The sequence below is a fragment of the Sorex araneus genome, chromosome 1, assembly GCF_027595985.1.
Source record: "Sorex araneus isolate mSorAra2 chromosome 1, mSorAra2.pri, whole genome shotgun sequence".
NCBI lineage: Eukaryota > Metazoa > Chordata > Mammalia > Eulipotyphla > Soricidae > Sorex > Sorex araneus.
In genome coordinates, this window is record NC_073302.1 from 164,273,182 (window position 1) to 164,345,270 (window position 72,089).

Here is a 72,089-nt window from a genome sequence, read left to right on the forward strand (position 1 = left end):
GAGTCTGTGTAGTGCTTTCGCCTGCCCTCAGCAATCAGGCCTCACACTCGCAAGGCTCTGATTGTAGGAGTTGCCTTATTTGCATTGATGAGGATGAGCCAGCTGCTAGAGCATACAGCACTGCACCTGACACAATCACCGAGTTCAGGATTAGTGCGGGGGAATCAGGAATCCACTGTGCTCCGTGCAATCTCGGTCCCACATTAGAGTCACTCATGCAAAATGACCCAAATTTTCAATGAGCACAATTAGCAATCGAAAGATGCATGTTAATTTGGGGGCTGGTATTTTCCTACGTTTCCCTAAATTAAAAATAATAAAGATACTTTTTTTCTAGTGAGTCTGGGCATGAAAAAAATGCAGGGGGTTGTGGGTTTTTATTTATTTATTTTAAATATGTGTAAATATGTGTAAACCCCAGCAAATGTTGATTTCTCTGGTAGCATTCAGCCCCACCATACCAGAGGTATTAAGTTTGGCATCATATAGGGTAAGGGTTTTGTGGAATCATGTTCCTTTTTGAATGCATTAAAAAAAAACAAACCCACTCTTTCCAGGGTAAAAATAATAAAACAATAACCATAGCAATAATATGTCTTAAAGGAAAAATTAGCCTCTGGAAGAAGATTTGAGATTTTATGTTATGCATTAATATTTCTGAGGTTATGTTTGGGTCACACATAACCACTGATACATTCAGTGATTTCAGGATTTCCTTAAAGTGCAAGAGATTACGTTGAATTTTTATTAAAGAGTTTGTAAATCAAATTGAAATTCCCAAAATCCTAGGCTGCAATCTATAGGTATTGAAATCCTCACCTATACTTTAGGAGGAAAAAAAGAAGCCCACCACATTTTGCAAAAATTGAATAAATGATCATTCGAAGCAAAAGCATGCAGTTCAAAAGCTAAACCTCCCATTGGAGAACAGAAAATTTAATGAGCTTTTAATGGAATGCAATGCTCAGAGTAGTAAATTATTTGTTAGTTGACGATGCAATCAGCATGCTGATTAAGGTTGCTTGGTTTTTTACTAAACATTAACTGAATGAAAACGGGTAGTCCTTGTTCTGCTTGGGGGGCTTTAAGGAAGCAAATGGACTTTCAGAACAGAGATTGTCAATAAAGGTGAGTGCACTCCAGGTGTCATTTGAATATGATGATAAAATACTTCTGATAAATATTTAAAAGCATTTTAAATCCACAATGTTCGCCTAGTGTATTGTGGACTCTGTTTAAAGAAACAGTGGGCCTTAGCAGGCCTAACAACAACCCCTCTATTTCTGTCTAGAAAGAAATATCTAGATCTGCTTTCTTTTATTGCAAAAGAGAGAAAGGGGTAGTGGTGGGGGGGTGGGGGGTATGCTTTGAAAATATAAGCTAGCACGGACTGTGGGATCAGGAGCTGTTTGGGAGTCTGAATTGCAAACCTAAAAAAGAAAAGAAGACAAAAAAAAAAACAAACAAACCTCAAAACAAAAGAAAATATTCTGACAGCAAATAAAAGAGGCATCTGTTTCTCTGACTAAGATAAAAATTTAATTAAGCATTTTCAAAATTCTGAGGTATAAAAATAATTGCGATTAAGGTACATGCATATTTTTTAATTTCTAAATTATGATGGCAGTCTGAGGATAAGAGGGATTGTGATATTAGAGTTATAACCTGTCTAATTGATGAGATCTGAAAGAAAAGAGGAAGAAAAAAATTTGAAAATTATATAATGCTGATTTTTGCTTTAGATTGTTAATACAGAATTTACAAAGGATATCATTTACTAGAGATTAATCAATATGTACATTAGCTATAAATTATTTTCTCTGAAAAAGATTTTGTGGCTAAATCTGTTGAAATTGCTAGATTTATTTCCCCTCCCAAAGAGGGGTGTTTTTGTTTGTTTGTTTTCCTCCCTACCAATTGAAGAATTATGGGTTTGTAGGTTAATTTTCTTTGAGCAGCTACAAAGTTCTTTTTCTATAAATCCTAATTAGTTTCATCATCGGTGATTCTCTGGCAATGATCAGGTACCCTTAAAATCCGATAAATAACTACCTCTCACTTTTAACTATTCCAGTTTATGACCCAGGAGGTTAAAAGCCTTTGACTGGCATTTGACTTCTGACCTCATATAAATGTTATCTTATCAGTTCCTGCTTGTTAACTTGTATTGAGTGCTTGTCCCTGATGGCTTTTAGATAAAGGGTTGTGGGTTTTTTCTTTTCTTTATTCTTTTTAATATATTTCCTATAGAAACTAAACAATTTGCTTTGTTCTATGCCTAGTGCATTTGAGCCTTCACAGTAGCCTGCTGTAAATGGTAATAAAGCCCCAACTCTACTTTTATTATTCTCTACATTATTTTAATTTAGCATTATGGTTGGGATGATATGATGGAGAATCTATATTTACTATAATGAAGAGAAGTAATTACTAGTGATCTTAATCCTTTAACATGTTACTCAGGAAGCTGGTTAGATTGGTATTCTCTCTGAAAAACACGCACACAAAACAAAAAACAATTTAGCTTTGCATTTTGCACCAGCATGAGATGAGTTTGAAAGATAATTTATGGAAATCTTGTCTCCCCAGACTTCAAAAGTCTGCCTAATGAGAGAGCCATCAGTAAGATATATCTTTCTTTAAAAATCACATCCAGACCATGAACAGGGCATTTCTGAACCTTTGAGGAGGAAGGTGGTAGCCTGGTGCCCGCCCTTGCCCTTCTGTTCAAAGAGCTAAGGAGAGATTTTGGCCTTTTATTTCATATGCTGCTCTGTGTGTTGTTCACACATTCAAGTCGTGGATGTGTATAAGTCCAGAGACTGTGTACAAATCTAAATACATTTGAATGTTTGCATTTTAATCTCTCTCTCTCTATACCTCCATGGCACCAGGAAGATTTTTTAGGTAGAAACTGGTGCCCGAGAGGCTGCCTCATTTGCAAATGACCTACAATGTGATTTCTAAACAAAATATTACATTAATTTCTATGTGGGAAGCAGGCAGTCAGGAGGGGGAAGAAGGAAGAGGCAGCCATCTTGGAGTCATTTTGCCTTTTAGCCTCATTCTTTTTCCTGCTAAGGCTCGATGGTTGGAATATTATCTTTGTTTTTAATTGGCTCTCAACATAAAGTAGGAGGCATATACAAGAGACCTTTGTATTCGTGCTTGAAGTAGGAAAAGTTGTAACATCTTTGGACTTTAAATAATAACTGCTCCTATAGACAAACTACACCTATTATTCTCTATCCTTCTAAATAAATATACATATAAATGAAGCATATGCTGAAGCTTGTAAGAGACCTGTGCAAACCTATTAAGAGAAACAAATGTCTATTTGAGCCATTCATTTACTTTTATCTAAAGAATTAATATGTCAGTAAAGTTATCTGCCCTTCCTCCTCCCCCATTCTTTCTTTTCTCCCCAAACACACACTCACACGCACACACACAAATACACATTCAAATATCCCCTTCACAGAAAAATGGCCACTTCAGAAACTTGTTTGTTTGTTTTAAATTGGAATTCCCTTTCTCCTAGAACATAAGTATTTAAGAAAGTTAAAAAAAAAAAGAATGACCTTTTAAAAATTATTTTTAAAATGTTCTGTCGGTGGAGAGCTGCTCTGCCCCTACTGTCCAACACTGCTTTCATCTTGCTCATCATCTTGTGGTAATACACAGGTTTTCATGCAGTTTGTCTAACTTTTCATTTCAACCAGTGCTTTTCTCCAAGTGGCCAGAGTTTAAAGACTGCAAAAGCAAAGGGAAAAGAAATACCTCGGCAGGGGGAAAAACAAACCAACCCCCAAACTGGTGCTGGTATTCACAGCATTGACACATTCTCCAATGTTTTCTCTGTAGTTATAACACAAAAGCGCTTTCTTCCCTGTTTTGATGTGTTAAAGACGGGAAAGAGAGAGGACACTTGGACGTGGTAAAATAAGTATTTGGAAGCACTGGGAAGGTGTTTCTCCTTTGAATGTCCAGCATGTGCCTAGAACTTGTAGATACTTAGAGTCAAATCTTCGTTAAAATTTTCGTTAAAATGGAAAAGGGATAGGAAGTGAAATCTAAGCAAGTTGGGTCACATTTGCTGAACTTTAGCTTTCAGTGTTGCCTCTGTGTGTGTGTGTGTGTGTGTGTGTGTGTGTGTGTGTGTGAGTGCATCCACAGCCAATCATTCAGCTACTCTGAAGGAAGACAGCAAGGATTCTGAACCCCTCTGAAAGGAGAGTGAGTAAATCAACGACAGATTATTGCCTAATTCAGGTATTTGGCAGAAGAAATCACGAACTTTTACTTCGTTAATGTCAGTAATTGGAACCATTTCCCCCCCAGCAAATATTATTTGTGGATTGGTCCACTGAATGAATCAAATAAGGATTTGAAAAACAAATAGTGATCTGATTCCTAAATGTTCTTTCGTATGCCTGGTTTTTTGAGTTGGATCCCAGAGTCCTTTACAATTGTACTTTGGTTCTAAAATTTAAAAACTAAGATTTGAGCATATGAGCTAGATGATTTCAAAACTGTTGCTAGTCAGGCTGCCATTCCTATTTATATTTAATTACTATTTGGAGATAGTTTTAAGTCTTAGTATACTCAAGGCAGGGAAAAAAAATGTTTACTTATGTCAATTTCCAGACCAATGAAAATGAACTCCCCTCAGATTTTTTATGAAAAATTAAAAAACATTGTTTTGAGAGAAAAGAAGAAGAGGATGGAAAAATCAGGGCCCTTGTTTTCGTTTTTATAGCTGTACCATCAAGTTTTATGAAGTTACCTAAAATTATATTAAAATGTATTGCTTTTTCATGTTGTATATAACCTTACCTTAAAAATGTATTAGAAATAAAGTTCACTTAAATTTTCCCCCTTCCTTACCAGAAATCAAACCTATGCTATTTGGGAACACAGTGATGGCTGTGATATCATGGGCCTTTTTGTATTTCAGCAAAGAAACTGATGACATGGAGTCAGAAATATCCACAATTTTAGAACCCACATTTTTACCGTTAAAGGTTTTTATCCCTTCCTTTGTGAAGGCTGGTTCAAATGGATTTCTAATTTCCTTTGGTCTCTGCTCTTTCTTTTACATTTTCTTTATTTGTAGAAATTAGCTTTGTCTGTTCTCCTTTCTTCATAGACTGTTTAAGGTGGGGCAGTCTCCGGGACAGATTCTCCTACTCCTTCCCTCCTCCTCCGATTTGTTGGGATTTGGGAATGGGGACTGATTTTCTTTAAAAAGCCTTGTGATTCAGACTCAGAGAGCCAGGACCTTTTTGTATCCATCTGAACATGCCCAAAGGTCAAAGCCAAGATCATAAGGCAATTTCTTATCCTAAGGGGAAAATGATAAAATCCTATCCACAGACATATGATACCAGGGCCATGGCCTGGACACACCTTGCCTTTTTCCTTGGGGCCTGGCCTGCCCTGAATCAGAAAGAATACATCCATATCCAAAACTGACTCTTCCAAGTGACTAGTCAGATACTCGAAGGTCAGCTGGCCGTTCTCTTGGACAGAGGGCCCATAAACCAGAGATGTTGGTGAGGTTGAAGGAGGAAGGTGGTTCTGTCTGAAGGAAGCCACATAAATCCCAGAGCCTTGTCCCATGTAGGTAGTGGGGGGCAGTGAGTTGGGGCAGCTCCTGGAGTCCCTCTTGCCTGGGCCCTTTTGCAGTGGGTGCGAGCTGCCGCCACCCTTCCCCAACGTTGGGCGCTTGGAAAAGTCAAGCACTGCTGAGCCCTGATTTTCATTTAATAGTCAAAACCAAGATGCATTTGGGCTATGATGATAGGACAGCTCCCTTGAAAAGATTATTTGAACTACAAAGGCATTCATTTAGGACTAGCAATGTTGCAAACGGGCCTGCTAGAAATTAGCAGCCTGTCCTGGTATTTGGAGAGCAAGAGTGACAACTTATTGGAAGTTCTCAAGGAATCATTTATATTTCACACTCCACTAGGCAGCTGATTTGAGATTGTCTGTTAGCATAACAAAGGCTCTGAGCCTGTGAACTTCAGAAACCTTTCGACCTCTTAGCTGCTGGCATGAATAGCCCCCAGTCCTGCCTATAGAGATCTCCCAAAGCTCCCCTGTTCGTGGCTAAATTGTTAATCAGGGTAATTTAATATAGTTTTCAATATGCCTCATCTCTTATTGGGAAAGGTATTCACAGCTTCCCTACCCCTGAAAAAAAAAAAGTTCTTTTATTCAAGTGTGAGAGGGGCAGCTGCTGACAGACCCCAACCCTTGCTCTCCCCGCCACCCGCCCCCCCCCCCCCCCAGACAGCGTTCCCCTCTTCAGGAGCAGTCATGTTCTGAGCTGCAGCCACAGTGAACGGCCCGAAAAAGAAGCTGGAACCACCATCCCTTTGCATACACTCCGACTTCAAGCTGAAATGAAGCTCCAGCCTATTTTGTTGCCAGGAAAGCAACAACAACAAAAAGATCCCCAACCCAACACTGCAATAACTGAAACCTCAGTGCCAACCCACACAAGAACTCTCTCTCTCTCTGTTTCTCTCTCTCTCTGTCTCAGTCTCTGTCTCTCTCTGTCTCTCTCTCAGTCTCTGTCTTTTTCTGTCTCTGTCTCTGTCTCTGTCTCTGTCTCTCTCTCTCATACACACACACACACACACACACACACACACACACACACACACACGCCACACCCCCTTCTCACCCCCATTCCCCACCACCCTTCTCCTCCTTCCTCATCTCCCAGCTAACCTTCCTCTGGCTTGCAACAAAAAGCCCAGACCTCCAGGCCTGCTACTTTTCATTTCTCTCCCTCTCTGGCCACAGCCCACACGATCCTGCACGCTCCTTCACACAGTCACTCTCATCCCCTCCTCGTGTCACATACACTGGCTCTCACCCGCTTCCCCGCGCACTATCAATTCACATGCACATTAGTTAGCTGAAAAGAACCAGAGCACAAATATATTCATTTTAATCCAGTTAAGACCTAAGAGGTCTCATAGGATATTATTCAATAGTTTGAAAAGCAAGTATAAAACTCAGATTTTGCTACACTGTTTCATCTCAAAGAGGCCTACTGTCTTTCACTTTCTTCCAGTATGTATTGCAAAAAATATAAAAATAAAGCCAATAAGAAAAGCTCAAAACAATGACAAGCAAATCACTGAGCTTCTGGCAGACACTGTTCAGCTATTTGTTTTGTTGTTTTCTTTTTAAATGACTGTCATTCTCCTCCCCATAGCCAAGGTAGAAGGACAGTTGCTTACAACGAATGGGGGAGGGAGATGAAATCACTATTTTTCAAATTAAAAATGGTAGGGCTTCAATCTCTTTATCTTATTTTTTCCACCCAAGAATTTCAAAACTTCACAATCCTTCTACTTTCTTTGCAACTTGAGAATTTCATGATGTCTTGAAATTGTTTCAGTGTTTCCTGAACATTTTGATGATGATTTTCTGTGCATCTGTGCTCTCCTTTATGCTAGTTGAGGCCCTGAGTCTTGCTTCTGCTGGCAACAGCCATTGCTGGTGTGGTTCATTTGGGTTGGTTCGCTGTCTTCTCAGCTGCCTGAAGTTGCAGAAAGCCAGGATCGAGTGCCTGAAGTATTTTCTTTGAATTTGCATCAGTTAGAGTAGTCCCTGGTGGAGGTACGAGTCTTTCTTCACTCACTTGGGATCCTAATCTAATATCTCAAAACTGCTGAGAAATGGGAGACAGATTCTATTTACTGCATCAGGGAAAAGATTATTAACCTCCCAAACAAAAATATACAAATATAGGCCCACAATTAATAAAAACAAAATGAAACAAGCAGCACAGTTCCCAAGACAATTTTTCTTTGACTTAAAAAAATTTTTTTAAATAGGTTTTCTGGTCAATTTTAATATCAAAACAATGCCCAGAGGTGACACTTTGGGACACAAAATCAAAATCAAATAAGTGTATCTGGTTATTATATTATGTGGCAAATCTAAATTCTATATTTTCCTTTAAAAGGGGGAATCTGTCAGCTTTCGCTTCAATATTGTAGAAGTTTTTAGATTATATGTGCTTTGTCAATAATCTGTGAGTTATTAACTTTAATTAAGAGATTTTTGTTTATTCTATTCTCCAAGTAGTAATTTTTATTTTTTTAATGTCTTAAACCAGACTATTTTAAAAAAATAGCCAATAAAAATTACTATAAATTAGTTACTAAATATTTCAGGTTTCTCTTTTAAAAAGCCAAAATATGAAACCACTAATTTATAGATTAACAGAAATTTAACCTTTAAAATATGCCTAGGGAGAAAAAATATTATGGTTTCTAAATCCAAGAAAGGGAAAATACATAATTTGCATTTTTTCCCTGTGATTTTGCTTAACATTTTTTCATTACCCTTTTCTTCATTAGAATTTATGATCCATGTCCATCATTACACTTTCACATCTCTGATTTCTGTTAAATTTTCTAACAGAGGTTAATAAATACAAAGGGGGTAAAAAGGCCTATTTGCTTTCATCTAAAGTGCTCAATATTTCATGGTTGTTTGTATTTGCATTTTAAATTTTCCATGTCTTAATTTAAATGATTAAAATATGACTGAAAATCAATTCTATTTGAAGAAGTAAAGAGGATTTTTCAAAAGAAATCAAACAATGAGGTATTGCTAAATTATAATGTTTTCTTGGGGATGGGCATCTAATACCCTCTCTAGCATGGCACAGTTTGGGCTTCATATTTATGGAAGAAAAAGAATTGAGGTTGGGGGACAGAAGGATGTATATTTGGAATGGTGTTTGACAGGGGGAATGAACGCAGACACCAGAACAATTATATTACAATCCCATTGGGAATGCCAGCACCAAATTTAGCCAGACTGATGGGGGTACTGTCTAGACGGTCCCTTTTGTGTATCAGCTGTTTTTTCCTTGCTTTATTGCACTGCCTGAATGTGCGAGTTGAACATGCATATGGATCCCAAACATACCCATTCCTGCAACCATACATTGCTATTAAACTTCTGTCATTTGACTGAGAATCAGGGGTTGTGTATTCCTACTGTATTCGTTTTATAATGTTTTGCGATTAAAATGCAGCTTTCAGAACTGGTTGTTAAACAAAGATCAAAAGACAGACTAGAAGGTACCTAAGCTGTTCCCCACCCCCTACTCCCACCCCCGCCCCCCCAGGAAAAAAAGATCTACTAGGTAAACATTTCTATCTTCTAAAACATGTCCACCTCTTTTTCTACAGAAGTAAATGAAGGCCAGAAAGAAAAGAAATAAAACAAAGAAAGGAAAGAGGCACAGTACATGTAAATTACTACCTTTCCTTTTGAAAAGGGCAAAGGATAGAAGGAAAGAATATTTATTAAATGTTTACAGTGTAATTAATGGCAGTGTGTGTGGTTTTCTTCCCCCTACCCCACCCAACCCCAACCCTCTTTATTTGGTAAACCAATAGAGTTCAGTAATCAGGGTTCTTGTGAGGTCTTAGAAATGGAGTTCCAAACTCTTTTAAATACAGGCTATACAAGGTTGCTTTAGTGTTACCAGGCAGATAGGAAAACCCAGAGACATTTCACATCTAGGAAACTGTCAGGATTTTGTGGTGTTTGTCAAGATAGTGCAGGAAGGCTAGGGCTTACTTAGGTATGATTACAGTATCCACACAAAACACGCATTGTTTCAAAGAGTAGGAATACACTCCTAAACAGGGTGCATATTCCCTGGGTGATGGTACTAAGGTTGGAGGCCTTTGATTGCAACCAAGAATTCTAATGGAGCACAAATTAATTATCCAATTAGAATGTGAGAAATTTAAAGACAAAATGCTAACAGAAATCAAATCTATCTCTTCCTATGAACGATTTATCAGAAACTCTTGTCTATAGTCAGTAAGAATGAAAAGGTCTTTAAAAATTGGAATTCTGTAGAATTAAAGTCATTATAAATTAATTTATCAGAAAATTTTTTCTACAGTCAGTAAGAATGGAAGGGTCTAAAAAAATGAAATTCTGTAAAGTGTAAGTCATTACAAATTAAATTTTTGTCTCATAATTGGAGTCCAATGAATCTACTGTTTCAGGAAAGATAATCTGATATTTATGGCACAGGAAATTTGTTTATACCTGCAAACAATTTGGAGCAAGAATTCTACTTTTCATCTGCTGAGTTTTGTTTTTAATTTTTTTTTAAATAGTAAGAGTTTTTATACAGAAAGAGGGAAAAATCAGAACTTTGAATTTTTTCTAAAACTGTATTTTTCAGTGATTAAATAATGGAAGTCAAATATTTTAAATAACCATATTCCATGCTTCATCTTTGGAATCTAGTTTACTATCACCCACCATGGATGGTGGAGATTGTATCTGTCTTTTGAGGATAAGGAGATGAAGAGAGTACTGGAGGATAAAGGAAGCATGTTTTATATTTACAGACCAGAATAAGATACAAATGGCCTATTTTGGGGTTTGAAACATCAGATTACAAATCAAGAATCATAAACTATCATCAGTGACATAGGATGAGGGCAAGTCCCTGGTTAGGAGAGAAGAGATTTGAACCACGTGAACATGGAAACATTGAGTAGGCCCTTGTAGGATTTGATGGTGACAACCTGAGGCCTAACTTGGTATGACTGAGGGGAAAATATGTAACCAAAGCAGAGACAAGGAGGAAAAGAAACCAAGACTGAGAAATCAGAGAACAAGAGAAAAATGGGAAGGGGGTGTTGCTGGTGGTGTGGCAAGCAGGGGTATGGGTGAGGAGGAAAGAAAAAGAAGTGAGAGAGAAGAAGAGAATGAATATTCTACGCATTGTTTTAATCTAAAATAGAGAGCCTTCCAGGAGAATGAATTTCAATGGAGCCGAGCCAAAAATAATTATAGAGATTTTCTTGTTTTGTTTTGTGAATGAAGAGCATCTCTTTTCTCTGGAGATGAGAGAGGGAGAAAGGACCAGAGCCAAGAGACTGAAATGATGCCCCTTTGCTCCTTCCCTTCCACACAGCACAGTAGCAGACCTTTCTTTCTTCCCCTTTCCAAAAGCTATTGGCACTGAATTGTGCTAGGAGGAGTGGGATGTGGCAGCAGCCCTGAAACCTAGCTGGGTATTCTAGTCTAACAAAAGCTTGTTTACTTTGATAAGACTGAAGTATTGAAATTGGAAGCAAGATTGGGATGTGAGGGGACAGGATTCATATTTTAGGCACTAAAAATGAAATCGAGCTATTTTACAACCCAGAATATTCTCCTGTTTGAGACACTTGAAACTTCCTTTGGGGTTTGTTTTACCAATTACACTTGTTTCCTTGTTTTTCATCATCAATAGCAGGCTACTAAAAGAAATAAAGTATTCTCTCAATTTTCCTCCATTTCCTCTGTGACGTAAAATCTTTATCTTGGAGCCTTTTTGTTTTTTTACAGAAAAAAAAGTTATCTATTAAAATAGCTTGAGCTATTAGTTTTTGGTTTTGTGTGTATGTGTGAAAGAAGTATAATATACTCACAAAAGCAGGTATAAGATCCTATACTATTATAAAACACAATATTGAGGGAGAAATCTACTAATGTTAGCAGACTTTTGGGATAAAGGGATCATGAACAGTATAAATTTTCTTAAATTGCATTGACTTATAAACTAAGTACTGTTTAAATCTAAATATTCCCTCTAATACTTTTATTTTAGGTGTTGTGCCATGTTAAATATCCTGTTGCTATTTTATCATTAACAGATATTATCTAAGTAGGTTTAAGTACCATTTTTTATCTCTATCTGAATTTTAAAAAAATTAGATGTTTCAGAAACCTAAAAACACTTTCCTTTTTTTTACAACGTATTTCACAACTTGTAAAAATTTACTTTCATTCTTATAAATATATAACCTGCTAGGTTTTTAATGATTTAGTTATTCAATAAAAGAGCAGTATAGAGAGTTGTAAACATCAAAATGAACATGATACAAATAGGAAATATGAAAAACTACATTACATTAATGGTCAGTGTTTTCCATTGGTTTAAGCATAAGCATCCCAGAAAATAGCAAGATAGTTTAATTTTCCTTAAAATTTTTGTATATTAAAATTGTTTCTGTTTTTCTAGTGAAAAACTATTGAAATGTGTAGTAGTTTGTAGTAAAGTTATATGATTCTATTATGTAGTTTGGCTTTAAAAATTTTTTTAATGATGAAAAATGTCTTCATGTACATGGAACTTTATTTGGGGATTTTCAAAACATGTTTTAAATGTCACTATGAATATATTGTGTAAATCTATGAATATGAGTTTTATGAATTCACATTTAATTTAATTAATCATATTGATTCACTTGACATTTTTCTTCTCCTGAATCTCCCCTCCCCTTTCCCCCATCTCTCTATTAAAAGTGATTCATTCACAGTGGTAGACTAATTTTTGAGGCATATTTTACAAAATAAAACCGACAATGGTTTTAGAAGAACTTTTAAAAGCATTCAATTTAGATTTGTTAGAAGTGGTTAAAATGAATATTTAAGAATTCAAAGTACTTAATCACACTAATCTAACATTACATTTAAAAACCAAATTCCCCAAATGAGATCAACTGTTTTTAAAAAAGAGGAATTATTAGTATTAAATAACCAGAATGTTCACTAATATACTCAGCCAATATAAGATGTGATACAGAGAAAATATTTATTTTTCTGTATTGCTCTATATGAGTTTCAAAACAAATATTTATTTTTCAAGTTTTAAGACTTTATCTCTTTTAAAACAACTGGCAAAATAAGAAAATATCTAGCAACACTTAATGTATATTAAATCCCCCAATATGTATATTGTGAAATTTTCATTTGGTCATACTTTATTTTTAAAATTGTTGAGAAAATATTAGTGGTATACTAAACATTTAAAATATGGTATACACTAATTTTTACTGAAATTTAATACATCATACCACCATGTATATTTACCACCAAACTCTCCAACTGGTTAGACTATGAAGAGGTAGAAATAGACTTACAATATCAACAACACTTATTAAACTAACAGTAAGAGAGCTCTTGGTCTGTGCACCAAAGTTTCTGTAGTTAGGAACATATAGTTAGATTTGCTTTCTCCCCTTTGCCCACTTTCCATAGTCCCATGCTGGACTCTATTCCACTGAATGGAGTAGATACAATTGTAATTGGTTTGTTCTGGTAGTATATTATATATATATATATATAGATATATAACATATATCTATATATACATATAAAACATGAACGGATTCTAATTGGCCAAATATTTTTAGCCCCAAATTACTAAACCACTTTTAGAAATTTGCTCTGAAAAGTTACATTCCCTTGAATTCAAACAAAAATTTCCCCAAAGGAAATCTTGTTTGTTGGTTCTTTGCATTTTACAGGGGTATGAAAAGTCCATCAAGGACAATGGGGTGGGGGGTGGGGGGGAAGGAAACAGCAAAAAGCAATAGAAAGGATTAGGGTAGAAACTTCTTCAAGCACCCAAGTCTTGTTCCCTGGCCACAAATGTCATAATGGTGTGTGAATAAGCTATGTTTAATATTAAGATTTTTTAAAAAGAGCCCTCACAGTCCCGAAAATTCAGAGGAAAAGCCAAGACTCTTTACCCCATACTCTTCATTATGTTGGCCCAGAAGCCTAGCGTAAGATCGTTTCATTCAGCTCACATGCTTGGGTTTTGTCACTTTGTGTCATAACCTCCACATTACTTAAATGTAGTTTTAAAATGTGTTAAATGGAAATGCTGATATAAGCTAAATGTAGCTGTATTTGATGTTTTTGCTCTAAGTTCATTCACGGTGGTGGATTTAGTTAAAAGGTCTGGAACAGCCATGTTCAACAGTGAGGAAACAAAATCCCCTTAACTTCAGTGGGGACTAAGATATGTCACAGCAGAAGGAAGTCACTGCAGATATTTGAGAGAAGTACCTTCCACTGAAATGTCTATTACTTCAATGTCCTACAAGAAGCTGACGTATATATAAAGAAATATATGTTACATTAGCAATAAAGACTCATGAACTTTTTTTTACTTTACCAAATGCTATTTTATGTCTTGGCCATAGAGAATATGCAGTAACATTTATGATAGTAATAGCTGATATCAAGTAAAGGTTGCTAGTGATCCCAGGTGTCTGATGAATTATAATCAGAAACTCTTTGGTTATCATTAAGTCACAAAACTATATTGTTGCTAAAATATTAGATGAATTGATAATAGAGAAAAATGGACAGTTTGACAGAAAGTCAACAGAAAATAACAGCAATTATATTGCCTTATACACAAGCATTCTCTGTTCCATCTAGTGTGCAGTGTGCTATTATTAAAAAAAAAGTATGGTATCTCTTCTGGCTGATACAGCTGTATTAGGAAGTTTTAAAGAACAATCTACTTTCCAAAATACAACATTTAGCTTATCCGCATCTTTTTTGGTAGAATTTCTCCTCCCAGTTAAAAACTGGTTTTCATCATACAACTGCATAATTATTTTTCTGCAACTAGCGATAATTACTTGTTTTGTGTATTTCTACTAGAGTGATTCAATGTTTGCTGTTCTACTTTGTAAAATGCGTCTGTGTTAGAGACATGTGAAAAGGAGTATTGACCTTATATAATATATTGCTATATTGGTAGGGGCACTCAGTTCTAATTCTTTGTAAATAGACAAAAGTCTATATTGCTTTGAGTTTTCCTTTCTTGAAAGCTATGTGAGTTTTCTGACTACAGCATAAAACTGGAGGTAACTGAAGACAAGAAGCCTCACAACATGGAAATTACTCAGTACACAAAGAAACTCCCTCTCACATAGATGTACAATGGGTGACTGAATAAAAAGGCTGTTGGAAGGATTTGTTGATAGTGGCATCATAGAAAAATCTGGAATCAGTGTTTGTGAGTTTTGTCATACCAAAAAATCACTCAGTTTTCAAATCATTCAAGAATATCTAATCATTTGATGTCACTCACAAAGCTTTGCACAAATAAAAATGAAAATTAAGCAGAGCCTCTCCTGCCAGTCTTCTTTTATCTTACAGCAAGTCTCTCTTTCTCTTCCAACTCTTATTTGTCTGTCGTTCTCCTTTCTTTCAAGTTCTCTTTAATCCTGGCTTTCCCATGTCCCTCTTTGGTCTTTTTTCACCACTGATGCCAATAAAAACTTGTCTATGTAAAACAAATGTGTCCAGTCTCCCCAAAATGTGATTCGTGTCTTATTTTATTTTAGTAAAAGTATGTTTGTGGTACCATCTTATTTAACATTCTTTCAGTTTTAAAAACAAAGTTTAAAGAAAGTAGTGGTGAACTAAAGAGCTGTTTAATGCTCCTGAATTTATTTGTAAATATGTGTAATGTTAAATGCAGTGAAATGCTTGTGTGACTACTTTTGTGCTTACTGATCCCATGGTACAGAATGAATTAGCTTATCCAGGAAAATTCAAAGTCATAATTAGTCTTGTGAATTATAATAATCTGGTCTCATCCTACATTTCTTTCTCATACAGTACTCCCAGTGGGAGTTCGCATGAGAAAGGACTACAGCATTGGACATTAATAATCATATACCTGTGAAGCATGAGCGTTTTCCTATAGCGCCAATCAATAAAATTAGAAATCAGCCCCACTTTGAATCTATACCTTTCAACCAACAAAAGAGTAACATCCATATTTTTATGTTCAAAGAAAATCATTTTTAATTTCTAAATGCCTCTCAGAATTATAAAATAAAATGAAAGTTTATTTTTCCTAATAAAATTTGCTTTACTCTTAATTTAACTCAACATATAAAGCTATGATTCATTTTAATTAAAAAGAAGTTACCAATGCTTGTTTTAGACAGTTTCCTCAAGAAAATGGAAACTAAAGAGAAAGTAAGGAAACAACCCATTAAACTTGAGAGAAAACTGTATTTATTTTTAAGGCGCTTAGCTAAGCCATTTTTCCTGATTTGATTACTAAAAACAGCTTGTTGACTGATTGAGATGACCATGTGTTTTAAGATAGAGAGTTTTCTAAGTTAAAGGGGGAAAAAGCATGGTACCTAAACACTGAGGTGTTGATATTTTGTTACAGTGAAATATGCTTATTTTCTTTTACTTTAAGGTTTTTTTGTTTGTTTGTTTGAGGGCCACACCAGAGTTGCTCTGCAGTGCTTGGGGGACCATATGTGGTGCCCGGGATCAAACTGGGATCAGCTGCATGCAAGGCAAGTACAGCTGCTGTAGTATCTCTTCAGCATTAATAAATACTACTCTTTAAGGACAGTGTTGCAGATGTAAATTGGTGCAAACATTTTGGAAGATACTATTAGCTTCCTCAATAAGTTGAAGATAAGAGCAATTCCACTTTCGGGTACCCATTCAAAAACATAAAAACATTAACAGCAACTAAAATTTCCCACCCCAGTGTTTATTGTGGCTTTATCATAGAAAAAATATGGAAGAAACTGAAGTGCCAGTAGATTATTGGATAAAGGACATGCACAATTATATTAGAATACTATTCAATTATTGAAAAAAATGAGGAAACTTTCCATTTGTAACCAAATATAAGGAACTTGAGGGAATTTGTGTAAAGTTAAATAGGTCAGAAGAAAAAAGACAAATGCTGAATAATTATACCATTGTGTTTCATATGAGGATATAAAATCAATAGACATACAAGACAAAAAGGGAACAGAGGCAGAATCTTTGTATGCTTGAGATTCTGGTTTGACCCCTGGCATTGCATTACTTCTATTCCTACCCTCCTCATATAGTGTAGCCCTGGACTTTGCAAAGCACCATGATAGCCCTAAGAAACTCTGGTGCTATATGTTGAATCTGAACAGTGCCACATTTTTGAGTCCTTAGCACTGAACCATTTTGCTAGGTCAGCTGAATATCACCAGGAGTGGCCCGAGGCAGGACCTGTTGAGCACTACTTGGGAGGCCCATCCCCTGCCCAAAATAACAAAATGACAAACTATTGAACATTGATAAGAGAACTAAGGTTATCTGAAAAAGAGCTAGGGAAGGGAATTAAATGTAGGGGTATAAAAATGAATTTAAATTAATGATACATTTAATGAAAACTTTCTAATCTTTCTCCTCTTTTTTTTTTTATCCAGGTAAGCTAATTTTCTAGTTAGATTTTATTTCACTTTTAGTTCTTGGGGACAGGGTTTAATTTTGGCTTTATGCTCAGGGATCACTCCAGGAGATGCTTGGGGGACCCTCTGAGTTGCCAAGGATTGAGCCTCGGTTGATGGCATGTAAAGCAGGTGAATTTCCTGCTGTACACACTGTACTATCACTTGAGCCTTCTAGTAGAATTCTTAAGGTGTGTTCAGGAAAAAAAGAGTTACATTATGATGACTGCCAACTTGACTCAAAAAGGAGGCAAATTGCAATGTTAAAGGACTGGAGCAATAGTACAGTGAGTAGGGTGATGGCCTTTCATACTTTCAGATGGTTCCCTGAGTCCCACCAGAAGTGATTCCTGAGCACAGAGTCAGGAATAAGATGTGAGCACCACTGGATGCAGTTAAAAAATGTTTGAAAAAGCACAGTGGTAATTGTACATCTATCCATAGAAAGATTGCACTCATCTGCGAAATATAAAACAACAGAATGGGAGACTGACACCCAAGAATAGTAGAAATAAGTACCAGGAAGTTTGCTCCATGGCTTGGAAGCCGGTCTCACATGCTGGGGGAAAAGACGGCTCAGATAAAAAAGGGAACACCAAGTAAAGCCTGGTTGGAGGACCCACTCGGGATAGGAGATGCATGCTGAAAGTAGACTTAGATTGAACATGATGGCCACCCAATACCTCTATTGCAAACCACAACATCCAAAAGGAGAGAGACAACAAAAGGGAAATCCCTGCCACAGAGGTGGGGTGGGGTTGGGAGGATGGGATGGAGTGAGTGGAAAGGATACTGCGGTCATTAGTGGAAGAGAATGGGCACTGGTAGAGGAAAGGGTACTCGAGCATTTTATGACTGAAACACAAGCACGAAAATATGTAAATCTGTAACTGTATCCTCACGGTGATTCATTAATAAAAAAAGGGGGGAGAATTATTTTTTTAAAAATTGTACATCAATTTAAAGCCCAACCCTCAAAAGCTATAATAGTCTTAAAATTTGAACAGTAATCTATCAATAGGTAATGGGTAAACAAATTATAATTTAGTCAAGCAATGAAATACTACTCATACCCAAAGAAGTAAACCATTGATAGATTTTATAACATGAAAGAAATCTGACCGTAATTATTCTGAGAAAATAAAGTAGACATTAAGAGTAAAAATCACACTTATCTAGGAAATTCAAACGAATATATAGTGACAGAAAACAGATCTATAGTTGTTGTCTAAGGGAAGGATCAGGAGGGAGGAATTACAAAGGTATGAAGACATTTTGGGGTGATATGTATGTTAATTATCTTGATTGTAGTGTTTGTTTCACAGGCATATAAATTTGGAAAAACAGTTATACAGTTAAATGTAAAAGGTCTGTTCATATTAATTTTGCTTCAATACAGCTGTTAAAACCAAATGAACAACTAGGATGATGTAACAATTAGGATGGATGCTAGTTATTAACAAAAATTTCAGACAGTAGACTTCATGAAACCAGATATAGTTGACATAAATAATTTGGGTAGGGGACAGAGAGATAGTAAGTATTAAGGTGCTGGCCCTCCAAGTGACTGATTGCATATGGTCACTCAAGAAGTGCTAAGGGTAATCCCTGAACACCACAGGATGTGGCTCAAAAACCCAAATGAAAAGGAGAAAAAATTGGGATATTCCTCCAAGCACCACTGATGTGACCCTACTCCCCAAAAAGGATTTAGGTTTTGGAGTGTCCTCTTCATCCCTTGCTGATTTTTAATAACCCCAGACTTAATCCTCCCCACCCCCACCCGTCAAGCCTCGATGCAATCCTGGATGAAATAAGTATCACAAGTTTTAGATTCTATCTCTAATAGTGCACCAAACTATGTGTCTTAAGGCAGGTTTGACTAAATCAATGTCAGAATACTACTAGAATTACTTGAGGATGAGACGACCGAAAGATACTTCCTTCTGGATAAAATAGATCCATCCAGCAAACATTTCCATTTTACAATTGCTGTTTTGTCACAATATGGTGACAAAATTCTCTCTTTCCTTTTTACTCTCATGTTTGTGATAAGAATGTATGGTTGAAAGGGAGAACTGAGGGACACTGTTAGTAAAATAGCAGAAATTATCTGAATATATTTGCCTCGGTTAGATATTACTATGTGAGTTAATCAATTTTAATTTGTTCAGTAAAGCTTGATTAAAACCCACAAGATTCAAATCATCAGATGAAACATTTTTCAGAAATGGAGAATGAGTTGGTTTACCTATCAAAGTGTCTCGTGAGGTATAAAGTCAAAGATTGGATAACTTTACTTTTCTACTTTTAGTTTTATTTTTATTATGCTGAATGTTGTATCTATTTGCTTACAACTAAAGTTTTAGATGTATGACAAGCTATTTTAGTGTCCATCTCAAGACTAAGAAAAAAATATTCCTGTATAATGTTTAAGGAAGTCCTCAAGGACTAAGCTAAAAGCTGGCAAGTATCTGAGGAAGAGGACTGGAAGTAACTTGGGCTGGAAGTAACTTGGCTACATATGTAAATGACATTTAACTAGAATACATGCTTTAAAACTTGTGATTTATTAACTGTGTTGAGGAAATAAAAAATAAAACCTAGGTCATTTCAGCAAATAGAATGCATTTCTGACTGACTAGATCTTTGGTTAAAGGAAATTCTTCAGAAATACTTTAACATTTGCACACACCAGTGAAATTGGTTTCTTTTGTTGTTGCTTAGGTTTTTGACTTTGTCTTGAGTTATTTCAGTGGTAAAGTCATTCAAAGGACCGCTGAAAGGTTCCACCACTATGCCCTTTCAACCTGCTTCATGGTGTCTGTTGAGGTGAAGACACCTTCTTTCTCCCTTAGATTCTAGCCACAGGGTTTTAAATCAAATTGGAAACCAGCTGATAGAGAAATCCTATATTTTGCTAAGTTTCCAATAATTGAAGATTCTTGGTAGTAAACCCATCAAAGGCCTTTAGACATTGAGATGACCTCAGAAATAGCTTACTTTTTCCCTCTCTGTCAAGAGATGGTGTTCATCTGTGGCTTTCTGTTGTGGCACAGCTCAGTCCATGTCTCATACCTTCCTTCTACCCCTTTCCTGATGGAAGACTTAAATCCCATCATATTTATGATCTCAGTGCCACATTTCAGAAGTCTATTGTTCTTGCCTACATGTATAGGCAAAAATCTCCCCTACCTATCTTATTGGGTTTTCCTTAAGATCAGCATCATCATATATTTAAAGTCACTTTGTAAAGTATAAAGTAAGATAAAAATTAAGATAGTTCTGATCAAAACAATAGAAAATTAGAAATGGTCCTGGTAGGTAAGACATTATGGAGTCAGGTTCTTCTATTTTGAGGTCTGGGGAAAACCACCTTATTTGTACAAATACACTTTTCACTCACATATTCATATTCCTAGGTATTATTAGTGATATCCTCCTTATGAAGTTTTATTATATAGTCAGAAAATAATGCTGGGACAGTTACCAATAAGCAAACATTATGAGTATGAGACTCTTATGAGAATAAATTAACTTGTCTTCTTGGAAAATGGGAAAAATGTCCAGAGACCAGTTGTTTAGGTGATACCTTTTCCTCTTTAGACTTTCTATATAACTATTCTTAAACTTAAAGAGCAATCTTGAAGAACTTCCTTATTCTCACATTGATCCATTAAAATCCAGTCATTTTATAATTAACTATTATAACTGATTACAATTAATGGCTATAATAATCATTATTAATTACACTTGCTGTACAGCAATTCATAAGATCTTTTCCATAAGTCTTCATCTTTAAAAGAATAGAATTCAAATTTAACATTTGGACAATAGAACCCATGAAATCAGCTAGGTTCTACAGTTAGAACGAAAGCTAAAGAGTCTTAGCAAATTCCCATTCTTGTTTACCTGGCAGTAGGTCAAAAATTTTATAATTAGAAAACAAATACACCCTCCAACATTTTCTTTGTAACATTAATTTTTATTCACCAAATATTCAAGGAATATGGGACCCCAATTTATTTTTTAAGAGGTATGTAACATTTGGGGACAATAAATAGTTTTATCTACTTTTATTAAAATTTTTTCAACACAAAATTAACAGAAGGTAGTTTTTAAATTCCAGAGCATAACATTTAACTGCAGAATTGATATAGATTAAAAATAAAACATTATTGGGGGCTGGAGCAATAGCACAGCGGGTAGGGCATTTGCTTTGCACGTGGCCGACCCAGGTTCGAGTCCTAGCATCCCATATGGTCCCCTGAGCACCGCCAGGAGTAATTCCTGTGCATCGCCAAGTGTGACCCCAAAAAAAAAGCAAAAAAAAAAATAAAACATTATTTAAAACATTATTTAATCTATGTCTGAGGAAAAGTTATTTGTAATATTTGAGAATATTTCAAATTCTATGGGTTTGGTTTTCCTAAACTGACATCCTTTTCTGTACAAGTTATTAATCTGTATCTAATTCTTTGCCGTTTGTTTACTGTTCTATCCAAAGACCAACATGTCATGCTAACACTTTCTTTAAAGCAATGGCAATTGGCAAGAACAAACTATATAAATTCTGCTTTGAATTAAGCCAAATTGTTCTGTGGGTAAGACTGATAGAGCTTAAGTAGATATTCTAAGAAAGGCAGGTAGTTAGAGAGGGAATAAACATAAGTTTGTTAGCTTTAAGACTTCCTAGACTAAAGTTAAGTTACAAAAGACACAAAAGGCATACAATTAGAAAGGAATTACCTTTCTCCCAAGTAACTCAGTAATTTCTTCTCTTGACCATTATGATTTAATCCTATAACCTTTTACTTTGATACACAGTTGAAATATTCTCTTCATTTCTTGAGAATTTTTTCTCAAAATATTAAAGTGCCACACAACATATTTTAATATGCCATTGTATGAGATCAGAAAATATTCACCTGGGCCAGAGAAATGGTACAGCAGCTAAGGCACTTGCCTTGCATGTGCTAGATCCAGCTTTGATCCCTGGCACCACATATGTCCTACAAGCCTTGGCAGGGGTAATCCCTGAACACAGAGCAGGATTAGCTCTAAGTACCTCTGGGTGTGACCCAAAAATAAAAACAAAAACAAAAAACAAACAGAAAGTTTTGGCCTGGATGAAAAATGGAATATTTTGCAGAATCCTATAAATCCCTTCATTACAGGGTCCTGGTTTCTGTTTGTCAGTTACATTTTTTGGTTTCAATAGTTGCTATTATTCAGCAATTCTTATCCTAGTCTTTGGCATTTCCTTTATGACTCTTGGTAATCAAATTTAGCAGCTCTCCACAATCCGCCTGCTTCCCACATGCTCTTTATTGGTATGCTTACTGCTTTCTTTCTGCAAGCTTGTTGTACTAATCCCATGTAATGCATAGTCTTCCAATTATGTCAGGGATCTTCTTTAATCTATGTTAATGGGTGCATTTGATCAGTTCAGAAAATAAAGTTTATTTCAGTACTTAATTGACTTACTGGGAGGTCAGTTAGAAAGTTGCTATGTAAAATAGTAAAAATACTATGAAATTCAGAAGTAAGGTAGTAGCAGAACATTGAAAACAGAATGGTGTAAGAGCTACTAAAGAGATAAAATTGATAATGGTGTAAGAGCTACTAAAGAGATAAAATTGATAGGATTTTTGTGACTGACTGAATACTAGGGCTAAGGAGAGAAAAGTTAAAGTTCATCCTAACTCACTGTCACTGTCACTGTCATCCCGTTGCTCACTGATTTGCTCGAGTGGGCACCAATAATCTCTCCATTGTGAGACTTGTTAACTGTTTTTGGCATATCAAATATGCCTTGGGTAGCTTGCCATGCTCTGCTGTTCAGGCGGGGTACTCTTAGTAGCTTGCCAGGCTCTCCAAGAGGAACAAAAGAATCGAGCCCAGGTTGGCCATGTGCAAGGCAAACGCCCTGCCTGCTGTGCTATCCTTAACTCTGGCTCAAAAAATAGAGGTAATAGTGAAGTCATTTATTGAGATGGAATACACAAAAGAAAAAGCAGACTTGGGATATTAGGGAAATGAGAGAGAGGTGATAAAACTTGTTTTCCATAACTGAATCATCAATGATTCAAAGGAAGAGCATAAATTCAATAAATTCTCAGACATCTAAGCTTCTTAATTAATACTAATTATCAGTGTACAGTTAAATATAGGGATCAGCAGATCAGATAAGTTTGAGTACGGACTCATGTGTGAGTCCCTGACTTCATTTGACCCCTGGCTCCATATAAATAAGCAATCACATAGATAAACATGGGTACTTCTAATTGTCTGAAACTTGAAAACCTGTGGGAAGGCAAATTTTTATGTAGCAATATATTTATTTATTTATTTGTTTTGTTTTGGGGGGGAATCACACCAGACAGTGCTCGGTGATCTCTCCTGGTGATGTTCAGGAGACTTTATAGGGTTTTGGGGACTGAACACAGGTTGGTCACATTTAGGGACCACAGTAATTATGTTGGTATAGATTAAAAATAGCATAAAAGCTGACTTCATTTTTCTTCTGCATTGTATTGAATGTATGTAAACAAGAATAAGTTTGCAAAGGTAATGCATTAAAATAACAAAATAAGGTATGCAAGTGAGGCTTTTAAAAATAGTTTTGAGTGATATATAGTGATGAGGGAGAACTTTTTACTTAAGGCAAAAATGATTCATTGTTTATTTAAAACTTTTTTTGAGATATGACTGCAACACAATCTTCACTCTCTTATAAACTCCCTGGATTATTAATTCTACAAATTTCAGATTTAAGTGCTGAATTAGGGGTAAAGTTTTTAAAACTTCCTATAACTATTATTAGTATATCTAAACCTATGGGCACTTATAATTGCTGCAATATATCATTAAAATATGCAAAGCATGTCACATGCAAAGAACAGCTTCACACAGCAAAGAATAATCCAGCCTCAAATGACAAAAATTTTAGGTTGAAGAATCTCAAAGGAAAGGAAGAGCATAAATTCAAGCCAATATTTCAGAAGTAACAGCCAAAATGAGGAACAATTGAATATTAAAAAATTCACTGTCACTGTCATCCCATTGCTCATTGATTTGCTCGAGTGGGCACCAGTAATGTCTCCATTGTGAGACTTATTGTTACTGGTTTTCACATATTGAATATGCCACGGGGAGCTTGCCAGGCTCTGCCATGCAGGCGGGATTCTCTCGGTAGCTTGCCAGGCTCTCCGAGAGGGGCGGATGAATCAAACCCGGGTCGGCCTTGTGCAAGGTGAACACCCTACCCGCTGTGCTATCACTCAAGCCCTTGCACTAGAGGTTTTTTTTTTTAAATTAGAATTTAAAAAAATGATGTCTTTAGTTTGATCTATGTATTTATCATCTATGTAGTTCGATTTACATATATAATTACTAATATAAGTGTTTGTACTTTTAAGGAAGTTCACACACACATAGGTAAAACAGCACATACATTTACATAAATATGTGCATGTGTACATATATATGGTTTGGGAAGGGACTGTGAGAGAAATATTAAGTTTAGTTTTTATCATATTACTCTTCTAGTTTGATGAACATTCAAATGGATGAGAGTTTTTGTGGAGGACTAATACATTTTCTGTTTAATTCTTAAAAAAACCTTTCAAATACTCTAGATTACAGTAAACATTACTTCTGAGCTCTAACTATATGCTACATATACATTTTCTACATTCAATCTTCAAGGAATTACTAAAAAATTTATTACTTTATTTTACAGATGAGAGGAATGAAATTAATCCTAGTATTAATTCTAAATATACATCCTAGACAATAGATAAAATGTTTATTTTTCAGTACTCACGAATGATTTAGTTATTTCAGGAACTCCCTCATAAACTCTCTTTTCCCTCAGTGTAATAAATACTTTTCCCAGCTATGTATCAGCACATATCCTTGCACTTCTCAAAATATAGTCTTTCTTACAGAAATAATGCAACTCAATGTAGAAGTTTAGAAAACACAGGGAAAGCACAAGTCAAGAAATTAAAAATGTTCGCTAATTATGATTTTCCGAGTAGTGAATTAAATTTTTACCATTTTTCTTTTACTCAGTTAGTAAGTTTGTTATATACAGTGTTCTAAAGTGCATTGTGAGAAATTGTTTTTAAATGGAGAAAATATGGTACACAAGCTAAAGTATTAGCTCTCATTTTTAAAGAAAAAATGGATTAGGTGGGGGTGAGGAGAATGGAAAGAATAATTTCTGGAACATCTTTTTGCCCAAGGTATGTTAGGAACTTAGTAAATCTAAGTTCATCTGTCATATCTATACTCAGCTAGTGACAAGATTAAATTGAAGCCATATTTTCCTATGTATTTATCATTTACTGGGCTGGAGCAACAGCACAGCACAGCAGGTAGGGCGTTTGCCTTGCATGAGGCCAACTCAGGTTCAATTCCTTCATCCCTCTTGGAGAGCCCAGCAAGCTACCGAGAATATCCTGCCCGCAGGCAGAGCCTGGCAAGCTACCCATGGCGTATTCAATATGCCAGAAACAGTAACAAGTCTCACAATGGAGACGTTACTGGTGCCCACTGGAGAAAATCTATGAACAACAGGACAGTGCTACAGTGCTACTTGTCATTTACAGGACAGTACTAAGAGCTTTACTCACATTATTTCATTTTCTCCCTGCAGCCTTTTTGAGTAGGATGTTACTATTTCAGTCTCAGAGATGAAACAGGCTTCAAGAGGTTTAAAAACTGTGTGAAGTTCCACATCTAGGAAGTCAAGAAGTGATTCCAGAAGAACATTTGTTTGGTCATGAGGCTGCTTTCTCACTCTTTGCCATGGCACCTTCTCTTGCTAAGGAAAAGTTAGATATAGAATAATGCACAATTCAAGAAAGTGAGCCAAAGTAGAGCTGAAGAAGCTATTGAAATCCCTGGCACAGCACATTTTCTCATAATTTTTGGTTTCAGTCTTCCTTTTCTCTTTGCAGGAGTTGCCTGATAGTCTCTAAAATATGGTTCCAGGTCTGGGTCACTGATGTTTCAAATTTTCTTTCACTAAAAAAATATTCATGTGAGAAGATTACCATGCCCCTGTCACATAACAGGACCCAGTTGTCTGCTGAGGCAATAAATAGATGGAAGGGAATGCCAACAAATTGAAGATAATTTTTCTGGTGTAACCTTCAATAATGCTGAGCCAGAATCTTACTGAATTTTGTAGTAAAGCCTGTTTAAAATGGCTGAATTTCCTCAGAAGTTGTCAGTATCAAATAACTACTCTCCATTACTGTTTTAAGTCAAAGCACTGCTTTTAGAAAACAAAAGAATACATAGTTAATAATTGTGATTACCGGGTCCAAGCTGTAGTACAATAAGTAGAGCTTTGTTTGCAAGTGGCTGACCAAGGTTTGGGCCGCAGCACAAACTATGTTCCCCCCGCCCTATCAGAAATGATCCCTGAGCACAAAACATGAGCAGTGCTGGGCGTGGCCCAAAATACAAAAGAAAAATATGTGATTATAAACAATAATATTTTGGCTCAGATTTAGATAAATAGCACAATTTTTAACCAAATTTTTAGAAACTGCAAAATTTTTATTTTATTTAATTAATTTTTAATTGAAGTTCAATAAATTACATTTACCACTAATGATGGTTTCATGTGTACATAATTCCAACACCCACCCACTACCAGAGTACTCCCTTCTCTTCCCCAAGTTCCTGTTGACACCTCAATTTCAATTTTCTTCTCCTGTCCCTCCTTGCAAACTCAGTTCAGTGGATCAACTCTTTCTGTTGCCTTTGGCCATTTGTTGTTACATTGCTATGTATCTCAAAGTCCCACATATGAGAGAGGTCATGCTGTAACAATCCCTTTTCTTCTGTCTGAGCATAATATCCTGTAGTGACATCCATGTTGCTTCAAATTGCTTGATTTTGTTATTTCTTAGAGCTGCATAGTATTCCATTGTTTATAAGTACCACAATTCCTTGATCCACTCATCCATTGTTGGGTATTTGGGTTGTTCCCATACCTTGGCTATTATATGTGCAGCAATAAACATAGGTGTTACACTTTCAAATTAATGTTTCTGTGTATGTCTTTTAGTTTCAGATTATGCCAACAAATTATGCCAACAAATTAATAGAATAGGACTATTATGGAAAATTGAAGATTTGAAGTGCATAACTTGGATACCTAGCCATCTAGGTCAGAATAATTTTGTTACATTTATGTGGCGACTAAGGATTCTGGGCCACTCTCTGCTTTTTGTTTTGTTTAGATTTGTTTGGGAACCACAATCAGTTATGCTCAGGGGTTACTCCTGACTCTGCACTCAGGACTCATTTCTGGTAGGGCTTGGGGGATTTTACATGATGTCAAGGATTGAACACCAGGTCAGCCATCAGCAAGGCAAGTTCCTTACCTGCTGTATTATTACTCTGGCTCCTGCCATTCTCTGCTTAAGAATGAAACCCTGAAGCAAGCAAATAAAAAAGTAAATCCTTAGCGGAGCTCAGGGGACAATAAGTTATGCTGAGGATTTGAACCAGGTCATGATCACTGCAGCCACATGCAAGACAAGTGCCTTAGTTCCTATACTATCTCTTCAACTCTAAGGATTGGAGTATTCTAGTTATCTGTTGAAATGTTTTGCTTGTGAGACCCCAAGGAAATCATGGGGTTTACTTGAAGGACAATATTAGTCTAATCACTCATTAGCATTTTCATACATAATTGTTGTGCAACAGCATATGTTTTGATGATATATGTTTTAGAAGCTTTGAATTCTCATAAAGGAAGATATATAGATAAAGATATTTAACTGCAGTTTTATCCACATTATAATTAAAATTAAGTGCAATCAATAAAATATTAATACAAGTATGTCTGAATATCAACTACTTAATAGTAAGATCTGTATGTATCACTTTTTGGCTTCCTGAAGGTCAGTAGATAGCAATAAATGAGTTAACTAATACATTAAACTTATTACCTAATCATGCATCTTTGATTAATTTCTTAATAAAGTACATGATATGTTGATGAAGTTTTATACTGCCTGGTCTCTTAAAAGCATTTTGTCAGACTGAGTTGCTTCTTTAAAATCTGAGATTATTAATTATTATATTATTGCTAGATGTCACTTATGATACTATAAAAAGTAAAAGATTTATAACACATCTATAACACAGAATTACAGATATCAAAACAAAACAAAAGCTATGTGTATTATACATCTCTGTTCTTACCCCTTTTTTTTAGAGAAGGGGGACTCCGAAGATCAGTGAAGACAAAAAAGTTGCTCATATTATACAATTAGTAGAGGAGTTAACTCTAAAACCCAGTTCTCCTGATTCCTAAGCCATAACCCTCCAGAACACCACCCCACTTGAATTTAAAGATTTTATTGAGGAGGTGCTGGGGCAATAGCACAGCAGCCGGGCATTTGCCTTGCACTCAGCCTACCCAAGTTTGATTCCTCCACCCCTCTCGGAGAGCCCGGCAAGCTACCAAAAGTATCTCACCTGCATGGCAGAACCTAGCAAGCTACTCATGGCAAATTCGATATGCCAAAAACAGTAACAACAAGTCTCACAATGAAGACATTACTGGTGCCCCCTTGAGCAAATCTATGAACAATGGGATGACAGTGACAGTGACAGAAGAGGTGCAGAGGGAGGGGAGGGAAACTAGGGACATTGGTGGCAGGAAATGTACACTGGTAAAGGGATTGTTGTTGGAACATTGTATGTGTGAAACTCAATCATGAACAACTTTACAACCAGGTATGGCCCGAACACCCTTTCTGATTTCTTGAAAACTATTGATATCTCAATCATCATTATGATGTTTTATGTTCTCAGTAGAAGGGGGGGGGAAACCCAACATTTTTTTTTTTACTCTTTTATCGAATCATTGTGAGATAGACCCTTACAAATATGTTCATGATTGGATTTAAGTCATACAGTATTTCATCACCCATCCCTCCACCAGTATACATGTCCCAGAACCAGTGTCCCCAGATTCGCTCCCATCACCCCACCCCCACCTTCTGCCTGCCTCTATGGCAGGCGCTTTTATTCTCTCTCTCTCTCTCTGTCTCTCTCTCTCTGTCTCTGTCTCTGTCTCTCTCTCTCTCTCTCTCTCTCTCTCTCTCTCTCTCTCTGTATCCTCTCCCTCTCTCCTTCTGGACATTGTGGTTTGTAATATTGAGACTGAAAGTTTACTAAGGAAGTCCCTTTACCTACTTTTAACCCTCAGATCTTGTCCAGCGTGATCATTCCCAGCTATTATTGTCATACTGGTCTCTTCTCTATCTTACTTACCCTCAGCCCCACACACGCTTGTGAAAACCCAACACTTTTCTCACTAATTTTCTATTGTTACTTTTTTGTGAGTCAGCACTCAATGCTCATGTCATTTTCATACTGGGTAACAGAAAGATCCTAAGATTTCATCATTTGTGTGACTCTAACCTTCTAAGAAAGAGAAATTAAAGTATTAAAACTGAGTGATTGTCTTGCATCTTACTGCTTAAGTTTGTGTCAGAATATATCAGTTCTCTTTAAGCTTGTATCAGAATATAAACACAAAATTTTGTAGTAGTATCATGGAAATGTCATTTATTTACATTTTTAGAACATCTACTTTCTTCTGGTAACTATGGTCATGGGCCATTAGAACAAGTCAAAGATCCTTAAGGAGATTTGATTTTATTCTCTATTGGAATCAATATATCTGTTAAAACATAGATACTTTGTTAAACTGACCCTAACCTTTCACCTCTACCTAAAATATTTCAGAGGGATTTAGTGACATGTTTTTAATATGATTGTAGCTGAGTCTTTTACAACATCCAGATCAGAGCAGATCAGTTGGATATTCATTCTTTTTCTTACTCGCATATCTTCTTTACTGCTTCCATACTGAACAAGTTCCCCAGAACCTCAGAGCCAAGAAGAATCAACGCTTTCTACAAAATGTTTCCGTTTCTTTTTTATTTTTTAAAGCAATGGAAGAGGTATGTACCCACGTCATCTGAAAATCTGTAAACTAAAATTGCTGGTTTGCAGTTTATTTAACTTTTATAGCTGGCTGAGGCTTCAGACAACATTAAGCTCAACGTTTCTGCAGTTGAGGGACATGAGCCCCTAACACAGACAAAATAATTTCAGGAGCTCATATGGATATTGAATGACACTCGAGAAAATTAGCTTCATTTCACTTGCTTTGAGACTTCTAATTATATCAAGAAGAAAGTCTCAGACTGGTGCTAACAAAGAACTCTCTAACACCTTTATCTTCCTTTTTAACAAATAGGAGACAAGCCTCAGGCGGAGTCTTCGGCAGACCACTATGTAGAGCTAGAATTTAATAATACAGTATGGTTTTCATTAAATTAATTTTTTCCAACTTACCATCTATTTATAGCCACAACAAAAAGCTTCCTTTAAAAACACATTTTTAAAATTGAAAATAAAAACATTTATTTAAATAAAAATTAGTGTAGAGAATACAGAAGTACAAATATGCCATAAAAGCTAGAGTCACTGCTATGAAAAAAATCATAAAACTTCTGTGGGAATGATAATTGCCTGGAGAACTGGTGACCAAGTTCCCCGCATTGCATAGAGGGCAAGCCCCAAGTCCTAAGAGCACTAAAGTCACAGTTCACAGCTTATTCACCTTTAATCAAAATTTCTTTAAACATTGGTTGACATTAGTATGGAATTTCTGGGTTTTAGAGTCACACTCTTAAATGTGCGTCAGACTGACTTAACCACTACCAAAGTTCTACTGTCATTTGCTTATCAAAATAACCCCTAACAAGTGGCATTTAGGTTGATTCAATATTTGGTCTATTGTGGGTGATATTAATACAACACAAGGATGTAAATATGTTTCATAAGTAGTGTTTTCATAATCTTCAGCTAAATGCCTACCACCTACTCGCCTTTATTTTCATCCAAAGAAAATAAGTTTGAATCATTTTCTTCAAAAAGGACTTTATGTCATCAATTTGATAACAATATGCATTAAGTTTAAACTTAAAAAATAAACATTACTTTATACCCAGATTATGACAAGACTAACTTTATAAGGTTGTCAAGGGGAAAACTCTAAGGATTAAGAAAATTAAACCAGATTTGTGAGATATTAGTTAAGAGAAGTAAGGAAAAAAATTTCTTGGTATATAATTTACATTTAAATTCTTAGCTAAATTAGTACTTAAAAAATTGAGTCTGGTTTGCCTAGAAATAAGGCACCTATTGTTTTATTTTAAATTTATGACTCTTGACTACTTGGAAACAAAGCGATCCTTCATTTAAAACAAGTATTTAAAAAATCATGCACAGTCTTTCACTGAACTCAAAACTAGAAAGCTATTAGAATAGGTTTCAATTAAGGAGAAACTGTGCATCTTAAAAATATTGAAAATACAGCAAATAAATGTGTGGTTTGAGAAAAGGAATCTAGATATTTTTGTGAATTCTAAAGATTCTTGATAAAAGGCATTTATTCAGAGGGATATAAGAACATCTGCTTTCAGAAACTCAGTTTCACAGCTATTAGTCATATAAGCAAGAATATGATCTGGAGAACAAGGGACATAATTTCAGCATGGTCACTGGAATAGCGACTTGACAAAATTAAATAAAAGCTTTCCTCTTATCATCTTGAAACTTATCTATTGACTGAAACCCGCCTCTTACTGGGAAAGTGAAGGAGATGAGAAGGAGGCTACAGGGCCAAAGAGGTTAATCAACTGATTGGATATTTAGATTTACGCTGCTTTGAAATAGAGTTATGTATATATATGTATTTTAAAGTTTCAGACCAGGGCTGGAGAAAAAAAATACAGGTTTAGGCACTTGCCATTCATGCAGCCAACCCTAGTTTAATCCCTAGTACCACATATTCCCTGAGTACCACTGGGAACCACTCAGGCACAGAACTTGGAATAGACCCCAAACACCAAGAAGTGAGACCACAAAGCAAACAAAAGTATATTGCAGACAGATTAAAACTTATTTATTTGATTTTTGGGTAACTCCCAGCAATGTTCAGGGTGTAGTCCTGGCTCTGTGCTGGGGTTTAAGCCCTCGTTGACCACATGCAGGCAAGCACTCTACCCATGGTACTATCTCTTTGGCCCTGAAAACTAATTTTTACTTTTTTTTTTTTTTAATTTTTTTTTTTCTTTTTGGGTCACACCCGGCGATGCTCAGGGGTTACTCCTGGCTTTGCACTCAGGAATTACTCCTGGCGGTACTTGGGGGACCATATGGGATGCCGGGGATCGAGCCCGGGTCGGCCGCATGCAAGGCAAACGCCCTCCCGCTGTGCTATCGCTCCGGCCCCCTAATTTTTACTTTTTTAATTCATATAAGCCCAATTGATTTTCTTTCTTTCTTTTTAAAAATAATTTTTTTGAATACCCATGAGATAAACCATTACAAAGCTGTTCATTATTGGGTTTCAGCCATACAATGATCCAACACCCATCACTCGACCACTGTAGGTTTCCTAGACCAATGTGCCCCATTTCCCTCCCCCCTAATTCCCCACCCATCAGCCTGCCTCTATTGCAGACACTTTTCTTCTTTCTCTCATTCCTTTTGTGCATACAGGTATGAAGAGGTCATTGTGTTTGTTCAGGGTGTTCAGTATTTTAATCAGGAAGTAAGGCTGGAGTAGCTTTTCTTACTGGGTGGCAGCTTTGGGGTGTGGATGTGACTGCTGAGGCTTCTGGAAGTACAGGGAGATAGAGGTAGATAGCCCAAACCAACCCTGAGAAAGCTTGTAGATTTCACCCACATAGCACCCACATACTCAAATTTTCAGCAGATTATATCTCGATGGGGCTGGAGCGATAGCATAGTGGTAGGGCGTTTGCCTTTCACACGGCCGACCCATGTTCGATTCCTCCGCCCCTCTCAGAGAGCCCGACAAACTACTGAGAGTATCCTGCCCGCATGGCAGAGCCTGGCAAGCTACCTGTGGCGTATTGGGTATGCCAAAAACAGCAACAATAAGTATCTCAATGAGAGATGTTACTGGTGCCCGCTCGAACAAATCGACGAGCAACGGGATGACAGTGACAGTGACAGTGATATCTCAGTGAGGTTCATCCAGACGTGGTGGTGTCTGGCTAGGGGCATGGCAGCAATTTCGAATTGTGGGAGCAAGCAGCTGCCAAGAGGCTCTGCTTAGACGGGTGCCAGGCCAACCTGCCACCCTCCAATACCCCGGTTTTTTCAGCCTTGTGCGAGTCTGAGATTAACTACAGCTTTTGATGTCTTTCAAGATTTATTTACGGGTCTCTAAAGCAAGGCAGATAAATAAGCTTGTATAGCTGAGTTAGAGGTGGTTTGTGGGTGTGGCTCTACATACCTAACTTTTGGTGGTTTAATTTCTCAGGAAACTTGGTCCTGAGTTGTTGGAGTCCAGACAAAGGCATAGCGGCAATTTGGGGGTTTCAGGAAGCCTGAAGACACCATACAGCTGCTGGTGCACTCACCCTGCAGGTACAGGTTGATCAGCTAGTGGCACTGCACCCCCAGAAAACTAATTTCTTAATCTTGCTGGACTTCTGTCTGTTTTATTCAAACAATGGAGTTAATAATAACTGCTATTTGGTTGTTTAAAGACCATAAGTATCCACTATTAATGATCAAGTTCATGTGTTGAAATCAGGAATAATTGGACTTGTTTTCTCTGTCTAAATTGTACCCAAGCTCAATGTCAGAGACAGAGGAAAATTGCTTTTTCAAATAACAATATTTTTCTATGTGGAGGAGTCCCTGTTTTGCTTTTCAATATTTTGGGGGAGGGTTTTTTGTTTGTTTCTTTGTTTTGGGATCATACCCAGCTGTGCTGAGGGGTTACTCCTGGCTCTGAGTCTGGGATCACTCCTAGCAGACATGGGACTGGGACTGAATCTGGGTCAGACGTGTGCAAGGCAAATTCCCTAAATGCTGTACTAACTCTCTTGTCCGAGAAGTCCCAGTTTTAGACACACTTGTGTCTCTAACATTTTCATTCCATTTTTGAAAGCCTAGTTGAGAGTGATGAGAGGTTTTGGTCAGTAGGGAACTCTAAGGAGCCACACTCCAGACATACTAGGAATTCTGGGGAAGGAAGACTACTGGGCATAACTCACAAGCGAAAGAACAAAGGCTTCCCCTAGATATTATTCCTGTAACACAAGTAAACCTGATTCTGATGCAGAATATTCAAGCAAAGTAGAAATGGCAATTACGTGAGATTTGGGATGACTTGTGTGTCATTCTAACCCAGATCACATCTTTCAGTTCCTTGACCCGCCCATAAACGTGCCACTTTGCAGAAACATCAGCCCACACCATACAGAATTCCACATAAGATGAATTTCTGGTCTTCGTAATAAGCTTCATCTGATCTCCCTTGAAAGGTGGGAGGAGGGTAGCCTAGGGGAATTTCTATATGAAGATTTCACAATGAATTTCTATATGAAGATTTAGCAGCCATGTCAGTGTTAGACCATTTAGTTTAGATGACTAATACATGATTTTTATCACTTTGTTCTTACTTAGAAGGATCAACTACCTTTTAAGTCCTGACAATCTGTTTCTTCAGTGAGAAACCAAAGACAAAGAGTTATTCAGTTACTTATCCATCAAGTTGTCTCATACTTGTATCATAATTGGACGAGACTCCAGTACTCAGCTTCCCATTTAGACAGTTTTTCTACAATGTAATTCCCAGTTGCGCTCCTTGTTTTAACTTTCATCCTCTCCCATTGATTTCAAAAAGGATTATCTCTGCCTAACCTTATCATTTATCACAATGGTCCTACTTAGAGATGAGGAAACTCAGTTTCAAGGACAATAAAGTACCTTAGATGATGGAGAAAACATCTTAGTTAGCATGTATAAAGTATTCATTTCTTTTGTGTTTCCAGAGTGTCTGACCCAGTGATCTCTTTTCCATCTTTTTTGCAGTCCTTCTTGCCTGGCCTACTGCTTTGTTCTTCTATTAAGCAAACAGATAACACCTAATTCAGCTTAATTGAAATCATCTGGCAGATTTTTCCACTTCCTCAGCATAAATTTGCCTTCAACCAATCAAAAGAGAAATTTTAAATCTTCATTATTGAAAAAAAAATCTTCATTATTGAATAAGTATTTAAAAGAGATCTTTAAAGTATTCTTGAGAGAAAACCACTGTTATTCCCTAATTTAGTAATACATTTGCAAAAATGAAAGTGAGATATTAGAAATTGAAAATGTTATTTGATCCTTTGGTTTCAACTTTATCACACTTGCTTGAGGAAATCACTCTTCTAAAGTTGATCACTTTAGAGTGAGACTTGAAATTGATTTTAGAACTTGGTTTTGCCAAGGCATATTTTTTTACCTTGTATGTATATTTATCCCTGAAGTTAGTGGTATTGGCAGATATTTATAACCAATAGCCTTGGACCATAAGCATTAAATTAGCCCAAATAAAATGTATTTGATTATTTTTTGAACACATTATTATTATTTGCCACACAATATAGGACATGTGTGACCTTCCTGGATAAGGCTAGAGAGGAAATTTTTTCTTTCATCTTTTCTGGAAAAATTAGCTTCTTTAATAATTTTTAAAATACTGAATTTGAAGGCAAAATCTCTCTTTATAGCTTAATTCTATATTCTACTTTATGAAGAAAGAGTTGAAACTTCTAAGAGATAGCTCTGCTTATTAATTATTTATAGTCAACAAAATGTTTGCTGCGTAAAATATCCTAATGAGACACTCTATAGATGTTCCATAGTTGTAGAAGACAGTGGATGGATATGTTAATAAGAAGACACATGTCATAGAGTTTGACTAAAGAGAAATGAGTATAAGAAAAATTATTTACATACATGTGGTTGTTGCTTGGTGTCAAGATCAAACCAGAGCCTCAGAGTTCAAAGGATGTAATCTACCAATGAACTACATCCTTGACTCCTTAAAGATGACGTTGTGAAAGATACCATGTTGAAGAAAAAGCTGAATATGAATGCAAGAGTGGGTTGCTATCTTTGGTCAAGCAAGAACATTGAAGAAAAAATTATGCAGAAGTACAGAATTATAAAAGTTGGAGACTTTAAGGATAGGAGAAAACTATCTCAAAAACTTAAATTTGAAGTCAAAGTGCATAAGATTTTCCTTCTCCTTCCGTTCTTTTGAAAACTCTAATTTGTTTATATCACCACACCAATATATTCTGCTGCAGTTTAATTGTTTAAATGTATAAACTTTGTTTTTGTGGGATTTTGTTGTTGTTGTTGTTGCTTTTTCCTTTATAATATCCCTCTCACACTAAGTCTGATGAACCAGAAAGGAACTAGTGAGGAGTGAGCTGACACTAGGAGACCTGGGTGGTAACTGGTTTTGGGATTTCTCAAAAACGCATGTACTTGTGAAAGAGCATGTTGTAAGATTTTTGTGTACTACACTATAGATGTTTTTAGAAAACTGCATAGGATTAGCCATTGAAATTCAAGAAAGTATGCTTAAACTTTGGCACTTGAAGATTTTAAAATTCACATAAAATCATGTATGTGAGGCAAGAAGAAGGTGATATAAAATGGAGGCCAGTGTTCTTTTGAAAATGATTTTGCGCTCTCCACCGAGATGTAACCCTGGCGGCTGCACGTGTGCAGCCTCTCCACTGCTGAACGAGCTGATTCCAGAGGCCATCTAAACTACTTTTGGTACCAGCAGTTTCTTGCAGAAATGTCTCTAGGCTGGGAACTAAGCCGAGGCCCCATGCTGCCCCAGGAGTGGATAGGTTTTTCTCTCTCCCCTTTTCCTTGCTGGGGGCATGGCGTGGCGACCGCCATCTTATGAGGACCACTAATGGGAGGTACGAGCTTGCAATGATGCAATTTCTGGCAGAAATTTCCCTGGACTTAGTTACTAAAATTGTAAAAAACTAAGGCTCGCCGAGGGGCGAGTGCACTCGTGGGCTCTCCGGGCGGCTCTGTCTCACCACCCGCGTTCGGTGCTCTGGAACCGCAGTGTGTGGACTGGATAGGGACGGCCGGTGGTCAAGGACAGGCGAAGGAAGAACGAGGACCAAGCTGGTTGCTGATTAGTTACCGTTTATTCAATCTTCAAACTTTCTCATCTCCCACACTCCCAGCTCCGGCCTCTCTCTGGATCTACTGCTGCTTCTTTCCCACTTCTCTCCTCTCTCCTCCTACTTGTCTCTCCCACCTTGCCCTCTAGGCTACACCCAGCCAGGTAGCCAAATCAACATAAGAAAGCCCTTCCTGAGGGCAGGGCACTCCAAAGCCCTTCCTCACTCTTAAGGTTTTTTTCTTTTCCTTAGTCCAGGAACTTATTAACATCTTAATACTAGTTATTTTTGTATGGACTTAGCAAGGGATACATTGAGGCTTGCAAGGCAGCTCTCCTGGCAACATCTTGCCACAGGTTCAGACCACAGCACTCAGGCCAGATTAATCATTCCTCACCCTAGCAGGGTCCAAATCTAGTTATCACTGTTTGGATCATGACAGCATTTGTCCATGATCAAGCTCATAACTTATAGTTAAGCATTAGGCACTTTGGCCAGGCCCATCTCGATGCCAGGGTAGCACACAACTCACCGCTTGCCCTGGGTCCTTCTCATCCCCCATCGGGACCGTGCTTTGGGGGTGCTAGGAAGTAAGGGCAGCTGAGGCTTAGGTTAGGAGAACAGATGCCCTGGAGGAAAATATCATGTAGAGTCAAATGACTCCCAGGTTACAAAAGCATAACATTTGTTAAGTCTTCCTGTGTCCATACAAAAAGGACTTGCTATGAATAAACTATGCAAAGGACTCAAGGAGAAGAGAAAAACATTATTTACAAGTCAACAGAACACTAAGAAAGAAGCTACAAATAAACAGAGCAATAGGAGCACTGTAACGGGAGTAACCCAATAAACCTAAACTACTGAGGCTATGTTATCCTACATATACTAAAATACATAAATCCAAAACTTCATATTTCTTCATTCTCAGTAATGGAAAAGAAATCATGAAATGCTTCCTTTTCAACAGGCCTGATTCTGGGCGGGGGGGGGGGAACTCCAAACAATAATAGTGAGTTTTTTATTGAAATATTGAATGTAAGCAAAGTAAAGAGAAAGTAAAGTGAAATTTATTAGCTACACAGGCGGGGTGGGATATGGGGGGTGGGAGGTATACAGTTTTTTTTTTCGTGGTGGAATATGAGCACTGGTGAAGGGATGATTGTTTGAGCATTGTATAACTGAGACTTAAGCCTGAAAGCTTTGTAACTTTCCACATGGTGATTCAATAAAAAATATGATTTTGCAAGATAGCAAGGTTGTCCTAGAAGCACCCTCGATTCAAGGAGATATTTTGGTACGGTGTAAGATGGTAACGCAATTTTAGAAAGCAGCAGCATTATGCTTTGTACTTACTTTATGATAATAAATTTGCACTTAGGTAATCAAGTACCTGTACAATACATCATCTACTTGATGTGTCTTCAATGCATTCATTCAATTGAGTTGAATGAATGCATGAGTCTATGAATTAGACTCAACTGTCCAACAAAGAAAGCAAAGGAGAGAATGAGAGAAGGATAAAGGAGGGTATAAGGGAGGTAGGAGATTGTAAACAAGGTGTTACCATTGTGAAGTTAATGGTAACTTGTTAATGTTCTGAAAGTCTTCTTACTTTGGGGAGATACTGCAGCAATGAGAGTGGTTAAAATTCAAGAAAAAGAGAAATCATTCCAATAAAAATTGTACCATAAATATTCACTTAAGACCTGTAACCTTTTGAATATAATCTATCCCCTTCATCTATGACAAGGTTAGTAAACTATCACATTGTCAGTAATCTAAAATTCCTGGGAATTGTTTTAGAAATGGCTATGCATACACATGATTTTTAAAATCGTTAAAGTGCTACAGAAATGGTACAGTGGGCAGGGTGCTTGCCTGGCAAGAAGCTGACCCAGGTTTGATCTCTGGCACTTCGTAGAGTAAGCCCTTAACGCCATTCGTGCTACCCTCACAGCCTTAAAATAGTTTAAAGCTTTGAAACATAGATAAAGCCAAAGAATCCACTATCGACTTCCCCTCCTTCAGCTGTACCATTCATAAGAATTAGCCCTCTTTTTCATGAGGCAATAATGAGCTGACATCTAATTTTACTTTATACTATAAGTAAATTATTCACTCATACTCGAATAAAGAGAACAGTTATTGCCACTGATATTCAATTAGCCAATAGAATATAAAGACCATCATAGACTCCGTGTCGGATTTTCAGATAATTTTATGATTTGCCAATTTTTTCTAAATCACATTTTGAGCAACAGTACTCCATTGTATCTTATGCTAAAATATTCTTGAATAGGGGCCGGAGCCATAGCACAGCGGGTAGAGCGTTTGCCTTGCATGCGGCCGACCCGGGTTCGATCCCCGGCATCCCATATGGTTCCCCAAGCACTGCCAGAAGTAATTCCTGAGTGCAAAGCCAGGAGTAACCCCTGAGCATCGCTGGGTGTGACCCAAAAAGCAATAAATAAATAAATAAATAAATAAATAAATAAATAAATAAATAAATAAATAAAATAAAGTATTCTTGAATAGTATATGTTTGGGATATATAACTGAAAAGTTCATACTTCTAGTAAAGCCAGAGATGGAAACTTAGGTATGTAACTTTCAGGAAAACTTCAGCAAAGCCTCAGGCTAATACATTCACACTTCACTCACTATATTGCCTGGAAATGATTTTTGGTTGAAATATGTTTTTTTGAAAGTGTAGGAAGTTGATATTTTTTATCTGAGATATTCGTATTGCAGACATATATGCACACTTTTTTTTTTATCAGAGATGCTTAATCAATTTTTGGTTTACTTTTCAAGAAGCCCAAAATGAGTTCGGATTTTTATGACTTTGACTGGTAAATATATACACAGTAGAGAGAAAGTCCATCTCATTTTAAATGCATTTTCCCCAAAGAAGGCATATTTGCCTATCTCTATTTCCAAATTTTCATCATCACTGCAATAGTTTCTGGTTGGACACATGCATATACCACACAAATTCTCATGCTTATGCGCACACACATAAACACACTTACACTAGAGCCATGTCATCCTCCCCTACTAGGCAATGAATTTTAGAAAATTAACATTGTAATTGCCACTGACTAAAACCCTGGCTTCAAAAAGAAGAAACAAATGAAAGAGTGCTTCAATCTTCATCCAAAGTCTTGCAGAGATTTTTTTAAATGACATTACTTAGAAAAATAAGAATAAGGTTGATTAGATCTCTTATCCAACATTGATAATTATAGAATGAAAAGATGCCAAGAAATGAACCAATAAGGCAGGGTGCATGATTCTTTATAGAGGGGAAATATATCTTACATGACTCATGAGTCATTATTTTAAATATTTGTGTAAATATGGTTTAGTTCCTTATCATGTTCTCTGATTATGTTTATGTTTAGCTCCAAAAGACAGCCTCTGCTTCTTTGTTTAAAATGTCACCAACTGAACTGTCACTGTCACTGTCATCCCATTGTTCATCAATTTACTTAAGTGGGCGCCAATAACGTCTCCATTTGTCCCAGCCCTGATATTTTAGCAGCCTCTCCCTACTCGTCTTTCTCAACGCTGTCGTATTGGAGGCTCTTTCAAGGCCAGGGGAATGAGACCTGTTATTGTTACCATTTTTGGCATATCAAATATGACACGGGTAGCTTTCCAGGTTCTGCCATGTGGGCAGGATACTCTCTGTAGCTTGCCGGGCTCTCTGAGAGGTATATGTATACATACATATATATATATGTATATGATATATACATGATTTGTATATGATATATCTATGATTTGTTGCCTACTGTCTGAGCCCCATCAAATATGGTGTGGCAATAATAGAAAACAAGTAGGGAGTGTCTTAAGATGTGTCACGGCCGCATGGTTCAGGAATATGTTCACTCATATATGAGGCTTAGCCCGAGTGTGTGGAAAGCAGCCTGGAAGGTGGCGGCGGTTGGGTAGTGGAGGTCGGCTGCTGGGCTGGGTCTCTTGGGGCGGGGAGACCTCTCACCCATGCCGCTCTGGGGTGCCCTGAGTGAAAAAAGCCTGGTGCAGAGTCTGGTGGCATAGTTATGGGGCCTTATTTTATGCTCCCTTCCGGGAGAAGCAGCGTGAGTTCTGGAGGGTGGCCGATGAGGAGACTATCTGGTGCTGGCAGGAGGTGGCTTATGGATGTGACCAACTGAACTAACCTATTTATTAATACAATGTTTACAACGCCTAGAAATGAAGGTGGGCATACAGTAATCTTTTGTTATTTGTAAACTAGATAGAATATTCCCCCTAAGCTATTAAATATGTTTTATCATCTTTAGCTTAACTTTTTGATCACCACCATTAAAAATATTAAACTTTTTGTTGTTCATGAAATCTTAATTTTTCTATATAAAAGAATATTGTCTTTATATTTCTAAGATATATAATTGCATTCTAAATATACTAGGATTTAAATGATAGTTTTCTTATACAAAATTTTTCATGTAAATTGTGTAGCTACTCAATATTTGGAATCATAACTATAGCTGTTTGTAAAAAAAAATTATACTTAGAAGGCTAAAAACTATTCTGATTACATTAAATACCCAAGGAAAGCAGTATAGTATAGTTGCTAAAACTAAGGATTTGGAGAAGACGGCCTAATTTGAATCTTAGCTTCACTTATAACTCTCGATATAATCTTGGAGAGATATGGACCTTTGCATGTTAGTTCTTTACTCTTAAATGAAGTGGTGATAAATGCCATCTATCATGACTGTGAGGATTAGGTTAATAAATATCTGTTGGAGAGACTAGAGAGATACATATATTTACTCTTGTTAATATGAAATTTGATAATAGTAATCAGGATCTCATGAGGGAATAAGATGAGAAATATGTAATATATGACACTACCCTAGAGAAAACATCTGCATTACAAAAATTAGACTGTGAAGAAAACCTACTTTACATCTTTTGTTCACTCTGGTAATATTTTCATAAATTTTATGTCTCCCTTATCAGTTATTGTTCTTTAGTAACACACAAAAATAAGTTTTTAACATAAATATAGAAAAAATTAAGAATAGATTACTGTCAAATTATCTATCTTCTGCTTTGATCTTCACTTTTATTTATAGTAATCTCTAGTTTTCAAAGCTGATAGTTTTAGATTTAACATTTTTCCTTCCAATGTTTAGCCATTAACTGACTTGTTCATTTTTTTGTTTCTTTCTAATTTAATCCATACTTAGATCAGCATCATCTTTGCTCTTCATCCCCTACTTCTAATTCTTTCTGCTGCTCACTCAATTTCACCTGTACCTAACTTGAAGAGATATTTTTAAAAAAAGAATATATGTAAAATCCTGGGCTGGAGCAATAGCACAGCGTGTAGGGCGTTTGCCTTGCATGCAGCTGACCCAGGTTCAATTCCCAGCATCCTATATGGTCCCCTGAGCACCAACAGGAGTAATTCCTGAGTGCATGAACCAGGAATAACCCATGTGCATTGTTGGGTGTGACCCAAAAAGAAAAAGAAAAAAAAAACAGCTGACCCGGGTTTGATTCCTCCGCCCCTCTTGGAAAGCCTGAAAAGCTACCTGCAGTGTATTCAATATGCAAAAAAAAAAAGAACTAACTAACAAGTCTCACAATGGAGACATTACTGATGCCCACTTGAGCAAATAGATAAGCAATGGGATGACAGTGACAATGTGACATAAAATCCTGCCTCATTTGGTTGCATATATTTACGCATATATCTAGCAACCCTGTTTCTAAAATTATGAGACTCACCTTATATTTTTGGAATGAGTGATGATTAGTTCCTTGTTAGATCTCACTAGTATACATCCTAGTTGATTCTTCACCAGCACCTCTAAATAAAAGGAAGGAGGAATGATTTTATGTGACAATATACCACTTTAAAAATAGTGATCTGTGCACTCATCTGTGGAATATAGAATAATAGACTAGGAGTCTAACACCCAAGAATAGTAGAAATAAGTACTAGGAGGTTGACTCCATGGCTTGGAGGCTGGTCTCTCATTCTGGGCAACTCGGAGAAGGGAACACCAAGTAAAATGTTATCGGAGGTCATGCGGGGGAGGGGTGACACATGCCGAATGTAGACTAGAGACTGAACGCAATGGCCGCTCAACACCTTTATTGCAAACCACAACACCAATCAGAGAGAGAGAACGAAAGGGAATACCCTGCCATAGTGGCAGTGTGGGGTGGGGGGAGACAGGACTGGGGAGGGTGGGAGGGACGTTGGGTTTACTGGTGGTGGAGAATGGGCACTGGTGAAGGGATGGGTTCTCAAACTTTGTATGGGGGAAACATGAGCACAAAAATGTATAAATCTGTAACTGTACCCTCACGGTGATTCACTAATTAAAAATTTTTAAAAAATAGTGATCTGGTCTCACTGCTTCAAGTCATAAATTACATAAGAAGAAAGAACCAGATGTCTTTGGACTCAAGCTGTTGTCCCAAACACTGTTCATGATTGGGTTTCAGTCATACAATGTTCCAATGTCCCCACCCCCATCACCCTCAGTCTTCTTCTGTGTCACCTCTCCATCTCTCTCTCTCTCTCTCTCTCTCTCTCTCTCTCTCTCTCTCTCTCTCTCTCTCTCTCTGTCTCTCTTTCTCTCTCTCACACACACACACATACACACTTTGGGCTTTATGGTTTGTATAGTTTTGTAACTGTGTTTCTCACGGTGACTCAATTTAAAAAGAAATGTTGAACTGACTGATGAAAACACTTGGTAATCAGAAAATTGACACAACCTTGCAAAATCACAATCACAGCCCAAATTAGTGTTGAAGATGGAACTCCAATCTTTAAGGAGTGGAAGGGTCTTAGTAAATGGGTTTTATTAGAAAATATTTTTAAAATCTCAATATCTTCCATTATCAAAAAAATTTTATTTTCTCTCTGGGTTTTACTCTTTTCTGTCTCTGTTGGATTCAATAGGGAAGTGAATTCTTGACTGTGGAATTCCCTAGTCATAGCTATAGCCATACTTCTCATGCAAGTATCTCAGAGAACTAATCTCATTTTAGAGCCAGGAAAACTGATAGACATTTCAGATGTGCTAGTGTTTAGTCCTCAGAAGAAAGGAAACATCCAACATTAATCATAAAGATATGGTACAAAGCCTAACATTATGAACTATAATTTAATTATTTTATTGTTTTATTTTGCTTGGGGGCCAAATCCAGCTGTGCTCTGGGCTTATTCCTGGCTCTTTGCTCAGGAATCACTCTTGGCAGGGTTATGTGATGTCAGACATAGAATCCAGGTAAGCCACATGTAAGGTAAGTGCCCTACCCTCTGTCCTATCTCTCTGGCCCGAATCATTTTTGATTTTGTGAAATTTTCATTTTTATTGGTGGGGTGTGTGGGAAGCAATAAAAACCCCATGGTCAGTGCAGTCCCCTGAGTAAAACAAATTTAGCTTAGTTTAGAAAATGGGAACTGCAAATGTACAGCCAAGTCAGAAACTTTTCCCTGGGCATGGCAGGAGATTACCATAACTTTGTAGGTATACAGTAAAAGCACTTTCTAATTGCTTATGTGACAATCTATTGTCACAGCAATATGGTCCTCATTATGGGAGCCAGGATGGGGTGATGCCATACAAGATACAAAGGCCAGGTAGTCTTTTAGTGAGCTGATCCAGTAACCCCACTCCTCAGATAGTCACTGTTTGTTTCATAGTTTATTAGTGTTTGTAACTAATTCTGTGGGACTGAGTTGAAAGAATTGGTCTTATCAGTGAGTCAGCAGTGATGGCCCCAATATTTTACAAAATGAATAGCGGTGACCATTGTCCCCACTTCCCAAAAATCCACAGAGCTTTACAGAGCAGTTTCAAATTATTTCAGTCAATTGTAACTTAACATGGCTTAGCAGAAATGATTATTCCCCCTTATACATCAGCATATCTCAGGATGGCTAGCCCGAGAAAGCAAAAAAAGGAGGGAGGAGGGCTGAAGTGATCAGGACAGTCTGTCTGCCTCTCTTTATCTCTGAGTACTTAGGACAAATTCATTACTGTAACTACTCCAGATTTTTGCTACAGCTAAGTATTTGTAAAAGGATTACGTGAAACCCAACTAGCATGTTCATCTTCTATGTGATTGGTCCGAGTTCATCATATGATGACTCCTAAGAATAAGGAAATCTTGTTCTTGTTGGAGAGCTTTGTTCTTCCTTTAAAAACTTTTTTTTTAATCTGCATCTCTCTGATGTTTATATGAGATACCACCTCATACTACAGAGACTGGCACACAACCAAAAGAACGAAAGCAACCACTGTTGGCATGGATGTGGGGAGAAAGGGACCCTCTTACACTGCTGGTGGGAATGCCGACTGGTCCAGCCCTTTTTGGAAAACAGTATGGATGCTTCCCAAAAAATTAGAAATTGAGCTCCCATTTGCCCAGCAATACCACTTCTGGGAATATATCCTGAAGAGGCAAAAAAATACAGTCAAAATGACATCTGCACTCGAATGTTCATTGCAGCACTGTTAACAATAGCCAGAATCTGGAAAAATCCTGAGTGCGCAAGAACAGATGACTGGTTAAAGAAACTTTGGTACATCTACACAATAGAATACTATGCAGCTGTTAGAAAAGATAAAGTCATGACCTTTGCAGATAAGTGGATTAACATGGAAAGTATCATGCTAAGTGAAATGAGTCAAAAAGAGAGGGACAGACATAGAAAGATTGCACTCATCTGTGGAATATAAAGTAACAGAATGGGAGACTAGCACCCAAGAATAGTAGAGATAGGTACCAGGAGGTTAGCTCCATGGCTTGAAAGCTGGTTTCACATGCTGGAGGAAAAGGTAGTTCAGATAGAGAAGGGAACACCAGGTAAAGTGTAGTTGGAGGACCTGCTTGGGATGGGAAATTCGCACTGAAAGTAGACTATAGATCAAACACGATGGTCACTTAATACCTCTATGGCAAACCACAACACCCCAAAGGAGAGAGAACAAAAGGGAATGCCCTGACACAGTGGGGTGGGGTAGGGGTGGGTGGAGGGGAGGGATACTGGGATCATCAGTGGTGGAGAATGGGCACTGGTGGAGAGATGGGTACTCGAGCATTGTATGACTGAAATACAAGCACAAAAGTTTGTAAGTCTGTAACTGTACCTCACAGTGATTCACTAATAAAAAACATTTTAAAAAATGAAACAAATATCCACAGGTATTTTAAAAAAATTAAACTTTATACAAAATTTTTTAAAACTTTTTTATTTTTAAAGAAAGATATTATCAGAGGGACAGTGGTTTCTTTAAAATGTCTTCCTCCTTCATGGAGAAAAAAAAATAAGGCAAAAGGGGCTATGAGTGACCTTGAAGACACTTTCAGTTCTGTCATGCTCAATGTCTATATTAGGAAAATAAAAAATACTAGGAATCGTTATGAAATGGTATTCTTGTGATCATTTATAAAATGTTGAATGTTCATTACTTAACATAGTGCCTGGCATAAACGTTCACATAGTTTAAGTAACCATGGCAATAGCAATCAATCCTTGAAAGTACAACATCATGCTTCTTGAGTAGAGTTAACATAATCTACACATTACCTTTAGTTTTTGGCTTTTTTTTCTTCTTTTAAATCCTAGAAATACGTGTCCTGAGCTCTGATATGTCTTCTGAAAAGAAATCCATGATACAGACCCCACTTTCTGAAAAGAAAGCCATGATACAGACCCCACTGGAGACCAACACAGATATTGGGCCTTGGTTCTAGGACAGCCAAGTATGGAAATGCTGGTCGTGGAGCTACTTGAAGCCGAAGTGATTCTCTCCTCTCAGGCTCCTTGGAGGCGGGTGCTGCTTAAGGCATTGAGAGATTCACAGCAAGGTCTTTATTGCTGACACTCTTGCATAATGACATATTTATTCATGTGAAAGCACAGGATGAATTTCAGCTTTGTGATATTGTTTATGTTTATCAGAAATGTTATTTGTCCTTACAATGTCTGGTTTCAATGAAGCGCTATGTTATGGTTATTAAATAAACATGGAACTTTTACATGTTCATGATATTTGGTTTCTTGTTGTGATTTTGATGAAATACACTTTCAAGCACTATCAGTTCACCCTTATTTACAAATGAAATGTTTATTTGTAGTGACTTGCTTTATTTTAAGATAAGTTAACTTTTCTATTCAGTGTTTAATGTGAAATTGGCTCAAAAATGTTCTTTTATACTACATTTGCATTTCTTCATGTACCAAGTATTATATTATCTTAACGCAGTGAGCTATATAAACCAAGCACATTCTCATACTTTTTAAGTGTTTTTTTTAAATATTTCAAAGTATACTAATAAAATTAAAGATCTCATACTAAACGTATTACGTGATCTACTGAAATTGATCTCTAAAAACTGACTCTTAAAAGTAATTTCATAAAATTATTTGTTTTATGAAATTGACTTTCTTGTTTGAATTCTTGACAACAAATATAAAGCAAAAGAAGTGAAAACTGCCTCTGCGTCCTTCTCTATATTGAAGATAAGTAATTGAATACTTTTCTAAACTTTTGATTTGGAGGTTCCTTTAAAAAAGAAACCAGATGAAAAGAAAACATCTTAGTTGTATATATTAGTTTCTGGCTACCAATATAAGATAAAAATTCATTTAAAAGTGCATAAAGCTTTTTCACATCTTTAAAGTGATATTGTTTTGTGATTTTATTTGTGAAATATTTTTCCTTTGTCATTTCAGGAAATACCATTGCTTGTTATTTTTTTAAGTTGGAAATAACTCTGAACCTATGTTCTTTTCAATATCCTCTCTTCATAATAGGCATGCAATAAGCACTCATATATATCATATGAGATAAGAAAATCTATGAAAGGACAAATACAAATTCCAAGTATTAAGATCATTTATCTTTGAAAGGATTCATTTAAAATGAACACTCAAGGCATACCGTGACCAATAAGCACATATTTGACATTACCTTTATAGTGGGGGCACTAGAAAGATAATGGGGAGGGAAAGTTGACTAGTTTCTAGTGAGAATTTCAAATAATGGGTTGGCAGTGTCTTCATAATAGTATCATCTTCATTCTAGTGTCTGGTTTTGAGGTTGGGGTGGTGATCAAAAGGAGGAAAGAGAATGGAGGAGGGAACTAAGAACCCTTAAAAGCAGAGATGAAGCAATGGCAGAAGGCTCTGTGAATTTTAGTGACAAAATACTGATTGCTATCATATTTCATGGAATTTTTAGCTTCAGCTTGCAGGGTTAGAACTTTGGGTTCCATAAAAATGTTTTCTATGCTGTTTCTTGGATAGGGCTAGTTTTGTGGGTGACTAAACTCATCCATTCTTAGAATTCTTTTCTTTTGACTAGTTTCATTTTTCAGGCAGTGACCTTTCCCTGACCTTGGCCCTAAACTCTAGGTCACCTTGCAGTGGCTGTGGTGTACTGCTGAATAGAGGAATTGCCAGATTGTTGGCACCGGATAAGTTGTACTCAGTACAATCATCTTCTTTCATTTCTTTCATGAGCAGGAGGGAAGTTGCCTTTCCTAAGATTCAGAGAATTAGAACTTCTTTTCATTTTGTTGTCCAGTAATTTTCCTTCTAGCAGGAAGATGACATGCACCATGGATGTAAGAAGGAAAAAAAAGTGTGTGTATGTGTGTGTGTGTGTGTGTGTGTGTGTGTGTGTAGAGGAAAACAACATTTTGCATCAGAACTACATTCAATAGTACATGAAAGCTTGTAACTATATTTCATGGCGAATCAATAAAATTTTTTAAAAAAATAATACTCCAGAAGCAGTTTCATTTTATACTAAAATTGGTTCATTATTTGCCCAAAACAATTAATAAGTTTAACTACCTAAATGTAATCTCAGATATCTTGAAATGCCTATGTTGTTTAATTGCAATTTTCTTCTCAGTGGAATATTTATTCTGACTGCCATGTTTTAGCCTGTTTTCCAACTCTTCTACTAAATTATCTTTGGAAATAAACTTTATGAATTTGAAATGGAAATAATTTGTGTATCTCAACTTTTAAAAAAGGAAACAAAAAGTTCAATTAGGCTTCAGAGGTCTTAAATGATCTTTATAATCAAATTTTCTATTGCCACATGGTTTCAACAGTAAGATGCTTACTTCTGATGTTCTAGATTGTTCTGCATCTTTTCTAGAAAGAAGTCTAATGGATGTCAATGCAGATATTCAAAGGCTTCAGTTAATGGCAAATTTGATATGCCACTTCCAAATGCATGACCTGTGTAGCAGCTGTCTCTTTTGAATAAATCAGTACAGCATTATTAACAATTACCAAGACTACCTCTTTATAGTTTGTATTTGCTCCCATTCTAAGGATGTTAGCACTGGAGAAGGATTTGTAAAGAAAAAAAAAAGTAAAAAAGTAAAAGGATCTTAATAGCTAATGGAAAACATCAAACTAGTCTCTTATCTTGCCATCCAACTTTGTCAGTTCTTGGGGAAAAAGTGCTTTGAATTATTTTTCAAATGAATAGACTCATGGCTTATGTTTGGACATTTAATTAAGCCTAAGGAGGGAAAAAAGTGGAAGTTTTAAATACATTTTGCTATGTAAAATACTCATGAATATTTCCACCATAGTAGGTAATTCTCTATCAAATATACTTGTGATTCCAAGTGGCCTGGCCGCGGTTTGGCGGAACGCAACCATCAGTCAATGTTAGCTCCGTGCAAGATGCATTGTGCCCTGTGCGCTCTAAAGCAATCAAATGAGTCTGCAAATGTTCTTCAAAGAATACATCTAGAATGTTACTTCGTTAAACATCTCCTTGGCATTCATTCTATTTTCCACTTTGAATTGCTGCATTTAGTTTTGTAATGACCTTCTATAGCAAGGAGGTTTTATTAACTCTTTGATCTTCTAGCTTTGGGATGAAAACAAAGAAAATATAAATGAGCACTTTGTACACTGCCTTATAGAGGAGACCAGAAGAAAAAAGGAAATATGTTTTCATCAAACAGATTGGCTTGTGTAGGGAGACGTTTCAGCCTTGCAGTTCTTTTCTCCCTTTAAACAAAATGCTTATCAATGTTGTACATGTGTTTGTTTTAAAGTCTGGATAACTAGGTCTTTGTTTCTTTTCTCTCTAGCTCCCATTACAGAGGCTAGGGAGGGCCCAATATCTCTGTGAGGATTTTCTTTTTAAGGCATTCTCCTTCCTTGGTTTCCTCTAACCCTAATTACAATTCTTGGGAAATCTGCCATCATATTTATGGGATACTGGCAGCCCTGCTCTACTTCCAAGCAATCCTCTGTGTTGTGTGTGTGTGTGTGTGTGTGTGTGTGTGTGTGTGTGTGTGTGTAGCAAAGGGAACATGATCCTGAATCAGGTAATTGCCTAATACTGCTAGGAGAAAAAGAATTGAGAACTCTTTGCATCCAAAATTCAGTTCTGTACTTGATTCTAATTGTACTTTCTAAAAAGTATGGGCCCAATATTAAGTGGTATCTCAATTTTTAGTTATCTTCCTTCTAAAGTCTTAAACTCTTTCCTATCCTAAGTTGGGGTAGAGAAGGGACTGCTATGACAATAATAGTTGGAAATGGCCACTCTGGACAAGATATACACAATAACATTTCAGTATCTGTATTGCAAATCATAATTCCCAAAATGAGAGAGAGAGAGGAGAGAGAGAGAAAGAGAGAGAGGAAAGCAGATGGGGAATTGGGAGGGAAACTGGGGACACTGGGGACATTGGTGGTGGGAAATGTACACTGGTGAAGGGATGGGTGTTGGAACATTGTATGACTGAAACCCGAATATGAACAATTCTATGTCTGTGTATCTCACAGTGATTCAATTAAAGTAAATAAATTAAAATAGTCTTAAACTCATTGTACTTTTTTTTTTTTAACTTTTGGCTTTTGGGCCTCATCTAATGGTGCTCAGGGGCTACTCCTGGCTCTGTCCTTGGGTGTATTTACTGGTTGTCGATGGAACCATGTGACTGGGATCAGATCCAGGCCTTCTGTATGAAAAATATGCACTCCAGCCTGTCTCAACTACTTCCTGTCTCAATCCTGTGGGCCCTTTTTCTGTTTTTCTCACAGTATTCTTAATATAGACTGCTGGTGAGACACTGATTTTCACATTGGCTGACTGTATTTTAATTTCTCACTACCTTTTGATCTGCTTCCATATACACATTGGTCTTTAGCACAACTTTGGATTTTGGTGGGGTTTTTTTTGTGTGTGAGAAGGGTGGCAGTGTTTTGGGTCAAACCTGTCAAGTGCTCAGGGCTTACATTTGGCTTGATGCTTACAGATCACTCCTGGCAATGCTCAAGAAACCATACACAGTGCAGGGATTGAACTCAACTCAGCTCTGTACAGGGCAAGAGCCTGAACCTCTATCCTATCTCTGTAGCCCTTTCTTCACAATTTTGGAGCAAAACTACTGGTAAAAGATGATAAAAAAATACTATTATTTTATGATAAAAATGAAATTCAAAGGTTAAAGCAGTTACTGATGGACCCCTCCTTTTCCCTGTTTAACAATCAGCTACTTTTTACATTTCACATACTCTCCCCCTGCTTAATGAGACCTGCACTCTTTATTTTTAAGTCTAGGACAAATTGGACTAAGAGCTGGAGTCTTTTGGATTTGCTCAATCCGGAATCCAGAATGACAGATAGGACAGATGATGAACAGATGATCTAGTTGGATAAAGTTATGTGATCATCTTACATTACTTTTTTTTTTAACCTCAAAATTATTTAATTTTGTTTAGGTTAAAGTGTTTTATCTTACTTGACATATTTAACACTAATTTCTAATCTCTGTGGATTTTCTGTGCTAAAATTGTGCAGTGTTATTGTAATGTAGCACTGTAGCACTGTCGACCCGTTGCTCATCGATTTGCTTGAGCGGGCACCAGTAATGTCTCCACTGTGAGACTTGTTGTTACTGTTTTTGGCGTATTGAACATGCCATGAGTAGCTTTCCAGACTCTTCCTTGTGGGGGGGGATACTCTTGGTAGCTTGCCAGGCTCTTCAAGAGGGACAGAGGAATCAAACCTGCGTCAGCTGCGTGCAAGGCAAACACCCTACCCACTGTGCTATCGCTGTAATGATAAAAAAGAAAAGAGTGAGTGGTTCCTGTGGTACATTTTTCACAAATAAAACCCTTGACCCCACTTCTTTTAATTTCCAGTCTGCTTTGGTTTTGTTTGGGGGCCAGACCTGGCTGTTCTTCGGGCGTACTCTTGGGTTTGTACTCTGGGATCTCTCCTGGTAGTGCTGAGACTTATGTGGTACGGGGAATCGAAACAGGGTCCACTACACGAAAGGCAAGTGCCTATCTGCTGCATGATGTCCCAGCCCCTCTAATCTGCTTCAGATGCTTTTCTGGGGAACACTTGAGGCAAGGGAGATAATCAACTGTTCAAATGAGATTTGGTTTTTTATCTTTGGCATTTTCTCAAGTGAGTGTCCTGACTGAAAGGGAGAAGCATCAGCCATCTTGGTCAGATCCTTTCACATTCTCACTGATACCCTAATGTTTCTTTTGAGCACTCTCCTTCCCCATTGGAGAAAATCCTGATATTGCTTTATGCTTGCCATGTCATGCTGTAAGTTATAATTTCCCTAAAGATGAAAACTTGCTTATGTTCTAGGATATGTTCTAAAATATTTTGCAATGATATTAATAACTAGGAGTTGCTGAAAACTGAGATGGCTTCTATTGAGAAATTTGAAATTACAGATAAATTACAGATAAATCTTACTTTCAAAGGGTGTCAGCCTGGCAGTTGTGATCAGTAAATAGTATAAATTTGCATACACATTAGGAATATTTCCAAACATTATATTGAAACACCGTTCCATAGCAATACAACTACATACAATGTTTTAACCTTAAGTACAAAGTAAAATGACAGGCAAAGAGATAATACAGTGAAATTGTTGAATGAAAATTTGATAAATACATCTTGAAGTAATGTTGAATCTTGAGATGTTGAAACTCTAATTATTTTAAATGGTCCCCAAAGGATTGGAAAAGATTGAGAAAAAAATAAAATTATTTCTAAAATTCTTTTCTATTTTTCCCTTTTGCAGGCCCTTTTCAAAAATAGTTTTAGGGCAGAAAGAGAGAGAGCTCAAAGGACTAGTGTGTCTGCTTTACATATTGAAGTTCAAGTTCAACCCTTAGCATCACACAGTCCCCAAGTACCATGGAGCTACTCCTGAGCAGAGCCAAGAGCAGCTCTTTAGCACCAAGCAGGGATTAGCCCTGAGCATTGCCAGACACACACACACACACACACACACACACACACACACACAGAGCAAATAATGATTTTAAACATGGGGCTAGAATAAGGCTCAGTGACTAAACTTCCTGTCTCACAAACATCAGGTCTTGAATTTGAATCTTGGTGCTGCCCACATGTGCCAGGAGAGGTCCTGGCAGCTCTGCAATCTGTTATCCTTGGAGCAATTTCTTGTCATGCCGCAGCATCTGTAAAAACCACAGTGAAGGAGTGGGATACCTAGAGAGCACTGCAACTGAAAAGAATAAAGAAAAGATCTTCTGTCCAGAGTGGAGGTGAGCACCACCACAAAGGAGGGTGGGAGCATGTGTGTGAACAACCACAGCTGGAGGTGCCAGGCTCAGCAAGCACCACAACTAAGTATACTTGTGACCCTGGGTCCTTGTAATGGCATCAACAAGTAGAGGTGTGCACAGGGCAAGATATGCGAGCACCATGGCTAAGAGTGTGAGAAACCCCCTTCCTTGTGAGCATGACAACTGAAATGTGTGATTTGTCACTCCGGTGAGCCCTACAATTAGATTGCGTCCAAGTACCATTTGATCACAAATGAGCTTCTGTGAGAGCATAACTAAAGGAGTATCACACTCAGTGAACAACCTGGCCAAGTGGGACATAGTACCATCCCAGCAAGCACAATAAAGCCTCTCTGTGATCCCAGATTACATATGGAATCCCAGCAATTACAGAGGGAAAGGAGAGTGGGGCATCTAAAACAGTTTAAAACATTTACTTAGAGGTCACAAATAATTTAATCTTATTAGAGTATATTTTGTACTTTTTAAATCAATAATACAGTGACGGGTACATGTAGGTCATTAAGGGGACGAAGAGAGAAAAACTTTCAAGAGACAATTATTTGTTCCAATGTTTTTATCCAATATCCATATATTGGATATGCCAAAAACAGTAACAATAATTCTTTCAATGAGAGATGTTACCGGTGCCCTCTCGAACAAATCGATGAGCAACGGGATGAGCAAAGTGACAGTGACAGTAATGTTTTTATCCATATTCATCATCATCATCCTGTTGATCATCAAATTTCTCAAGCAGTGTCAGTAACGTCTCCATTCCTCCTAGCCCTGAGACTTTAGAAGCCTCTCTCTACTCCTTCCCAACCATGCCGCATTGGAGGCTCTTTCAGGGTCAGGAGAATGATCCCCAGCTTGTTACTGGTTTTGGCATATTAATATACCATGGGGACCTTGCAAAGCTTTCCCATGTGGGCAGGAAACTCCCGGTAGTTTGCCAGGTTCCCCCAGAGGGAGAAGTAGGGTGTAAGATACCGCACTTCCGGAAGCTTGCTTTTTAAGTTTCTGGATGCTGCCCATCGGTGGGATTAAACGGCACTGGGGGCAGTCCCTAGGGTGTGACCGCCTAGCTACTGGGAAATGGGAAATCTGAGGAGGCCCAGTCCTGATCCGAGCAGGCTTGGAGGTCTCAGCCCCGGGTCCTACACACCTGAGTTCCTCTGCTGGTACCTTCATGTGTGAGGCTCATCTGAACGTGTGGAGAGGGGCCTTGAGCATGACTGTGGCTAGACTCCAGAGGGTCTTCGGCCATTGGGAGCGCTGCTGGGGCTGGGGAGGGGAAGCTGGAGCCCATCCCCTCCAAGAAACCCCCTCAGAAAGACAGCCAGGTGCTCGGGCAAGAGACTCTCTTATCCATATTACTAAGTCAAATGGATAAGTTCATTTTTCTACTTGCAAATTGATGTGGGGAAAAGACCCAGGGCTCTTGTGAGAAGTTTTCATTGCCATGATGCTTGTAGAGGAAAATAAAAACCTGAGGGGCTTTTGGGTAAACATGTCTAATTACTTTTGCTTATCTCTTCTCTTTCCACAACCTCTGCTAAATGACAGCAAAAGAATAACAAGTATATTTACATACAAGCAAAGTAAATGAGAAAGGAAAATGATAAAAACTATCTAGAAGAGAAGCAGAGAGAGAGATGAGGCAGACCAGAGAAGGACATAAGCAGGAGTGCCCTGAATCCTGAGATACTGAATACAAAATGGAGCAAAGCGCACTGCTGAAAACTCAAGCAGTGCTGAAAAGTCTTTTCAGTCAAGATAAACTAACGACCCATCCCTCCTTTCCTACCCCACCCATAAACACTCAATGGTCATGACATACGAACATGCTCTCAGCCCTTCACTCACACATGAGCTCTGTTTTCCCTCTCCTCAGAAGGACAAAAGAGGTTGTTCTCAAAGCAAATGATTCATACTAGTTCTAGTTTCATTTTGATTACTAATGACAGAGCAAATGTTGCAAATAGTTGCTGGCAACATTTCGCCTAAATCCCCTACAGGCTTTGTGAATATGTGACTCTCTAAGAAAATAAAGGAAACACAGACTGAAGGCCAAGAATTAGAGATTGGTGGAAGAAACGTGGCATTTGAAGAGCAATCATCACTTCAGCATAAGCATCACTCTGACAATTGGGACTAACATGCTCCCCCTTGCCAGTCGGGAGTAAGGCACTCCCAATTTTAAGAGTGAGCAAAAGAAAGAAACTGTGACTAAAATATGTCCTAATTCAGTGTTGTTGTTTTTTGATGGATAGATGCTTTATAGTAGGTTATGGAAGAGAAAATTATGCAGCTGATTTTACAGAAAGAGGACTAGAAAAATTAAATTGTCTAAAACTATCATTCTAATCAGTTAAGTATACTTTTGCACATGCGTCCCCTTTCTCTTTTGTTTAATCTCTTTTTTATTGTTGTCTTTTTTATTATTGTAAACTAAATTAATGTTACATAAAACAAATTTCAGGTATGCATCATCATTAAATACATATGTATTTTTGGTCAGTGTTGAGCATTAAGCTCACCACTAAAAGACAAGATCTATGCAACACCAACAAACTGACCCTTTTGCCTATTTTCCTATTCTCTTTCATCTTCTTTTCTGGTAATCACCACTTGGACCTCTAAAATATTACTCTTGTTTTATTTAGTTCATTTTTTGTTTTGCTTTGTTTTCTCTCTATACCACTTGTAGATGAAATCTGGTATTTTACTAAGTACAATTTCCTCTAGGTTCATTCATAATATTGCAAAGTGCAAGGTTTCATCTATGTTTAGGGCTGACTAGTCTTCCATTGTGTATACACAGCATATTCTTTTTAATTTATTCATGTGTTGATGAGTTTCTAGGCTTTTTCTAACTCTTGACTATAGTGAATATTACAATAATATTATACAGTATAAACTTTAGGGTACATGCATTTCCTCAAATTGATGTTTTTATATATATATATATATTTTTTATTGAATCACCAAGTGGAGGGTTACAAAGTTCTCAGGATTATGTCAGTTGTACAATATTCAAACACCCTTCCCTTTACCAGTGCCCATCTTCCATCACCAACCCCCCCCCATGTTTTTATATTTTTTATTTAAGTGACATGAAGCAGGAAATCTGGATCATATAGAATATCTACTCTTACTTTTTTTTTTTTTTTAGAAATTTCTACATTGCTTTTTTAAAATGTTGCAAGACAAAACATATCATCTTCTGTGTGTAACACATTTTACCAAACATTTTCCCTAGAAGTTTAAAGCAATACATCTTTATTATCATACAGTTTTTCTTTTTATGGCTAAGAATTCAAAAGTCATTTAGATGGATAGTTCTGACTTAGGGTCTTTTTAAGTCTGGAGTAACTCGCCACTTGGATTTACCATAAGGATTCTGGGAAGAGTTCTTACAACATCACAGCTAAGTTTTCTCAGCAAGGGATTTAAGAAAACAAGACAGAAGCTTTGGTTTTTTTTTATGGCATAGGTTATATTTTGTTATTATCAAAAAGCCTACTTGCTAACAAGACAGTTCTACATGATACTATGGGAAGAATCAAGGTAAGAGTAGGAGACAGCACCAGGAGACAAAGTCCACTGCAGGTTGTCATGAGAACCATCTCCCACAGTGCTAAATCTTTCTGGGTATAACATTAAATTGCTTCTCCAGAAAGATTCTGCACAGAAAGAGAGGAACAGACATAGAAAGATAGCACTCATTTGTGGAATACAAAGTAACAGAAAGGGAGACTAATACCCAAGAATAGTAGAGATAAGCACCAGGAGGATTGCTCCATGGCTTGGAAGCAAGCCTCACACTCTGGGGGAAAGGACAGTACAGATAGATAAGGGACCACCAAGTAAAGGGTGCTTGGAGGGCCCGCTCGGGATGGAAGATGTGTTTTGAAAATAGACTATAGACCGAACACGATGTCCACTCAATACCTCTAATGCAAACCACAACACCCAAAATGAGAGATAAAGCAAAAGGGTATACCCTGACACAGATGCGGGGTGGGATGGGAGGAATGAGGTGGGAGTCAGGGGAGACACACTGGGATCATTGGTGGTGGAGAATGGGCACGGGTGAAGGGATGGGTGCTCGAGCATTGTATGACTGAAACATAACCATGAAAGTTTGTTAAGTCTGTAACTGCACCTCATGGGGATCCATTACAAAAAATAAATAAAATAAATAAATTTTAAAAAATTAAAAAAAAAAGATTCTGCACATTTGTTTTGCTATTTGTTTAGTTTTCATTCTAGAAAACATTCTCATTCTATCTCATTCTACCTGCAAACTACCAATGGGATTTAATGAATAAACATCTTTCAGTAATATACAAAACTAATAGTCTCCTTGAGATATAAAAATATTTTATATCCCAATATTTTATAGTGCTTCATTATTATTTACATAAAATTAAAAATAATTTAAACGATTGAATCTTTGGTATCTTAGTTGTCTTTCTTTGTAAAGTATACTTTTCTGTATCATAGAAATATCTAGTTATCTTAACCAAGAAGGCAATATAATTTTTAGTGAAATTTTTAAAAAACAACACTTTGTACTATGTAGCACTTACTGTCAGCTGCAACTGTACATTTTTGGAATTATTATTTCCTCAGATTATTCTGCAATGATTGATAATCATCTTGATTTCTCTCCTATTTTTATTTAAGTTTGAAAATATTTCTTGAGTTTTCTTCTAATAGTACAGTCATACATATTTTAGGAATTTTTATTTGGAGAAAAACTTAAATATTATTATTCCATAAGAAAGACAAATATGACGAGGCATCTACCTAAATCTACCTAATTGGCACATTTTGAGCAAAGACATTACTTGTACTCTTGTATAAGAATACTCTTCTTGAAATTCAATGAGCATTTTTTGAATCATATTTTTACTTTTATAAAAAGCTACTGAAACATCTAGCATGATAGTGAGAAGAGCACCTTCATTTCTTTTCAACCATAAATACATATTTTGCTTTCCTGGTCTACTGATAAATCTAATTTCAAAAGATCTTCTCTAGTTTGTGATCTAGTTTGTGTTCTAGAATGTACTTCCTCAGAAAAGTAATGGTAAGCAACATATAGGGTAACCCTAATAGTCCTCAGAAGACTTAGCTGGAAAATTACTCAATTTAGTACGCTCTGGATACAGAATATAATCTCTTTAACAGAATTTAAAAGGCAAAGATGGGGCTTAGTGTAAGTATGTGCTATAGTTTCTGTGGCTTAACTAAAGAAATAGGTTTCTCGTCTTAAACTTTTTTCCTTGTGTTTTCTTCTTAAATATTCTTGTGTGTGTGACTGAGTTCTGTTTTTATTCCCTATTACTGTCCCCATTACTTTTGACTAAAATTTAGCTTCTTTCTTGATTCATAAGAGATATAAAATTACTTTGCGGGAGGACCGAATAGTAGGGCCAAACCTACAGTGATCAGAGTGGTGGTGCTTGGGGAACCATTGTGGTACCTGGGATCAAACATGGGCCAGTCACATCAAAGCAGGCACCTTACCTAGGTACTTTCTCTGACATCACATAACTTACCTTTTTCATCATCATCACCATCATCATTAATACGAATTGCTAATACCAAATAAATTCTTACTGAAAATCAGATTCAAGCATTTTGTTCATATTATCTCATGTAATTCTCATAATAACCTTAGATGTAAGGAATTATTGTTTTCAATTTAGATAATATGAAAATTTAAAAATTAGCTTAGAATCATAAAGTTGGTAGGGTCAGTAGGTGATGGAATAAGATTTTAAACTTAAGTAATTTGATGTTGGATGCCATGTTCTCTTATTAAGTATTTGAAGGCAGATAAATAGATAACAGAAAGATAGATAAATTACAATACTTTATGCAAAAATTTTACCACTATTAAAATTAAAGGTAAAGCCATACCTACCTTATTTTTTTTTAATTTAGCATCAGTAAAAAAAAAGAAAGTGTCAGAGATTTGCAATAATCTTATCTTCCTTCCAAGGAAAAAATTATCTTTTGGAACTGAGGCAAAAGCTTTGGAGAAACAGGGGGGAAAATTTAAGGCAGTCAGACAGTGGATTTTTGCCTAGAACAGGAGGCATAGGAATTGCAGATATCCGAGGATATGGTCTTTTCTTCTCCCTATGTTTTGGGGGTCTTGAAGTCTCCATAAACCTTACTCTGAAGTAGCCCTGATTCATTGCTAGAGCAGATAAAAGACGGATGTTGAGGTCTGGATTTGGCGAACAAGTAGGCATCCTAGTCCTAAGATATGCTTAACTTGTCAGTGTGAAATAGGAAGAAGAGATTGCAAAGAAAAAAAAAAGCCAAATATTTGTTCCTTTTCTTTCAAAAATAATTCACAAAAATGTATAAAATGAAATTTGTTGGTATATTTCTCTATGTAATTTCATTATATGAAAGTTCCTACTCACCTGATTTGCTTATACATAGCTTCATTTCTCTAATACGCTCCTGATAGCTGGAAAAGAAACATCACACAGATACCTCTAGAGCAACTTGTGAGTGTCTAAGAGACTAAGTTGCTCTCGGTTCCTCAAATTAGAAATCTTTCTCATTGTACATTTTTATTTTCTTGTCAAGCAAAATTGGATTAATTTACTCCTTACGAACTGAACAAGGTCACCTTGGCCTAGGTGGTCAGGAACTACTTTAGGAACACTTATCTACAGAAAGATAGTATTTTTACTAAGGATTTCTAGCATTTCTTTTAAATGACAAGCCATGTATAAAATTAATGTATTTTGAACAAATATAAGATGACAATTTGGTTTATTGGTGCCAGTGAAATAATTTTGTTAAATGACACATTGAATAAATAGGTAAATCAATTATCAGTTCAATGGTCAAGTAGTCAATCAACTCCCTCTAGCTAGAAGGAAAACCAGTAGCTATGACTGGGAATAATGTCCAAACAGCAGTCTGCTTGGGGCCCATCTGAGGAGATACCGATTTGTCAATGCTGGGAAATTAGATACCACTTTCACTCTTTAGTTAGCAGTTTTATGACTTAGGAAAATTAAAATTCTTTTTTGGTTTCCTTTACAAAATCAAGTAGTTGGAGCAATCAACATTCCTGAGAGCATTATTTGGAACAATAGCTCTCACATACAACACACACAAATAAAAAAAGGTCTAACTGTATCACTGTATCACTGTTATCCTGTTGTTTGTCAATTTACTCAAGCGGGTACCAGTAACATCTCTATTACACTCAGCCCTGAGATTTTTAGCAGCCTCTCCTTACTCGTCATTCCCAATGATTGGAGGTTCTTTCAGAGTCAGGGGAATGAGACCTATCGTTACTGTTTTTGGCATATCAAATATGCCACTGGTAGCTTGCCAGGCTCTGCCATGTGGGCGGAATACTCTTGGGAGCTTGCCAGGCTCTCCTAGAGGTATGTATATATCTATTACTGTATTCAGGATATGAATATGCCACGGGGAGCTTGCCAGGCTCTTCCGAGTGGGCAATAGACTCTTGGTAGCTTGTCAGGTTCTCCAAGAGGGAGAACTAGGCTATTAGATGTCGCTTCTGGGAGCTTGGTTTTATAGTCTCTGGATGTTGGCTATTGATGGGATTACACGGTGTCAAGGGCAGTTTCTGGGTGTGACTGCCTAGCTACTGGAAAATGGGGGATCTGAGTGGAAGAGGCCCAGTCCAGATCTGAGCAGCCTTGGAGATCTCGGCCCGGGTCCCGCACACCTGGGTTCCTCTGCCAGTTCCTTCATGCGCAAGCCTCGTCGAAACAAGGTTGCTAATGAAATTATGTTAAGAGTTTTTTTCAGATACAAATGATAAAATAGAAGATTCGGGGCACCTTAATCAAGAAAAAGGATTCAGCCTCTTACCTAAGCTGAAAAGTCTAGGGACGGAGTTGACTTTTGGAAAAACTGATCTCCAGCCTTAAATGATATCATTAGAACCTGTGTTACAGGTAAAATTAAATCCCCTAAAGATGTTCATGTCCTAGTCCCTGGAAACTGTGAAAACATCACTTTATATGGCAAAACAAACATTTTTAGCTATAACTGAGACTTAGTGGGTCTCATATAATTGGACAAGTTCTTAAAATGGCAGAGGAAAAACGTGGCATGAGAAGAACTTAGCCCACCATTGCAAACTTTGTAGATGGGAGAAGAAGGACAAGTCAAGGGTTGTGGCAGCCTATGTAAACTGAGAACAATTCCTTAACTGAATAGGCAGAAAAAGCCTTTGGTCCTACAACTATGCCATCAGAATCCTGCCAACAGGATATACGAGCAGAAAATGGATTCTCTCCTAGAGTCTCCAGAAATGTAGCCAGGTCAATAGTCACATTTTACTTTAGATATCTGTATCATACATCTGACTTCCAGAACTGTAAGAAAATTATAAGATTGTTTTAAGGCTATGTTTCTGGTAAGTTTTCACAGCAGCAATAGAAAATTAACATCACTTCATACTTCTCTGCTCCAGTTTATGCTTTCTTATTAGTGTTCCTCACAGCCAGGTGGTTCTAGCTATTCTAACCTCCCTCCTATTGTCTCAACAACGTCATAGGCAAAGAAAAGGACTTCTACCAATAATGCGGTAAAGGTTCTTGACCTGATTTCTGTTCACTAGAAATGAATCGTGTATCCACACTTCAGCAGTTACAGTGGTTAGGGATGAGTTTGTTAAGTTAACACAGGCTTATTTTTGGAAAAATAACCAGCTTCTTTTAGCTCTTATGTAGTGAGATAGGGGAGGGGTGATTTCCAGAACAATAACTATGGTAAAGATACTAGAATTCATGCTAGAGAGTAAAAATAAATACCAGGTGGAAATAAATTTAGAAAAAAGTTTTTTATGCATATATTGACAGTTTTTCCCAACTGAGATTATTATTTTATTTATTCCTGACAATCAAGAAAATCTTTTCCCATTTTTAATTTTTCATAAATTTAATTTTTTTGTATTTTAATTCAAAATTTATTATTTATTTAAGTTTATGGGCCACATCCAACAGTGCTCAGTACTAAAACAACAAATAAAAACAAAACAAAATATATAGAACTACCTAGGAAATAGCTAACGATATATAACTAAAATGCATAAACTCCTTTTTCTCATTTTCACTTAGAACCCATGTTCCGGTTATCTGATTCCAAGTTGTCAATGATACACTACAATCTGTTCTAATTATTTATTCATTTGAATTCTTCAGATCTATGTAAACTTTGGTTTATGAGAATTCAAGAGAGTTTCTTTGTAGAAATTAAATGTCTTGCCTTTTTTTTTTCACACAGAATTTCTCCAATCACGTCCTTATACTTTTTGGAAGATCTTTTTAAAATTTCCAATTTTGCTTTTTGTAGTTTGAGGAAGGAGGTACTTTCTTCCACTATGAGAATACTCGGAGAGTTTTGTGCTTCTAAGAGAGTAGAAAAAGAGGAACACATTGCTTTTGTGTTAACTGATGTAATCAAGAAGTAAAAATTGTTTCATATCTTCTTGCTTATTCTATACTGTGCATCACATGCAATTCTAATCATATAAGTAGAATTGCAAATGGGAGATGTTACCATGCATACAACCTAAAAAATTGTCATGATAATTTAAAAGTACTTTGTAAAATTAGTATGAACTTCTCTTATATCATGATATATTGTATTATGCTGATCTGGTTCTCTAGTGACTGCTTTTGGAGATGTATTATAGTAACAAATAATATAGCATTTTAACATTTATGTATCTTCAATTGTGTAGTAAATACAATGGGAATATTTTTCATATTTTTAATATCATAGTGCCACTGACATCATTATCCACTGGTCATGTTAATCTCAAGACGCACAATGTATTTGTGTGATATATATATAATGCAAAAAGTGCTCACAGATGTGATAAAGTCAGCTTTTTTGAGTATTTATTATCAGATTATCGTAATGTGCCTCATCTGTAGATAATCTGATCTTGAAAACAATATGTACTCTTCTTCCAATATTGTTCTACACAGCATGCTGTATGTGGCTATAGAGAATTCTTTCTGCATCTCTGGATTTCTGCAGAAACTCACTGTTTGCTAATCTATGAAACAAAAGAGGAAACTTGTAAATAACTGATTTATATAATTTTTCAAAACTCTTATATTCTGATTCATAATATTTGTGGAATTTGTATTAGATTTGAGGAAAGAAAAAAATGGGAGTTACTATAGTTAAGAGTCAAGAAATAAATTTCAGGGAAAATAAATAATATTTTCTTTCTTAAAAGATAGCAACAATATGTTTTTGGTTTCAATGTATTTCTTATTTTATGTGAATGCTTTTGAATTATACCTGCCCAAAAGAGCAGTAGCATCAAATAAAAATTTATCAATCTATTTCATAACTCTAATATAAGAATATTCCCAACTTGTAATATTCTGGCTTATATAGATAACTTATTAGAATGGAACTCATTAAGGTAGTTAAAGAAAGGTTTTTAATTTTTTGGCTTTTGACTCATACCCTCTGGTATTCAGGACTTAGTCGTCGTGGTTCTTGGGGTCATTCGCTGGGGGTGAGTGATGCAAGACAAGTGCTCTACCTACTGTACTTTCTCTCACTAAAGCAAGATTTTAACCATAGTGATTAAATAAAATGCTTTTTTTTGCTTCTTGGGTCACACCTGGCAATGCACAGGGGTTACCTCCTGGCTTTGCACTCAGGAATTACTCCTGGCGATGCTCAAGGGACCATATGGGATGCTGGGAATTGAACCCAGGTTGGCCGCATGGGAGGCAAATGCCTTACCTGCTGTGCTATTGCTCCAGCCCCAATAAAATGCATTTTTAAAATATGTTTAAAGAAATCGGTTTTAAACGATTTGCAGAAATTCTTTGTGTGAGTTTATGTGTACATTTAGTTCATCTAATTTAATGTCCAAAGAACTTGGAAGTAAAGTGAAAACTTTAAGTAAAAAACTTGGTAGATTGTTTTTGTTTGTTTATGCTTTTTTATTTTTTAAAAACATAAAACATAGTTTGGATAAAAAAACCAACCACAGAAATGATTTTATAGGCAATCAATTCATTAGAAAAAATTTTATTATTAACAAATTTAATTACTAAATTGTTAAAATCAGCTCACCAGTGTTATCACTGTATTTCAGAAAACATGTTTATTCAGGTTTTAACCTTATTCTCTAAATCCACATTTAATAATCTATATTGCATTATTGTAATATCTCTATGAACAGATATTGTTGTTGAATAGTCTCCTATCATTTTTCTGTTAAAATTTCCTAACTGTTTTCTTTTAACTAAACTTTGCAACATTATGTTTGAAGACACAATTAGTCCCAAGAATTGCATTAAAATATGGTATCTACTAGTTCTATTTTAGGTTAGGTGATGATATGCATCTATAACTTTTTGTAATTTTACTTTAATTCAAAGTCTAACCTCAGTGTTATATATATTTATATCTTAAACCAATTCTACTGATTTACTATCTGTTTCCAACTCTAAATATTTTGAGTACAGCTTCACACTTCACACTTCACTTCACAGTACAAGTCCCACTACACTCACTACAGTGTTCATGCCATTGCAATATCAAAATGACTTTTTCTACCCATATTTCTCACCATGCTTCACCTTCACCTCTGGGAGGCCAACCATTATTTTTGTTGAACTTGCCAGTTTGTTTTCTTTGGTTATTTATAATGTATATACAAGTGAAGCAGTCTATAATTGCCTCTCACTTTCTTATAATTTAGCTTAACTACTTCATGTCAACTTCCATTTTGTTGCAAAAGGCAGACTTTTAACATTATAAATAACTGAGTAGTATTTCATTAATATGCATACAATTTCTTTATCTAATCATTCATCAATGGACTTTTAGAGTTATTCTATATGGGGCAATTGTGGTCTATGTTGTGTAATTTCTGGGCGGCTAGGCAGCCAGGGCAGCTCTCTCTCACCGCCTTTGTTGTTCAGTGGACTGGGCCGCTCCCCCATCTGGGATGGCTGAATTCATGGGATGATGAAGAAGGAAACAAGGGCCAGGCTGGTTGGTGATCAGTTGCTGTTTATTCCATTTTCCCCACATGCTTGTTCCAGTCTCACACTGCCCCTCATTCCCGACTTCTGTCTCTCTCACTCATCTCTCGGCACTCCATCGTGCTGCCTCGGTCTCTCTCTAGTCTCTCCCCAACTCCCCGCTTTGGAGGTAGACACCACACCCCGTCTAGTGGTAGCGCAATCAACATATCAAAAGCCCTTCTTGATCACCGATCAGGCTCAAGGGTGGAAATACCACCTAGGGGTGTTTCTCCTCTCCTTAGTCCAATAACATTATTAATATCTTAACTCTACTTCTTAATATTAGTTATTTTGTATGGGCACATATCTCTTAAGATACATTAAGCTTCCTGGGTGGCTCTCCTGGGGATATTTTACTATAGATCTCAGACTACAGTGCTCAGGCCAGATTAATTTTTCCTAACCCTATCAGGGTCCTATCTAGTTGTACTTTTTGTATCATGACAGAATTTGTCCATGACCATGCTCTTAACTTATAGTTAAGTATTATGGCACTTTGGCCTGGCCCATTTTGATGCCAGGGTAGCACACAGCTTGCCCTGGGTCCATCCAGTCCCTCATGGGGACCCTGCTTTTGGGGTGGTCAGAAGTATGGGCAACTGAGGCTTAAGTCAAGAGAACAGATGTCCAGGAGTGAGTATCATTCGAAGTCAATTAACTCCCAAGTAACAAAAGCATAGCATTTACTCTCTTTCTGTGTCCATACAAAAAGGACATTACTCTGAATTAACTATGCAAAGGACTTAAAAAGAGAAAAGTAATATTTACAAATTAACAGAGTATGATTAGGAGACAAAGGTGATTGACCAGTTGGGGAAGCAGAGCACAAAGAAAGAGTTTACAAATTAACACAGATGAATGGGAGCACTGTGATGGGAGTAACCCAATAAACCCAAACTCTTTTGTAAGGCAGAAAGGACAAACCAATGTTATCCTACATCATGGTGTTATGAATATAGGGGTGCAAATATACAGTAATGTTTTCATATTCTTTGAACACATGATTATGAGAGCTAGATGATATGATGTTTCTAATTTTAGTTTGTAAAGAAAACTGTATGATTTTCAATAAAGCCTGCTCCAATTTACTTTTCCACTAACAGTGTACCTAGAAGATCCTTTGTTCTCTGCACCTTTGAGTTTTTTTCAGTCTTTCTGGTATTGATTTACAATTAGCTAACATTAGGTGATGTTGGACATTTTTTATGTGACCAAGAACTCCGTGCACAACATCTTTGGAGAAGTAGCTAATTGAATCTTTGCTTATTATAAAAGTTGGGTTGTTTGTTTTCTCACTTGTTGAGTTGTGTGAATTCTTTATATATATAGAAAGAAATATATATAGGATATTTTTCCTATCAGATGTATAGTGTGCAAAACTATTCTTTATTCCAAATTTGTAGATTTGTATGTGTGTGTTTAGTTTTAATTATTTGATCATTTATTTTTTATTTTGGGGCCACACCCGGTTGTGCTCAAGACTTACTTTTGTCTCTCTTCCCAGGGATCACTCCTGGTGGGGTTTGAGGGATCCTGGGTGGTGCTAGGATTGAACGAGGGTTAACTGTGTGCAAAGCAAGTGCCCAGCCTGCTGTACTATGGCTCAGGCCCTGGTTTTACTTTTTTCACTATATATAAGTTTTTAGTGTGAGAAAGACAGACTATTGTTATTGTTTTGTCGTTATTTTTTGTTTTTGTTTTCTGGTGTTTATATGGTTAGTTTTTTCTGTTATTTCTCTTGTAAGAGTTGAGTCTTCAAATTTATCTCTTAAGTCCACGAGTGTTAATTACCTATGCTTTCTTTCTGTGTATTTTATGGTTTGGCATAATATCCAAATCTTTAATTCATTTTGAGATTATTGTTTTGTATAGTGTTAATTATTATAGGAGTTTCACCTTTTCTTATCATATCCAGTTCCCCTAATACTAGAAAAGAAAACAAAGAAAGTATCAGAAATCTTTGTATTACTTTTAAGTTTACAAGGCCACTATAAATATATCCTTATTAAGGAGGAGAATGCTGAGTACACAGAAACAATAGCGAGTATGTTTTACCAGTCAGCATAAGGCCAGGCTTATGCTTATTTACCTTGCTCTGCACCTAAGATTTCATGATAGCAATAAGAACAGGAAGGGAAATTGGCATAATGATTGGCTCACAAGAAATGGAGTGGATAACTTTGTTCTCAGACTCCTGGTGATGAATCTGGCACACTCTTCAGCTTTAATAATTATTATCCAACCCAGCAACAGCAATTCATTATCTGATTATCATTATTTAGATTTTCCCCAAATGTTAGATTTAAATCTCTCTCTTCCCCCCCACACACACACCTTTTATTTTTGTTCATAGGTCACACTCAGCTTGTTCAGGCTTACTCCTGGCTCTGTGCTCAATAATCACTTCTGGCAAGGTTCTAGGGCCCATATGTGGTGCCAGGGACTGAACCTGGGTTAACCATATGCAAAGCAAATGCTTTTCCTGCTATTGCTTCAGTCGCTACATATTTCTCGTGACTTAAAACTATTGTGTAGATATTCTGTCTGCAATAGTGCTTCTACACAAAAATATACACATAAAGAATATATATGCAGAACAGATATGAAATGCTCAATTTTCATTTTAGAGTCATGCCTTTTGAAGTGTTTTACAAAAACCAAAAAGAACGTGAAACTTATTTTTGCAAACTAAGAGATAAAGATCATTTCTGTTAACCTTTGCCTTTACCGGATATTAATTTTCCTGGCACAGTGGTAGAGAGTCTTGGGCACTATAGTAGCAAAGCACTATATTAGTTTTGTACATCAAAACCATAAATGTTAACATTGCTGTAACCATTGTTAAGATACAATAATCGTGGAAAGAAATATAAGTGAATAATTTGGTACACTTGTCATTTTCCCCACTTTTGGCATTTCCTGCACAGTCTGTGCTGATTCTAGCTGGTGATCTGCCAAAAGGAACTGTATTCACAGCCACTTCTGTGTTCCAGAGGTCCTAAAGGAAATGAAGACATATTCTTTAGGTTCAAAAAGTCTATGAGAAAGCAACAAATCTTACAGTGCGTTTAAAACATATTTATTGAAGTTATGGAGGCTGAGTTTACAAGTGTAATTTTGGTAAGTGTAAAGTTCTCTCATAGGTATGTGCGTCACAGATGCAACAGTAGGTCTGGAACTTAAGAATACTCCTCCAAAAATTAAGTTTTTATGAAATGATTATAAGTAGAATTTTGGGGGAAAAAGATTCATCCATATTGCTTTTTTCCTAACAAGTGCTGTTTAGAAGAAAGCAAAATAAAATTTGAATGGGGGTTGGTGCATGCAAGGCAAGAGCCCTACCCATTATACTATTTCTCCAGCCCCACACCTGGCGATGTTGGGTGGCTGTTTCTATCAAAATACCCAGGGGTTGTTTCAGATGGTGCTAGCAGACATGTGGTGCCCCTAAATGCCAAGCATTTTGGACCATCTCTCTGTCAGAATAAATAATCTATTAAATAACTCTAAGCTGAATTTGAAATGTCAGAAGAAAAATACTATAATACAATTTTACTTCTAAATCATTACTCTAGGGATCCAGAGAAGTAATAGATCCATTCTATACCAATAGTGGAAGCTTAGAAAAACTCAGAATATCTCTGAGTTAAGGCTCTTTATCACATTTGCATAGAAATTTTGATTACTGTTTGAGTACATGTTTAGTGTTAAAAGCAAGCATTTCAACCCATTAAAAAATAATTAGATAAATAATCCTGAAATAAATTTGATTTTTCTTATCCAAAATAAAATAAATAGCATTTATAAAATGTATATTTAGTGCTGGAGTGATAGTACAGCGGTTGGGCGTTTGCCTTTCACTCAGCCAACCTGTGTTCGATTCCTCCGCCCCTCTCGGAGAGCCTGGCAAGCTACTGAGAATATCGAGCCTGCTCAGCAGAGTCTGGCAAGCTACCCGTGCATATTGGATATGCCAAAAACAGTAACAATAAGTCTCTCAATGAGAGACATTACTGGTGCCCGCTCGAACAAATCAATGAGCAACGGGATGACAGTGACAGTGACAGTGATATTTGTGCTCAATTGATTCTTATATTCAATAAATATACAGATTCATAAATATGCTCTTATAGATGCACTTATAAATGTATGAGTTAAATGTATAAATTAAATATGTATATAATGAACTCTGAGAATGTTATAGCAATGTATATAGACATTATAAGTTTCAAAAACAGTTATACTAGAAATGAAACTTTTACATTGAACTGCTCCATCTATTTTCAGCCAATTACTTTATATTAATTAATTTATTCTTCCATTCATTTAAAAGATGTGATAATATAGCTATAAAATCAACATTTGGTTATTTTAGATAACCCAAAATAGCAAATAATTAAAAAATAAATCCACTTGACTATGAAATCTATTACATGCATTGGTTTTCCAGAAAATTTGCTCCCTAATTACGTTGTGTGAGAGTGAAATGAGTTTCTACTCTAAATTCACACATTGAAGTCTGACGTTGGGTGATGAGGAGAAGCATCCCAGGGTTAACATTTGCCATGTTGCTATGGATAATTAAAACAGATTGTACATGTCTTTAACTCAGAATTTAGTATCAACTTTTGAAGAGTCCAAGTTACCATGGAACAGTTTCATATCCCTTTCTGACCTTTTTAAGACCTCACCTTTTCTTTTGCAAATTTATACAGTGTAGTCCTTTGGGAAGCTTTGTTTTTCCTTATAATTATTATTGCTGCATAATTACTATCTTCTCTTTTTCTATGAGGTACCCATCACAATAAAAAGGTGCAAGAGCCCTCTTAAAAAATGAGAGAGACTTCTTTCTAATGCTTACTGCATTTAAAAGATATTATTATTTAAGAATACAAGCCCCTCACCCCCCAAATCTCTGTCATAATGAATCATCTCAATTTGGGCCTGCCCAGGTAAAGATTCTCTTAAAGATTGCCCTCCTCACCTGGCAAAATTTCACCTACCACCTTATTACTAACCATCAGAGTTCTGAAAAGTTATTATTTCTTTTATCCATATATTTCCTCTCTTTTCTGAGAATAAAGTATCCCTTATACTTTATTCTTATACAGGCTTTTTTCAAAAATATATTATTTTAAAGGAATTGATCTCAACCAGCACTGTCAGGTTCGATTTTGTGTGCTGCAGTACTTCCTGGTCCTAGTACAATGGATCTTGATCATTGAAATACTATAATTTGGATTTACTTTATCGCTCACAGTTGAAGCATTAAGAATTGATTATTTCACACAGGCTCAGCCTGATGTTACATTTAGTATAGTGTTACTACTAATTGGTAAATTTTTTAAATATATTTAAAACATTTGGGGTTTCATTCATTTATACATTCATTCACTCAACAAATATTTGCAACTATTTACTGTTATGGGCTGGAGCGATAGCCTAGCAGGTAGGGCATTTGCCTTGCATGCAGCCGACCCAGGTTCAATTCCTCCACCCTTCTCAGAGAGGCCGGCAAGCTACTAAGAGTATCTCGTCCACATGGCGGAGCCTGGCAAGCTACCCATGGCATATTCGATATGCCAAAAACAGTAACAACGAGTCTCACAATGGAGACATTACTGGTGTCCACTCGAGCAAATGATGAGCAACAGGATGACAGTGACAGTGACATTTACTGTTATCCAACACTGTCTTGCTTCTAGTAACAGTGGTTCATATATTCAAAACCCTATTTTCATGGTGTTATGGGAGATTTGATGAAATGGGGTGCAAAAGAAGTATACTCAAGAAAAAAGTGCATCCACTTTTCTGTTCAACCCACCTTAGCCACCCAGGGAAAGATTTGGCATGGGTGAAGAGTAATAAAGTCAGCTCTGAGCACCTATGCAGTATGGACTGGTGGGATCCCACCAGTCCCACTCTGGCTGAAACTCTTTTTTGCCCAGTGTAGACATACATCCTCACCATCTAATTTCTCTGTGAGTCTAGACTCAGGCAGGAGAGGAATTGCTCTTTGCAGTAAAGGAAAGTTGGTCTAATCTTCCAGGTATCCAGGAATGTCAACTTCCCTTCCTGGAAAGAATTCTAGTAGGAGTTGAAATAGTGAAGCTAAATCATTTTTATTGAAAGAACTTTAGAGAACTGTGACGAGGAAGAGAGAGAATCTGTTCAAGAGAAAAAA

General features: G+C 36.7%; 1 long non-coding RNA gene across 1 annotated transcript; it reads left to right on the forward strand.

Moving 5' to 3' along the window:
• The first annotated feature begins 30,022 nt into the window (after positions 1 to 30,022).
• Positions 30,023 to 47,255, forward strand: LOC129399714 (uncharacterized). The gene is made up of 3 exons (XR_008627289.1): positions 30,023 to 30,118; positions 33,520 to 33,626; positions 46,830 to 47,255. It is a non-coding gene; the product is annotated as an uncharacterized LOC129399714 (long non-coding RNA).
• Positions 47,256 to 72,089: the final 24,834 nt, after the last annotated feature.